Genomic DNA, 72,089 nt, shown 5'->3' on the forward strand with positions numbered 1-72,089 from the left:
CATTTTTCAAGTTGTAATCGACGATTTGATTTAACGCTTTAAAGTTTCCATACACTTAACCATACTGAGTCTTTAACATACTGAACTGTGAGAACAATATTCAAAGCAGCATTGTCTATTACAACTGGCCGTGGAGAAAGAAAAGTAACATACGTCAGTAAAATTAGGCTGCTCTACAATGTTCTAAATGTCAAGAGGAGTTATAACTCAACCCCGTGGGAATCAAAATAATTTTTTTCCCACGTTCTAAAAATTAAAAATTAACCACAAGTATTATCTTTAATATTCTACTCTCTTGAACAACTGTTGCAACCTCTAAAGATCTTCAAAGTCATGAACTCTGCCTCGTTCCCCTGAATGAATACCTGACTTTCTTGACAAACATGTAATTGAATTTTTTTAAAAAAATACACATTTGGTCTCACTTATTGTGACTCTACTTGTTTGCAAATTCGTCCTTGAACATCTATTCAAATGTAACGGCCTTTATTTATTTATTTTTTTAACATTTATTTATTTTTGAGACAGAGAGAGACAGAGCATGAATGGGGGAGGGGCAGAGAGAGAGGGAGACACAGAATCGGAAGCAGGCTCCAGGCTCTGAGCCACCAGCCCAGAGCCTGACGCGGGGCTCGAACTCACGGACCGCGAGATCGTGACCTGAGCTGAAGTCGGACGCTCAACCGACTGAGCCACCCAGGCGCCCCAAGTAACGGCCTTTAGAAGTTTGTTCACATGCGCATACAGGGACCTGTTCCCCTAGAAGATGCCAAGGGTACATTTAGCAAAGGACATTGGGAAACTTGGCTTGTTCTTTGTGGATGAGGGAAACTGTAAAATTGATCTGTCAAGTACTGAAGGGTGAAGGTCTCTGGTTTAGATTTTCTCCACCACTTCCCGCGCATAGTTTTTCAGTAAATGGCAAAAAGTGTATTTCAAGCGATTAAATCTATTTTTCTCACACAAACAAATGTCAGAAGGATTCTGTTTTTATTCTCCATTAATTGTTCCAATGATGAACTTTGGCCTTTTTAATTTTTCCACATTTTGCAATTGATTTTTTTTTATATTTATTTATTTTTGAGAGACAGAGAGAGACAGAGCATGAGCAGGGGACGGGCAGAGAGAGAGGGAGACACAGAATCCGAAGCAGGCTCTAGGCTCTGAGCTGTCAGCACAGAGCCCGATGCAGGGCTCAAACTCATGGACCACAAGATCATGACCTGGGCTGAAGCCAGACGCTCAAACGACTGAGCCACCCAGGCGCCCTTAAGCTACTTAAAATTCTGTTTATTCTAGCTGATTGTTCCTCTATACAGATGAAGATCTAGGTTGACTAATATTTCCCCTGTGTTAATTTATTTCCCTGTAATACTTCTCCCCTCAAAGAGAGGGTGGACTAACGCTTTGTGTAGAGAATGGGTGGGTCAGTGGACAAGCTTTATGCTGTTGTGCATAGCAAGGATCAAACCAATAAGGTATCATGTCCAGAAATGTCAAACCACTGAAGGCCTGAGACTGGAGTGAGCCACTTTATTATGACTCCTGTTTTTCCTACAGAGTTGGTTCCATTTCTTTCCTACAGAGTTGGTTCTCAGGATAAAATGGCAGGATGAAGACTGATGATAGACAATTACTCGTTGCACCTGCGAGAGGTGGCAAGGGACCTGTTGTCACTCATGTTCCCTAGAACATCCTTTAATTAAGCATCTTGATTACTCGCTAAATCTCCAATCTGCTCACAATCTTTCCCACTCTGATGCTGGAATTGTTTTATAGTAATGCCAACAAAAACATTTCCTATGTCTAAGGTAGCCTTCTCTGAATATTCTAGACTGTGGGTGCCTTGTCTTCTGTCAGATTTGTCATTATTATCCCAATTGTTTTTTATCTTCTAGAAATGTATGACATATTTGATCATCCGATGGCCCCTTTCCTGCTCTATGTTGCAAAAGTTCTTGTCAATCTTTTTTTTTTTTACTGTCCTTTTCACACTTTTTGACAAAAGAGAGAAAATAAATATTATGCTCAGTTTGGCATCTTGAATAGAAAGTTGCAAAAGTTTTCTAATTATGGCAAAAGATGAACTTCCAAAGGGTAAGTGGTATTTTGAAAAAACAAAACAAAACAAAACCCCCACAAGACTCTTGGTGTGCATCAGAGAGGAGAACAGGTTATATTACAGAAATGACACCCTGAATTTAGAGAACCCAGACCTTTCGTAATGGACTAGAAGCATGGCTCGGCCGTTTCCACAGCAGGACATACATCTGTCCTCTATTGCACAGTAAACTATCCTGCTCTTTGCTCCAGGGACAGACCCCATATTTATCTTCCAAGGCTGTTTATCAAGCCAACATCTTAGAAGAGATGGTCTAGAACAAAGACACTCATGACTCTGCTTTCAAAACATGCAGAAACATAAAGGACAATTATTTTCTGGCAGTGTTTTGACCTTGACACTAATATAGTTTTCTGAGATAGGTTGCAATAGGTTGGCTGTAAGTATCCCCAGGGACCCTCTCTCTTGGTAAGAAGGCCTGGCGTTAGAACCAACACAAGCTTAGCAATATTGGGCCCTCGGTCTTAGGCCAAGGCTGTCTTAGGTGTTATAGCTTACTACCTCAAAAAAGACATAAGGTCAGCCTCAAATATAAATACCCCGATAAAAGAAGGGCAAACCAAGGCCAGAAGCCCTAAGAAGCTTTATTTATATCCTTACTGTTAATCCATCATCTGGAGCTTTGACTGAGCCAAGGAACAAGTTCCTTCATGGAGTCCAAGGGAAGTGTGCAAAGAACAAAGAATTCCTCTAGAAAGCAGTGGATATTTTGAGGGGGGGGGGGGATTGTCCTTAAAGGATACATCAATTTTGGCTTTATATCATAATTTTCTAGACTGATGACTTTTATATTCGGATTTCTTAACTTCTGAAAAATAAAGATTCTGCCTTATTCATCGATCAGAGTTGTGTTCTAATAATTTGTTTGGAAAAAAAATTTGTTACAATCAATTCGAGTTTTAGAATAACAATTAGAGTCTGATTAACAATTTTTGTTTGTCAAAAGGAAGCCCTCCAATCCAGTTCGTAATATTTTCCCTGTCTTTACTTAATGAGAGCCATGTGTCTTTTATCCTGCGTTGGCTTTGCTCTAGAAAAGTCTGTCTCCACCTGCACTGCAAATCAGCACAACATGGAGGCTTTTAAAAAATATCAATGAGGGGCGCCTGGGTGGCGCAGTCAGTTAAGCGTCCGACTTCAGCCAGGTCACGATCTCGCGGTCCAGGAGTTCGAGTCCCGCATCAGGCTCTGGGCTGATGGCTCAGAGCTTGGAGCCTGCTTCCGATTCTGTGTCTCCCTCTCTCTCTGCCCCTCCCCCATTCATGCTCTGTCTCTCCCTGTCCCAAAAATAAATAAACGTTGGAAAAAAAAATATCAATGAATGCTACAACCTAAAGCCAAAAGAGGCAGACCTCCGAGGATATATTTTTAAGCCTTTTCACACTTGATTCTGATGCAGAGTGAGGGCTGAGAACTAGGGTCTGGAGTGTTGCTAGGTACTCTCTTCAAGAGACAGGAAATGTACCACCTTCTTAATTTTCTCTCTGCATTGCAGAAAAAATGTCTTTGAGATGGTCTGCTCAGCCGAGACAATATACACTACCTACTCGAACAACCCTTACTCAAGACTCTTCATTTTTATACTACAAGCTGAATTTTTATTTTACACACACACACCAATCCTCACATTTAAAAAATTACATATTCTAGGACAGAAACTTTAGAGCCAGCTAACCTTCTATTAAAAAAAAAAACACCTTGATGTTTCCTCAAAGATGAAGATATGCACGCGTCATATGTTTTTGAATGGTCAGAACTAGGCATCCAATAAATAAATATTGACCAAGGAAAGAAATAAATGTACTCATAAATGAAAAACAGAACGATATGCACATCGATAAGTCCAAAACTATGCATAAGGGGCATGAAGTACAAGATGGGGCCCTAGGTCGTGGAAATGGCTTAATGGAAGAACTTCATTAACAAAACATTTATTAGATTTAACCCTAGGAAATCAATAATACCTGACTATATTGAACCACAAAATGGCAGTTTCATGTTACAAGCTAACAATTTCTTATTGATTATTTCCTACTGCCCATCATTTTCACTTATTTGGTTTACGGACAGTTATTACCTGTTGTATGTGTCAAAGTCCCATGAAGATCCTGTTCAGGAAAAGAGCTTGAAACACAGAGGTGAAATTGTTTGTTCTAAATTTTGAAACACTTCCATATGTATAATGTTAAAGTAATACATGTTTGCTAGAAGAATATAAGATTGTGCCCCTCAGGGCTAAAGCTCTGCTTAGTTTTAATATATGCTATTGAGATAGCCGTAGGATATTTTAGCATCTCATATTTGTATGGCTAAATGAACTTCCCAAACTCAGTAGCTACAGGTATCCAATTGCACCTCTGGGTAATTAGAAAAAAAGAGTTCCCTTTCCTTTGGACCAGATAGCTTTTACAAGGGCAAATGGCTTGATGGGTAAATCCCAAGATGAATTGCAGCCCCATGTGTCTTCTTGTCCAAGTGCACATAGGCAGTGATCAACCTGCACAACCGTACATGGAGAACCTGAACACTGTACGAGGTTTTGTTCTAAACCAGAGGTGATTTCCTTTTCCTGGTTGTTATAACGTCAGTGCCTTATTGTTAACAATGAGACAGATATCACACAGCAAGAATATATCTAAAAACCAGCCCAAAGTTACTCAGCTGGTCAATTATTGATTACATAAAATTATACTAAATACATTCAGACAGTACCACAGTAGATTTAGCTGGTAAAATTGTGTTTTCTTTTGTATTGTTGTCATATGGCCAAACGTGTCTGGAACTCCCACTTTTCGATAGGTGTGATGTGCTTAGGCAGGCAGAGCTTAACCTCAAACTTGGAGTCTGCTTCAAACAAGACTCCCTTTATAACCTCTCTAAGTGCAGAATTAATTGGCTGTAATGAGATCCAATTATTACCTCATTTGAGGCCAATTACATTGGCAGGTCCCTACATTCAATTTAGCAGAAATATTGAACAAAAATCTGGCAACTGGTTTTGACCAGAGAGGACTCACAGGAGTTCTGTGAGAAATCCGTGACATGAGTCTTTTTGAGAGAGGGACACTAAGATTTTGGTGCCATGCGCTTGAAAGCAATAGTAAGAGGAGACAATTTGTTATTCCCAAGTTTTCATCAAGAGAGAAAAAATAACTAAGTAAACACACAGTTCGTAGTAAATAAATAGTTCAATAGCAAATAAATAATCGCACAATGAATACGCAGGAGTTTCAGGCATAAAGCCATGGTGGCTAGGAACCAGATAAACCATCACAAACAAGGATTCACATCCATAACCTTGAATGTTGAAATGGGCACTGTAATTGTGGAAGCAAGTCCTAAAGTTTCTTGAAAATTAATTCTCTCATTTTCGTGAAAAGCTATATATCATTCCGAAACTATAAACACTTGCCTTCTGATGTCAGTGTTAATTTGTTTTCTTAATGATACTTCACAGTCCAATTTCTCATCCAAACAAGTGATCTCTACTAATAGTTTTAAAAAAATTATATCATTTAAAGAAATACTAAATATCCAGAGGGAAAGCCGCAATTCCAGAAAAAACTTCTGTAATTTTAATTATTGTATTTTATGAGTATAATATTGTTATACACAATTAGACCAGATAAACTGGTTTCCCGGGGGGACTCCTGTAATCAGTAGTTTAAGACCTGATAAAATACACCTACTCTTTTGCAAGGAAAAAGCGATGTAGTCCTGCGTTCATCTTAAAGGTGTTCTATGTTTAAATTATTTCTTTATTACAAATGACAGCATTATAGGATTCTAAGTGCTAAATAGCTTTGCAATCAAAAGATATGTAGGGTGAAAACTGATTTCAAATACCTTTGAGTAGGAATATCTGATTGTTAAGTACCAGGCTTTATAGAAGGCTTTCTGTATGCTTAGTGAAGTTCTGATACAAAAGTAACCTCATAAGTAGTTGAGCTGGCTTTGTTATTTTCCCAGAACCATCTATGAAGGGACTACCAGTCTAGAAAGTCTCAGAAAGCTAGGTAGCAGACAGTGGGTCTAATGTATACTATTTGAAAGTGATCACGCCTAAGAAGGGATTTTAAATTTTCACTAAAGCAAAATAGTTTATTTAAATGTGTATATTTCTATATCAGATCAGTAAGGCAAGGAGAAAGCCTAAAATACCTACAACATTTTACAAGCTAAAAACAAAACAGATATTTGTAAAACTGCATTAGAGATAGACAGAATCTGATCTCCATAGCAGCCTATGTATTGTGTGACCAATATTGGTATATTATTTTTTCAAAAGAGGAAAACATTTGGCTGTCATGTTAATTACTCATGAAACTTTTGACCTATTTTTTTTTAATTTTTTTTAACGTTTATTTATTTTTGAGACAGAGAGAGACAGAGCATGAAGGGGGGAGGGGCAGAGAGAGAAGGAGACACAGAATCGGAAGCAGGCTCCAGGCTCTGAGCCATCAGCCCAGAGCCTGAGCGGGACTCGAACTCACGGACTGCAAGATCGTGACCTGAGGTGAAGTCGGACGCCTAACCGACTGCGCCACCCAGGAGCCCCATTGAGACCTATTTTTTAATTTTGCTTATAATATATATTTGTGTCCAGTTTTGAGGTTGAATATTTCTAAAATGGGCATAATTTTTCTAGTCTCTAAGAGAAAAGACTAGCTTTTACATTGTTTTACAATTACTTTTCATATAATGATTTATTTATGTACATGTTATTGGGGTTTATATACTAAAATACACTTTAAATAAAGATTAACTCTTTTAATGCATGAGTTACAAAAAATGATTGAATACAGAAGCAAAATGTTATTAGACCAATAAAACATGGTGACTTTTTTTTTCAATGCTCCTGGCAAAGACACTTTTAAGAGTCAGTCATATCAAACCATCTTGAAAAGAATATTTCAAGTTTGTTCATAGCATTCTAATTCATAGAAAAATATATAATACTTCAAAACCATTTTATAGAATTTTGATGTCATGGTTTATATAACTAATATCAAAACCCAGCGGGATACCTGGGTGGCTCAGTTGGTTGACCCACTCTTGATCTCAGCTCAGGTCTTGATTTTAGTCCTGTATTGGACTCCACACTGGACATGAAGCCTACTTAAAAAAAAATCGAACCCCTAAATGTAGACTTAAACCTTACGAATGAGTAGAAATGAAAAAAAAATCATAAATAAAATATAATCTGAGTCCGTTAAAAGATAAATACTCCATAATAAAAAAGATACATTCCAGAAATGTAAAAATGGAAAGATATTAAAACCCAATCATATAATTCATCACATCTCTAAATTTAAAAATTGTAGGGGCGCCTGGGTGGCTCAGTCGGTTAAGCGTCCGACTTCAGCCAGGTCACGATCTCGCGGTCCGTGAGTTCAAGCCCCGCGTCAGGCTCTGGGCTGAGAGCTCGGAGCCTGGAGCCTGTTTCCGAGTCTGTGTCTCCCTCTCTCTCTGCCCCTCCCCCGTTCATGCTCTGTCTCTCTCTGTCCCAAAAATAAATAAAAACGTTGAAAAAAAAAATTTAAAAAAAAATAATAATAAATTTAAAAATTGTAAATAGTATTTAAATATATAATAAAAGACATCTGGAATTTGAAAATACCTTTCTAATGAAAATTCTTACAATGTGATACATGGAAAGATGCTTCATTTGTATTATGAAGGGTATTTGTCTCCAAGCAATAGGTGAGGATATTCATAAAGATGAAACCCTAATACATTACGAGCATTTTTAGCAATGCAACCTCTGAAAAATGGAAGAGAAAGAAAGAAAGAAAGAAAGAAGAAAGAGGAAAGGAAAGGAAAGGAAAGGAAAGGAAAGGAAAGGAAAAATAGAAAGAAGAGAGAGTAAGAGAAAGGGAGAAAGAGGGAGGGAGGGAGGGAGGGAGGAAGGAAGGAAGGAAGGGAGGGAGGAAGGAAGGGAAGGAGGGAGGGGAAGGGAAGAAATAAAATGAGAAGGAAAGAGAGGGAAGGGAAGGGAAGGGAAGGGAAGGGAAGGGAAGGGAAGGGAAGAGAAGGGAAGGGAAGGGAGGGGAGGGGAAGGGAAGGGAAGAAAACTTACCAGAAATCCCACTATGCACACGTGAAATAGGCAGTGATTTTAGGGTAGGACAAGGACCACATGGAGAGTCACTACTGTCACTTCTCACCAACCCATCCCTACCTACAAGACAGCCCTGAGTTGCCAAAAGGTAATTCCATTCACCATTCATGGATGATTCAGAGATGTGGGACCAAGCCCTAAGATAGATCATGGCAAAGAAGGCGATTTGGAAAGACGACCGTCACTCCCTTGTCACACTGCCATTTATATCAAGGCTACCTGAAGTTAGTTTTTTGAGAGCATCTGAGTAAAGTGTCCAGAAACTAAACACAAAGCCCCAGAAAGAAACAACTTTTTAATTCTTCTTCTAGATAGCCCCATCTGCGCTGTGTGCCCTGAAGCCTCGCAGTCATGTTACCCGTTTGAAGATGAAATCTACCCACAAAACTCAGAGCTGTAGCATTAAGACGGCCGTGAAGTCAGGCTCCTCCTGGTGGTTCGGTTTGTTCGGCCATGGAGCCAGTTTGCACTGCATTTTCTATTCCTTATAACCCACAGCAGGAGTTGGCAGAGTTCAGAAAAGGGCCTGATGATAAAGACTTTGGGCTCTCTGGACCATATGATTTCTGTTACTCAACTCTGCCATTTTATCACAAGAGCAGCCCTAGGCGATACATAAACAAAAAGGCACGGCTATGCTCCAGTACATCTTTATAAGCACAAAAGTAGGTCATAAAGTTACTCTCCCACGTTTTCTTCCATAACTTTCGTACTTTAAAGATTTACATCACGGCCTTAGATCCATTTATAGCTAATTTAGATATGTGAGGCAAGTTACGGGTCTGGCCCAGCCGCGTTTGTGCGTGGAAAAGACTATCCCGAATTGCCCCTGTGCTGTTGTCAAATTCCATTGACTAATTCTGGATTCTTTTCTTTTCCATGGATTTATTTGCCTATCGATATCACACTACCCCCCCCCATTTTTTTTTAAAGAATTTTTTTCATGACTCCCCCTGGCTTTTTTGTTTTTTTTAAGTTTTGTAAAAATTCCAGTTAGTTAACTTTCAGTGTAAATTAGTTTCAGGTGTGCAATACAGGGATTCAACACTTCCAGACGGCACTCAGGGCTGATTTCCAGTACCTTCTAATGCCCGTCACCTATTTCACCCATCCCCTCACCCACCTTCCCTCTGGTAACCATCAGCTCTCCATGGTTAAGAGTCTGTCTGTTTCTTGGTTTGCCTCCCTCTCTCTTCTTTTTTTCCCTTTGCTCTTTGTTTTGTTTCTTAAGTTCCACATATGAGTGAAATCCTGTGCTATTTGCCTTTCTCTGAGTGACTTATTTTGCTTAGCATAATGCAGTGTGTGTCTCCCACTTTTGCTTTCTTTTTTGATAGTGTTTATTCATTCCTATCAACTTTAAGATCAGCTAATCAATTTCTAAAATAAGACCGTGAAGGGGCGCCTGGGTGGCTCAGTCGGTTAAATGTCCAACTCTTGATTCCGGGTCAGGTCATGATCTTATGGTTCAGTTCGTAAGATAGAGCCTTGCGTTTGGCTCAGCGCTGACAGCACGGAGCCTGCTTCGGATTCTTTCTCTCTTGCCCCTCTCCCTTTTTCCCCAGGTCTCTCTCTCTGTCTGTCTCAAAAAAGAATATATATATATATATATGTTTGTTTATTGTTTTGAGACAGAGAGTGACAGAGCGTGAGCAGGGGAGGGGCAGAGAAAGAGGGAGACACAGAATCCGAAGCAGGCTCCTGGCTCTGAGCTGTCAGCACAGAGCCCGATGCGAGGCTCGAACTCACGGACCGTGAGATCATGACCTGAGCCGAAGTCAGTTGCTTAACTGACTGAGCCACTCGGGTGCCCCAAGAATAAATAAATATTTCAAAAGAAAAGAAAGAAAGAAAGAAAGAAAGAAAGAAAGAAAGAAAGAAAGAAAGAGAAAAGCTGAGAGGATTTGATTGAGATTGTGTTGAATTTAGAGGTCATTTTGGGAAGACTTGACATATTACTATTGAATCTCCTGATTCAGGAACATTCTATATCTGACCATTTACTCGGGTCAGCTTTGATTTCTCTCGGCAGTGTTTTGTACTTTTCGGTGTACGAGTCTGACGCAGCTTTTACTAGGCGTATCCTTATCTACATAATATTTTGATGCTATTATAAATAGTACTTTTAATTTAAATTTCTTGTGTAGAAGTTAGAATGTAATTGGATGGCTGAATCTTAATATCAGTCAGGGTATAACTCAAACTTTTGAAAAATTAAAGCAACCGCACTTGTCTTATAAATCCAGTCTTCATCAGTCTGCATGTTTATGTCTATGTATTTGTTGCAGATGTGCATCTTTTGCTTTTTACCTCCTGGTGGTATTTTTTTACGAATTAATTTGTAAAGAGCTCTATTCATTTTTTTAACGTTTATTTATTTTTGAGATAGAGACACAGACAGAACACAAGCAGGGGAGGGGCAGAGAGCGATGGAGACGCAGAATCCGAAGCAGGCTCCAGGCTCCGACATGTCAGCACAGAGCCCGACTCAGGTCTCGAACTCACCAGCTGTGAGATCATGACTTGAGCTGAAGTCCAATGCCCAACCGACTGAGCCACCCAGGCGTCCCTGTAAAGAGCTCTATTAAATTGGCTTAAAGATAAACAAACATTAAATAAATAAATACACAAACATACATATTTTATATATGTAAAATATACACATACATATATGTAAACTATGCATATACATATATATAAAATATACATATTTTATATGTGTGTATATGTGATTTCCTGTTCCTGGTATCCACACACACATATACCTATACATATACATATACATATACATATACATATACATATACAGGGGAGCCTGGGTGGCTCAGTTGGTTAAGCATCCAACTTGGGCTCAGGTCCTGATGTCACAGTTCATGGATTTGAGCCCCATGTCGGGATTTGTGCTGACATCTCAGAGCCTGGGGCCTGCTTCGGATTCTGTCTCCCTCTCTCTCTGCTCCTCCCCCACTTGCGCTCTATCTCTGTCAAAAATAAATAAACACACACACACACACACACACACACACATATATACTATCAGAAATACAGAACCTAACCCAAATGTTTTTCAAATTCGTGTGATGTAGGATGATATTCAGTAAATAAAGGTGTAGGGGACAAAAATTAATTTCCCCTTCAGCCTTGTAAGTTCTTCCCAGAGACAGCCCCCTGCACCCCCCCATAACAAACAACAGATCAACAGGGGAAAAAACGAACAGGAGTTTAATAACATATATACCTCCAATCTACATGAGAGATGTCCAGAAACATTGAGTAACTGCCCCCAAAGGCCCAAAATGTTAAATGAAATCTCCGGCTAAACACAAAAGAGATTTGGGGGGAAGGAAGCAGTTATGACAGGGTAAGAGTGAGGTTGTATGCAGATTTAAGCCCTTGCCTTCTCCGATGATAAGAGTTTCTAGAAACCGAGTCGTCTTCTCTTCCTGGTACAGAGAGGGAAACAATCTTACAAATGGCCATTTCCCTTGCAAATGTAAATGTCTCCTACAAAAAAAAAAATTCTTTTTGCTTTTGAGAGATTTTCCTATATCTGCCATTTCTCAAAAACAATCAGCCTAAAGTAATCTTTATGCCAAAGAGGAATTTGGGGGGGTAGCATGTTCTTCTGTCCTTCAAAAACTAGGTTGAATTTATGATCGTTTCCGTTTTATAGACTTTTGTATGTTGATCTTGTGCCTGTGACCTTGCTAAACTCACTTTTTAGTTTTTGTAACATTTTTACAGATTTCATAGAATTTTCTGCATAGATGATCATGTCATCTGTGAATAAAGACTGTTTTAATTTTTATTTTACAATGAGGATCTCTTTCATATCTGTTTTTCCTAACCTTGCTAAGCTATCTAGGACTTCCTGCGCAGTGTTGAGTAGATTTCCATAATGTCTCTTACGTTTGCACTTAAAAAAAAAAAAAAAAGTGTATTTATTTTGAAAGAGAGAGCAGCAAAGAGAGAGGGAGAGAGAGAGAATCCCAAGAAGGCTCTGTGCGGTCAGCAGGAGCTCAAAGCAGGGCTCAATCCCAAGAATCATGACCTGAGCCGAAGCCAAAAGTTGTCTGCTTCACAGACTAAGCCACCCAGGGTGCCCCTACTTTTGCACTTTTTGAAGACCTCCCAAAATACTAGATTTGGGATTTAGACTGAAAGTTTCTGTTACTGGAACTGACTACTATTCATTGGAAATTTTTCAAGTAAAGATACTAATACTCAGCTGGCTTGAAATTTAATGTATTATTAAGTGGAAATTTCGGGTCACAGAAATATATATATTTGTACGTGTATGCGTGCATGTGTGTGTGCGGAGAGAGGCTTAGCACATGTACGTTGTAAAAATGTGTCTCTAAGAGGTATTATGTACATCTCTATATATGTGTGTATTTGTGTTAATACATCTACCTATTTAGGAGTGCGGAGAAAAATGTCTGAAAAAATGCACTGTGAATCACTAACAGTGTGTACCTGCAGAGGTAGGGCATAGGGAAGGAACTCAGAGTTTACTATATATCATTTACTACCTATGGTCTTTTGATATTTTTACAAGGAGCCTGAATTACACATACAATTTAAAACAGGTGTTTAAAAAATAAGGCAAGAAGGTAGCCAAAATACAGACCAAGATGGTAACAATGACTCGCTCAGGAAGGTATCATTATAGTATTTCCATGTTCCATGTGCTTTTCTGTATTTTTCCTTTTTATTATAACCAATGTGTACTGTGAAAAGAAGAAAATAAATGGGGTTGTCTTTATTCTTAAAAATGAGCCCATGAGAAAGGATTAGTACATCAGAAATCCTAGGAAAGCTAAGCAGTTTCGTGGAAATAATCAGCACAAGCTGATGGAAGATGGGAAGCTAAGTTCTAGGTGATTCGAATAAACGGCCAGAACCTATTTTCAAAACCCAAAATACTTTCTCTGAAATTCCAAATGGCAAAAATGTCATCTCAGATTCTTATCAGGATTTAATTTTAATAAAACACACCGACCATGAGTCACTGTTTGTTCCCAGCATTGACTCTTTGAGGAAGGTTTTAGAATCATGATATCAAAAATGCCCCAACAAAATTCACATGCGCTGCTCATATATTTTGAGCAGGGTTGCTCACGTTTCCCAATGCATAATTTAATTCTTATAATTCATAGGACATTTATTGCTATTTACCCCCTTCTAAAATGACAAGCCAAGTACAAAAATAAAGGTTCTACTTTTCATTAGAGTGGTGCCTTTAAAATTTCTATATTCAAATGAATGCGAGCACACACGCGTGAACATACAAACACACATTCAGTAGTTTTGTTAATTAGGGTCAATCGAGACTGTCCTTTGGCAGTAATAATACAAACTGACATGATACCTCTATTTTTGCACATGTTATCAATGCTTTGAAACCCTTAGTTGTCTCATTGTTTCGGTGCTATATCTTTAAACTACATGTTTCTTTTGAACTTTATGAATAGTAGTATTGCTCTTTAATGTTCCAGTTTCATGGTGAAGGATTGTGAAGGAATTGTTTCTGAGTCATTCTGTATCCTGCCCTTGGCATCCCAGGCAACCACCCCGTCTCAACTAGGCGCCCTTGGCATTGGTTTGTGTGCATACAGTCAGATAGTTAAAAATTAGGCACGATGGAGGCAAAGAACAGCATGAAAAGCAAGATAAAAGTACGAATCTCTGGGGCGCCTGGTGGCTCCGTTGGTGAAGTGACCGACTGACTCTTGATTTTGGCTCAGGTCACGATCTCACAGTTGATGAGTTCCAGCCACCCGTGGGGCTCTGTGCTAATGGTATGGAGCCTGCTTGAGAGTCTCTCTCTGCCTCTCTCTCTCCCGCTCCCTTCTCTCTCTCAAAATAAATAAATAAACTAAAAAAGAGAGTATAAATCTCGTTTGTTTAAAAAACCTTAGGGACATCAGGGCCGGTGCTGCTGTGGTAGCTCTTCTCCAGAAAGTCTTCAAGGATTCTGGCTCCTTCCAGCTTATCGTATGATCACCCTCCACATTTTCTGCTGGGTTAATTTAGCAGCGTCGACAGTCCAAACACCCAAGGGAGAGGGAAGAATGACAATGTGGGGCAAACGGTTTCCTCGTTGCCATATGCCATTTCCTCCGACGTCCCACCAGCCATGAATTCAGTCACATGGTCACTTCCAGATGCAAGGAAGACTGAGAAATGTAATTTGTGTTTTTGTTGTCTATCTGCTGAACTCATCATTCAGTTAAAATGAAACAAAGGGAGAATCAGTCTTAGGGGAAATTATCGCCCTGCCTGCCTGCCTCATTGACCCACTTCCACTTCCAAGACTTAAAACATCAGGCATTCTACTTGTTTTCCGATTTCAGCCTGTTTGTCTCACTGTGGAAAGTATTTATTTATTTCAGTTCATTGTGGTCTGACATGGCTACTTGCCTGTGTACCAGGACCTTCTAGGGTTTTTGGGTTTTTTTTCAATTAGTACTACTCAGATTCTCGAATCCCACCTCAAGCCTCTTAAATCAAGACTTCTCAGGATGGGACCTCATTTTGCATTTTTAAATGGCAACCAAAGTGATTCTTAGGGGGTCTTCCTGGCAATTGCACACAAAATACACACAGGTCTAGACTCCGGGTAGGTAGGCTGGGCTTGAAAAAAAATTACTATAAGTACATCATGATGCTAAAGGCAATAAAATCTCGCATTAGGACCTTGGTATCTGTAAATCAAGTCTACTTTGGGTCAATGCATTCTTCCTACTTCTCTTGTTTCCTTTACTTCCACGGGCGTCTCATTCTTCCACTTTCAACTAAATCAAAACTTGGACCAAGGAATTGTCCTGTGTCCATGTGAATTATTTCTCCAAGGAAGTTTACTCCCTATGACTGCTCCCTAATGAGCTAGTGACCCAGTGCCGGTCTTTTTCTGGATTTTCACAGCCGCTGGACAGAACATGGAGAATCCTGACATGTCCTAGGACCCCTAAAAGCTTATCAGAAATGATACCTATAATCACATCAATACAGAGGACATTTAGAAGACCCCTTCTTCGGAGTTTGATATATCATGGATGTAGATGTTTGTCTGACAGCCCCCAACACAAAAACAATGTCATTAGGTGAAAGCCCACTGTTTGTTATGAGGCAAGACAGATCCCTTGGGAGTGGACCTAATTTATCTCTTTGCAAAATTCAGGCAAAAGGGGATGGTTTCTGGAAACTGGAATAGATTTTCACTCCACTATTCAGCATGAATAATTTAACCTAAAGATAAATAAATGTACATGAAAAGATGATACTCTCTGGTGTGCTTCTACCTGGAGTCTAAATAAATAATTTAGTATGTTTTTATGCGGTGTTTTATATAAAACTGGTTCCACCTTGCTCTTCTCGGGTCCAAGTGAGAAACACTTCTAGTTTATGCAAAATTGGCATTAAATTTTACCAACCTACTTCTCCTACTGAGCTATACCAACTCCCTGTCTGAGGAAGCAGTAGGAACAAACAAAAAAAGGTTGAAAATACATGTTTTAAATAGGTCAAGAAAGATATTTTCTTCATTCGGTGCATACTCCATGCTGGGGCTACTCAAAACACTCTATGGTTCTGTTGTTATTTCATGATTTTCAGAAAAAAGCAGCAGGGAATCATCTTCAGACTATTTCTGTTTATTTGACTTCTTAAAATGGTTTTCTTCAGTGAATTGCTTCAGGGCCCAGATACTCAGCTAAGCAACAAACTATTAAAAATAAATAATCTTGAAATAATGATTTAAAAAAATTTTTTTAATGTTCCTTTATTTCTGAGACAGAGACAGAGCATGGGGGGGTGGAGCGCACAGAGAGAGAGGGAGACACAGAATCTGAAGCAGCCTCCAGGCTCTGAGCTGTCAGCACGACCTTCGCGGGGCTCGAACTCACAGAGTGTGAGATCATGACCTGAGCCGAAGTCAGAGGCTCAACCAACCGAGCCACCCAGGCGCCCCATGATTTTTAATAACAGAAATAAACAAGAGCTCACTTTGACTTCCACCCCTCATTGATATTCTATCTTCTACCCAATACATATGTTTTTCCTTCTGTATCTAATTTTCCCATGTCCCACCTTCAGATTTTCCTTCTCCCATATCATGTCTCTCTCCGATTTTGAAAACAAAACAGAACAAAACACTATTAAAAAGCAAAGAAGGTTTAATAATGTAGCTAGAGGTTGTAGGTCAGGCATAAAACTTGAATATTTACCAAACAGATTCTGTATCACAAAAAGACTCTGAGATTCTTTGGAAAAAAGTAAGATTTGAGAACCCATACATTTGGGAAACACAGTACACTATATTCTATTATTGGGAACCATCAGTGGGCAATGGACATTGGCTGATGAGAGGAGAGGTGATATATCTTCTGGTAGTTCAGAATCCAGACTTCCACTTTGTTCTGCTTGGCCCATATGACTTCTTTTTTCCCTATTTTTTTTTAAATTTGTTTATTTACTTAGAGAGAGAGAGAGAGAGAGAGAGAGAACAGGAGAGGGGCAGAGAGAGAGGGAGAGAGAGAATCTCAAGCCTGTTCCACGCTATCAGAGTGGAGCCAGATGCAGGGCTTGAACTCATGAACCATGAGATCATGGCCTGAGCTAAAACCAAGAGTCAGATGCTTCACCAAATGAGCCACCCAGGCGCCGCCCCCCCCTCCCCACAACTTCTTTAGAAGTTACTATTCACAGAAACTCAGGCAAACTGTTTAACCTTTCAAAGTCTAAATATTTTTAGTTCCTGGGCACCTGGGTGGCTCAGTCGGTTAAGCGTCTGACTTCGGCCCAGGTCATGATCTCATGGTTCATAAGTTCAAGCCCCGCATCAGGTTCTATGCTGACAGCTCAGAGCCTGGAGCCCGTTTAGGATTCTGTGTCTCCCTCTCTCTCTGATGCTCCCCCGTTCATGCTCTGTCTCTCTCTGTCTCAAAAATAAATAAACGTTAAAAAAATAATAAAAAAAATATTTTTAGTTCCAAAATGACAATAATAACAATAGTACCTACTTCATAAAACTGTTATGATATTCATTTACAGATTTCATCATAGTGACCTGACTCTTGTTTCCCTAGTATGGTGGTTATTATGTTCACCCCATGCCGTGACCTGACCCAGAGCAAGCACTCAATAATGTTAGCTATTATTTATTATATTAAAAGCCCTGAGAAGTCTCACAGTTAAAAAAAAAAAGGGCTTTCTCTAACCTAATATTTTCCAAGTTTACGGGGAATAACAATCTCCCCTTTTTTATACCACCTCTAGGAGCAACTCTGAAATGAAATAGATTAATTGAACCCTAGACATTTTGAAGTTATTTAATATAATCTGTCCAAATATTTCCCTTAAATAAAATAATTTCAATCCCCTTCCTCTTAAAAGTTTCAAAAGATTTGTATGTTTCTCCTCTAAATACCATGTATTAGAATTCTGTTGTCAGAGGAAAAAAAGTCCCATTTATATCTTTTAATCTATATTTGGCATTTGAGCATCCACACTATCTAGACAGCAGCATATGCAAACTTGATTGAATCCCACATATTTTTTTTCTCTTTCCTTTTTTAAACCAAATGTCACATAGTTGAGCTAGAAGTTTTTACTAAGGCAGCCTGCATCCTCAGAAATACATATTTTCTTATCTGAGAAACAAATTTAGTCTTCCATTAATCCTTGTATACTTCTTAAAAGTTAACTCACAACATCTAAAAATTATTTCCCCTTACTACAAAACCAGAACATGCAAATTCATGACAGCAACAGAATTAGAAATGTGTTTAAGCTACAGAAACCAAGCAGGAGAGCTACTGTGTCTGTTCTAATACATGCAAATACACCTGATTCTGTTTAACACACTTGCAGAACATAAATCATGTTTTCTCAGAAATGTTAACCAAGGAAGAAAATATCTCTGTAGCCACATAGGCAAAAATTGGCAGAATGATAGAATATTATTTGAAATATTTTATCTCATTCCAGAAAATCAGTATTGAAGTTGTTATATATTTTTCAATCTTCATTACGCAAAGAGGTATGTAGGAAGAGACACATGTACGAATATAGTCTTCTATCAGTTGCCTTCCTAGGAAATTGCTTATTTTAGAAAAGGGGGGAGGTTCTGAGCACTTATCCATTCAATAAGCATAATTCTATGACATGATTTCAAAACCAAGTTTTATTTCATAATTTTAAAATCTCCCCTAAACTTGGTAATTAACGCTAACAATGTTTAATGTTCGGTTTAATGTTTATTGTTAATGTCACATTTTTTATAGGAAGAGTGTAAATGCTATAAATCCGTAAATGCATTTGTGAGGTCATAATTAATATATTTGTCATATTTATAAAGAATGCTATAGAGTGATGATGGCAGGAAACTAAATGCCACATTTTAAAATTCAAGAATATTTGGGGCGCCTGGGTGGCGCAGTCGGTTAAGCCTCCGACTTCAGCCAGGTCACGATCTCGCGGTCCGGGAGTTCGAGCCCCGCGTCAGGCTCTGGGCTGATGGCTCAGAGCCTGGAGCCTGCTTCCGATTCTGTGTCTCCCTCTCTCTCTGCCCCTCCCCCGTTCATGCTCTGTCTCTCTCTGTCCCCCCAAAAATAAATAAACATTGAAAAAAAATTAAAAAAAAAAAGAATATTAAACAGTTCCTATAGGAACCCTCTAAAGGATACAAACACTTAAAAATGGTCAAGTTAGAAACGTTAATTTGATGGAGTTACACGCAAACGATTTTGAGCATCTTTGCTAGAGCTTTCTTATTAAGCACACATATAATGGATATTTTACCACTGTGGTTCTATATGCCAATTATTCATGTATCCATTTCAACCATAAAAAATATTTTAAAGACTATGCATTCTAACTCAATTTTGATTTGATAATAAGAATTATAACTAGACATGGTAAAAAACAACCTGCTATTCCTCGAAAGGAAAGACCACAGCCTGGCAAGTGCTGGCCCTGATCTCATCCTGCTGTTTTTTCCTTAAAAAATCGATTCCTTCCCAGTCCACGCTTTCTCCTGCAAGCCAAAATCTGTGAAACAGGCAAGACCCTAGCAAATGGAGAGAACAACAAGCGAGAAGGAATCTGAATTTCTGAATTTCTGAATGTGGAAATATAGCTACCTACCCACCCTGGACTACATATTAGCTTTGAGCAGTTCTACCTTTTTGAGATGTTACATGTTGTGGGTTTTTTTAATTTTATTTTTTATTTTTACTGCAGCCTAGTCTCTACACTGAATAATACAAACCACATATAAAATTGAAAATATCAGGAAGTTTGGCAAACACAGAGTATGGGATCATAAAAGACTTAAAATACAGCTATTTCTTTGCAAGCAAGTAATAAACCATATTATCTAGACCTATTAAAAATTGATCGTACATTTCAAGTTGTCTTATCAATGTTAAGAGTTCTTCACATGTAAGAGTTCTCTGGTTGAATATACCTTTTTTGTTTAACATTTTTTAATATTTATTTTTGAGAGAGAGACTGAGTGTGAGCAGGGGAGGGGCCGAGAGAGAGGGAGACACAGAATCCCAAGCAGCCTCCAGGCTCCTAGCTGTGTGCACAGAGCCTGACGCGGGGCTGGAACTCACAAACTGAGATCATGACCTGACCCGAGGTCGGACACTCAACCGACTGAGCCACCCAGGCGCCCCTCAGGATGAATATATCTAAGTTTGGCAGGAATATTACTGAGAAAACCTGGCAAAAATGAAAATTTTATTCTCATGGAGACAACCATAATGGATTTCACTGTTGTAAAATTCAAGGCAGATTCCCCTGTGAGCACAAGGGGAACGCTACATAATACCGATGTAAGTGACTAAGTGAAATTCATTATTTCCTCCCTGAGCTACAGTCACAAGATATAAAGGGAGAAAAGGTCAAGTTTTCATAATGAGGATAGTCATAGCAAACTTTTTAGTTAAAATTTTGAATAGTTCGCAAGTCCCTAAACTAGTTTTATATTAATATGCCTGGCAAAATGCGTACCATAAAAAGTGTAATAATCCATTCATCACTCTTTTGTTTTATTCCTTCTAACATATATTTTGAGAAACTGCAAACACACATATTGCCTATAAGTTGTTACGCACTTTTTCAAAAGCTGTTTATCTGCCGAAATTTTAATATAGTGAAATTAGGAAGGCATGAAAACCATTCCACATGTGTTCCTAGACGTCTAACAGGTTCTAGCTAATCCCCTCAGTCAAACCATCAGTTACAGTTTGTAAAATACATAGTGGTGAATCAATTTTTTTCCCAATGTATCATTTAGATGTGCATAGATGCATTAACAGTGTCATAAGACATGCATAACTAACAAGTCCATAGACTGCTTTGCGATCTTATAATTTGCATAAAGGATAAACAGAATGTGTGAAGAGAAGGGACACAGTAAATGTCAGCTCTTGAGGACTGAGGTTACCTAAAGTACAGCCAATAAAAAAAAAAAAATGCTTTGTTTCGTATCGAAGTTTCAACATTTTCCACCTGGGTTGTTATTTATATTGCAAGCCATTACAGAAGCAAAACAAGGATATTAAGGAATGCATTCGCATAAAACTGCAGCTAGGTAAGGTATGATACATAACGTGTGTTTTTTGTTATTAATATGAACAGCATATAGGACAAGGGATATATGTAAAATCAGATTTTGTTTAAATGGTAACATCCTTGATCTGTCGCGGCCAGAAGGATCACACAAGATGTCATCTGCAGGATGTTTCCTCACAGAGAAACCTCTGGTTTCAGCTTCGACAGAGGTCATTGTCTTGTCCTTGCTACCAAATAATTAGCACAACAAAACCGCCTGACTCAACAGCTCCACAGGCCCCTAAAATGTGTCTGGGGACAGACAGAAATCTACCAATTGAATAAATAAGAGGTTTTAGGTCTTTAGGAGTAGACTATTGAGAAACACTTTGGAGAATTTCCTTAGAAATTCTTCTTTGAAGACCCACTATTTATAGTAGATATTGAACAACTGCTAAAAAGATCTGAAAATTGCTGTAAGAGCCTTAATAAGAGAGCCCGTATTCTCTTCTCAAGGGGAGATGTTAGATGTTGAAGAAAAAAAAAAAAAACTTTTATCTAGACTGGGAGCCAGAGCTGGTTGCTTTTAGGGTCTGTCCACTCTGATAACCAAAAGGAATATGGTTCAAATGAAAACGAGCTCAGAAAGCAAAATCCAGTTTCTAGGCAATGGGACAAAATCATTGAGCTCTTAGCTCAGAAGGATTGAGAGGAAAAAGAGCTTAAAGGTACCCCCTGATGTGTGGACACATAAAAGTAGGCAGGGTTTTATCAGGCATCCAAGAAGTCCTTGCCGGGTTAGAGATTTAATGGTACATGGTCAGTTCAGACAAGAAAGACGTACAACAGTACAGGTTTCATGGGACGAGTGGGTAGCACAAAAAAGATGAGCAGAACTTGAGTTAACAAAATATAAAAATTAAAGAAAGAGGAAGAGAAATCAAATCACATCCAAACTGATTTTGTTGTCTGAAATTTCTTTGCTGGTGAAACCTTAAAACTGGTGGGTGAAGAAAATAGAACACCATGGATGGTTCAACACACTGAATTAAAGAAGCCAGAGTCTAGCGGAGGCCAGCCAGGTAGGAAGTATCTTCTACGCAGTGGTTCTTAAAGTGCGGTTCCCAGCATCATTAGCATCACAGAGAACGTGTAAGAAATGTAAATCCAAGCCCAATTCCACACCAACTAAATTGGAAACTGGGGTAGAAACAGTAATCAGTATTTAATAAACCTCACAGGCGATTCTGAGGCACACAGAAGTTTAAGGGCCACTGCTTTTAGAGAAAACCGTCCTGCTCTTTCTGGGTTGGTGACAAATTAAAATGCACAGATGATTTCTTTACAGTGCTCTGTCTAAAGGTTTTTCATTCTCATTAAAAGGCAACGCCCATCTAATAAAATAACATTTTTTTCAGCTTGAAATGAAACGGACGTAATAAGGTTTCTGATAACTTCCTGGAAACACCAGAAATCTTTAATGAACCTAAGGACTCCCATTATGGGATTATTGACACTTTGGCCTCAAGGGGGATGACTTGGAGAGGAAATGGCAAATTTAGGACTTACCGCAAGCTGCACACCTCCACTGACTAAAGCTAACCTCACGCTGCCCCTGCTGTAGATCCAACATGCCAGTCACAGAGATTAAAGATGAGTCCCCAATCTGATGGCGTCATACCTCAGGGAGAACAACCAGCCAAGTGGTGGCCTGTTGGCAGCTGAAGGGCCAGAACTCGATAACGATAAGGTGCATTTTTCAGGATAGAGTATAAGGCACTCAATCAGAGAGCTCTGTATGGCATTGCCTCCCCACCAGAAGAATTTGAGTCCACAGACCAGTGGATAGAAGTCGAAGTGGCCACACTCAACGTCTGTATAAGTGACCCATTGAGTGCTTCCTCCTACTCATGTACCTCTTGGATTCTATTACTGAAAAGGGCTGAAGAACACAGAAAAATTCCCATTTATTAAAAGTTATGGCTGCCACCTGGGTACTTTAGGCTCCTTACAGCCAGAGACCAGCAGGCAAGAAAGGAGTCTCCATCTTTCCAGGACCAACTGACCTTGACCATCAGGACATACAAAGTGTTATGCCCAGAATTCGTGATCCCCAAAGACCACTAGGGAGCTGAGTCCGATGCAAAAGCAAAAGAGCCTTTATTCGAGCTAGCTCGAGCTCAATCCCCTACCTGCACCGACGCAGCGGTGAGATACCAGGGAGAGAGAGCGAGTTTCAAAAGCACAAAGGTTTTATAGGGGTCTAGGGGCAGTTGGTGAGGTAATGGCTGTGGCCTCAGCTGATTGGCTGGGGAAAGGTCAGAGTCCTGTTACGCAGGTCACTGGGCGTGTTTTGATCAGGAAGTTTGAACGGGTGAACAGGAGGTTACTCAAGGGGAGGCCGCATGGTCTAGGTGAAGGACACAGAACAAGATGGAGCCCGCCAGCGTAGGCCCGCCCTTTCAAAAGGGCATACAAAATAGAGGCAGGAAGGGGAGTAGAACCAGAGACTTGCTTGGACCCACTTTGAACATCCATGTTCAGTTGTGACTGGGCAGGGACAACAATCAAAACGCCAGAAGGATATAGTGAACAGGGTTGACATTCCTTAGGGATAAAGGTGTAGGTGAGATCATGAGACATTAACATTTTTTTTCAAGATTGAAAACGTTAGGAAATGTCAAAAGATGTAAGAGGCTTAAGAAACTACAGAGAAGGCATAAATAATAAAGCTGGAAAGAAATCAAGAACAGTATGTCATATATAATGAAAACATAAACTGATAAATTCCAAGAAGAATCAAAACTTATTCAAGAGAAACAGAAAATATGAATGCATCCAAAAACCATTAAAGAAAAGGAAACATTGATAAAACTGGTCAAAAACCTTGAGATTTAACAACTCAACAGACACGTTCTATGAAACATTCACAGAAATGGCAGCATTTAATTGATGTGCACACTATTCTCGGATAAAGAAAAGGGGAAAGATTCTCCATTTCTTTAATTAATTTAATGAGGCATTCAAACCAAAGATGGTCTGAGGAAATTTCAGCCAATTTCACTTACGAACAAAGATGCTACTCATTAATAAAAAGTGAGCAAATTAAACTCAGCAATGTACTCTTTTAATTGGGTTTTTAAGTGTTTGCTTAATCGCAAAATGTTTACATTAGTAAAACATTAATGTAGTTGGCAATATTAATCAATTAAAAGAGAAAAAGCAAATCAAAAATAAGAATCAATACGATTATTGATAACACCAAACACACAATTTTAAATTCCTAGAAAAACAGGAATAGTAAAAACGTTTAAATTTGATGAAGGGCTTACATCAAAACACACATCAAAAAGTTATGTAAACCTTGTAAATGAAGAAAACAAGGATACCATCATCATCATTATTCTTCATAACATAATGGGGGTTTGAGGCAGTGCAATAACACAAGACAAATAGATAAAAAATATAAAAGTTTGAAGCCAAGGAACAAAATCGTGAATATCCACCATTGTTACGTTCGTCTGCGTAAAAGAATTCAAAAGATTCTGTAAACAATTCTGTAAAAAAAAAAAAAATGAGGAAGTTTGCTTGACATAGGTCAAAATACAAAGTTCATATTCCTCTGCACAGCCCAAATCAATTAATGTAATTAAAAATATAAAATCAATTGGATTATAAACAAAAACCATAGCTTCCTGAGTTTAGTCTAACAACAACGACAAAATCCTTTAGGCAAAAAGTATAAGAGTTATCGTCTTCGTTTGGTCAGGCTGCTGGAATAAAACACCACAGACTAGTTGGCTTATGCAAAAACACAGAAATGTATTTCTCACAGCTCCGAAGGCTGGAAGTCTGGGATCAGGGTGCTGGCACGGTCGGATGAGGGTAGGTGTGAGCCTTTTCCAAGCTGCACACTTGTCTTTGTATTCCTACTTGGCAGATGGGGCTGGGGGCTGCATGGGGTCTCTTTATAAGAGCACCAATCCCATTCATGCCAATCACCTATTCACGCCCCACCTACTAATGCCATCACCTTTGGTGGGTTAGGATTTTAACATATTTGGGGAGGACACAAACACGGACATCATAACAGGTATCAAGACAAAACAAAACAAAAAGAAAAACATAAAGAAACAAAAACAAAACCTACACGAATGTAAAACATTTTTTTTAAGAAAGAAAGATTATGAAGATGATAATTCTTGGCAACATGACCAGTAAATGAAAAAAGACATCAGTACTATTAAACAGTGACAATGCAAAAGTCATTAAAAATAAAATTATATCTATATCTCCCCGTGTGTTAAAATTCACTCCAAATCATTTAAAGACACATGTGTAAAAAAGAAATGAAAAAGGAGGAAGCTGAAAACTTTTAGGAGGTGATATAGAGGAATGTCCTTATGATATAAGGGTTAGAGAAAAAATGATATGTTTGACCACATCAAAATGTAAAGTCTTTGACTAATATAAGACATCACGAACTCATTTAAAAGTGAAGCTATAATTTTAAAAATATCTCAATGCACATAACCGGTAAATGATAGTTAGCCACGATATATAATAAACCACACAAAGCAATACGAAAAGATAAATGACCCAATAGGAAATTGGATGAAGTATGTGGCTATCTAATTCCAAGCACAGGAAACCAACAGGGCCGATTAACATAGAGAATATGCTCACTCTCAGTAATAATCAGCAAAATGCAAATTAAAAAACTGTGCTAGGCAGAATGATGCCCTCCTAAAGATGTCCAGGTCTGAATCCCAATCATCTCAGGGCTTCACAAGGCAAAAAAAGTTTTGCAGATATAATTAAGGCTATGGCCCTCAGGAAATGGAGAAGGGCCTAGATTATCTAGGTGGGCCCAACTTAATCAAATGAGTTCTTAAAGTAGAGAAATTTCTCCAACTGGAATGAAAGAGGTAAAGCAGGAGAGCTCTAAGAAATTCGGTGTATAGGGACTGGACACACCATTGCTGGAGGGAAAACACATGGAAAAAATAAAGGAAAATAGCCTCTAAGAGCAAAGACTGGTCCCTGACAAACAGGCAGTAAGGAAAAGGGACCCGAATTCGTCTGACAATGTGATTGCGCTTGGAAGTGGTTTCATTCCCAGAGACTCCAGAAAGAAACACAGACCTGCAAACCCCTCAATTTCTCCCTTAGGAGATTCTAAAGACTGGACCCAGATGAGCCATGCTATTTCGAGACTTCTGGTCTACAGAACTGAGAGATATAAATGGTTATTTCGAGCCCCTACGTTTGTGGTGATTTTTTACGGCAGTAATCGAAAACTAGTATAGAACCAGGGAAATATTTCACACCTCTCAGCTTGGTAAGCAGGAGTGTAGACCAGACTAGTGTCTAGACTAGCAACTAGACTAGACTAGCGTAGACTAGAGTGGTCGCATAGGGCAGTCGGTCTCTAGCTGGTGAGATTAACACGTGCATGTGCTTGGATCCAGAATTCTATTTCCAGATGTCTTTCCCAGAGACGAGTGTTCATGAAGACATGTATCAGAACACTTTTTTTTAATTTCAAAGTAACCGTAAAGGTAACGAATGGACAAAAGCTCGATGACCACTCAGTAGGAGAAAGGAAACATAAAAGGTTTATTCACTTAATGGAATTCAAGCCATTATGCAACAGTTGTGATGGCTTTACGTCTCATTTAATTAAACTTATACAAAGAAAATAAAAATATCTAACACTTTGGAGTGCTTGTTCTATAGAAGCCAGTGTTTTAAGCACTTGATATATATTAACGCTTTTAATCTTTATACTTCTTTGAAGTAGGGACTATAGTTATCGTAATTGAAAAGTAAGAAAACCAAGCCCCACGGAAATTTAAGAAAATTTAATAAAGAAATTGAAATTTAATTGACCCGAGGTTATGAGGTCTCCAGGTACGACCAGCTACAGTATAGTTTCTGTGAATGTTTTCAGTACTTTGAGCAGTATGTAAGGTGTGAGACCCTATGCAGAAGTGTTGAAGGCAAATAAGGTTTGTCAGTGTTAGAACTTGAATTCTACCCCAAGTAATGACTCCAGAATTCATGCTTTCAGCTACCATACTGCAATTGCTTCTGTACAGGGTTATTAAGCCCCTACTATTTTCCAGAAACCTTGTGAATACCCAACTGTCACAGAGAATAGATGGGTAAGGGCTTTGCCATGTTGAAATCTGTAGTCTGGGGAAAGTAAATAGGCAGTTATAACACAAGGTGATGATGGTCAGAAAGGATGGACAGTGTAAAAAGGCAACACAAGGGAGGGGACCCCAATTTAAACACAAGTAAAGGGACTGAGGAAGGCCTAAGACAAAATAACATTGAAAATAGTTTCAGGAAGAAGGCAGGTTCACAGTAGATGAAAAAAACAAAATGCATGGGTAGCACCCATTCTCAGAGAGATGGAAAGAGAGGGAATCATGAACACTAGCCCTGAAGGCGGGAAGGAAGTTTCATAGGCTCTTTCTCCCTTCTGGTTCATGTTCTTTATAGAATGCTTTATACACATATGTAGCCTTCAAATACGTAAGTAAAATCCCATCAGATCTGATGCCTGCCTACAGAAGTCACAGTGAATGGCATACAATGTCAGGAGATACTTGACAATCAAGAGGGTGTTTCTTGAAGACCTCAGAAAGCCCACAATCTCAAAGTTGGCCATCAACCAGGCTCGTTTTTAGTATTATTAGAAATGTTGTCAACCAAACCTTATGGCTTTTCGCACCATTGGAGTTGAAGTCAGGTGTCCATATGTGAGGCAGGTAGGTAATTTTACAGACGTCTTTTTTTTTTCTAGTTCACAAGAAAGACAGCCTATGTGGAGAAGCATGAAACACTCATGATAAATAAGTAAGCTGGTAAATAAGACCTAAATAAAGAGAAAAAAAAAAAGAGAGAGAGAGAGAGAGGTTAGAGTGGGAGAGAGCCAAAGCATAAGAGACTCTTAAAAACTGAGAATAAACTGAGGGTTGATGGGGAGTGGGAGGGAGGGGAGGGTGGGTGATGGGTATTGAAGAGGGCATCTTTTGGGATGAGCACTGGGTGTTGTATGGAAACCAATTTGACAATAAATGTCATATTAAGAAAAAAAGAGGCCTGCTAGGCTCACTCTCAAATATATTCCTCAGCAAAAGCATTAAGGAATATAGATATTCAACAATATCACTCGTGAAAAATGAAAGCCCCAAATATTAAACCTGGAAACGCCAAGAGACTATTGAACATTACTTTGGACTTTTAGAAGAAAACCGTCATGTTCTAAAAATCATGCCAAATAAGATATCTGTAAGTGTTTCACAAGAAAAGCAAGAGAAAATGAAGAACAAAACTTCACTTTTTCTAACTGTGGGAAATTAACTTTCTATTGTCTAGGAGAGGTGTTGGTGTTTAACAACATTTGAAAAACAATTACACAAAATTACATCCCTCTCGTGTTACAAAACATATTTACAATACAAAAATCGACCTGCTTTTTGGGGGGGGCTGTTTTAGGGTTTGTGTTTTTTAAAGAATGGGTGTCGGCAAAAGGCAATCTAGAATTTTAGGGCTGTGATTTTCTTCTATCGCCTAGCAACATGTGCAAATATAGATCTGCCGAAGCAAAATTAGTGACCTTTCTTTACGCCTGCCTCTAATGTGTATAAAAGATCTTTGATTATTTCAGCACTACTCGTAAATCTGGAGGGCACTCTAGACACGGATGTTGTGTTGCTTTTAGTGCATATATGAAATGAGCCAATAAGCTTATCATCTTTGAGAAAGAAAAAAACAGAACAAAACAGTGGTTACATATTACAACTTAGCATCCCTAACAGTGCACTACTCGATATGCAAGGCAAATCTACAATATGAATTCTTAACAAAAAAAAAAAGCGTTAAAAAATTCTATTATACAATGAGAGTAAGTTAGTAAAGGGCTTACCCAGAAAAAAACAAAACAAAAACAAAAACAAAAAACAGAGAGAAGTCTTGGTTGCAAGATGAATGATCTGGTAATTAGTTTTGTTTGGAAAGTCAACACAGTGATACAGAAGATTAACCCCTATGGGAGCCATTTAGCAGTTTCTGGTAAAGTTAAAGACATATGTAACCTACAACACAGAAAACGTAGCCCTAAGTACATATTCCAGAGCAACACTCATGACAGTGCACGAGGAAATATAGAAAAAAAGCTTTTGTAGCTGCTGAATTAGTTTTCTACTGCTGTGGCACAAATTAGCACACATGTAATGGCTTAAATTAACACAAATTGATTATCTTGATGTTTCCATGGGTCAGGAGCTGGGTGTTCTGCTCAGGGTCTCACAAGCCTGAAATCCTAGTGTTGGCCAAGGATGAAATCTCATCTTGGACTAGAGATCCTCTTTCCAAGCTCATTTAGACTGTTGGTGGAAGAAACTTCTTTATGCCTCTAGGCCTGAGGACCTCAGCTCCTAGAGGTTGCCCTGCTCCATAGGTGGTTCACAACATGGGCATTTGCCTCTTTAAGGCCAGAAGAGTCGTTCTTGTTTTTGTTTTGTTTTGTTTTGGGTTTTTTTTCTCCCCATGCTTTGTACATTTCCTTTGGTAAGGACCTGAACCCTTTTAGGGCGCTTACCTGATTAGGCCAGGCCCACCCACTCCTATCTCCCTTTTGATCAAGTTGAAGTCAATTGATTTTCAACCTTAAGTTTATTTCAAAATTTCTTCGCTTTTGGCTTGCCATGTAACCTAAGCATAGGAGTGAAATGTCTGGTACGCATACTCTACCCACAATCACTGGTAGGGAGTCAGACAGGATGTGGACAACAGGGGTTGGAAATCTTGGGGGACATCTCAGATTTCTACCTACCACTCTGCTTTACTAAAAATAGGGGAAAAAATGAGATCAACATGAGAACAAATTATAAATTGTGGTAGATACAAACAACAGAATACTATTTAATCCTGAAAATAAACGAAAAGAGTTATTTTTTGTCAACAAGGATGCATTCCATAAAAGAAACTAACTGAAGATGGCGAGATACAGAAAACAAAATGGCACGAAATACGTAAAGTTTAAACTCATTGAAACCTGATAGTGCACTATTAGGAATCTACGCATGGTAATGACAGTCTCTAAACTCAGTGTCACCTCTGGGAAGAAAGAGTGGGATAAAATAAAAGAGACTACAAACAGATCTCAACCTGTAGTGGTGGCTCTTGCTGCTTTACATTGGATGCTGGGTACAGTGGAATTTAGGATAGCATTTTGTCTTAGCGTATTTGCTCACTAGATATGTTCTGTAAAAAATATGAAAAATAATGGAAGTAGCCAAGGAAACCTTTCATGATCTACATTTGTGGCACTCAGAAAAAACTCAATGGCTGCTTTCAGCTGTGTGATCTGAAACGCTGGGATTGCAATTTTTGTTGATGATTGAATCCTTTCCTCAAACAAACTGAACATAAAATTTGGAGATATAAACGCTTCAAATCACAGTCTGCGCAGTGGAAAGAGTTCACAGGAGAGGGGACGAAGCTGGTGAATATCCCGGAATTCCACTTTTTTTTTTGCCACATCCGCAAACAGCATCTGAGCGTGCTATTCATAATCCCCGGTTTGCAAACCACTTTTCCGTAACTTCATCTATCACCTTACATATGTCTCCACTGTAGCATTAACCACGTATGAGAATTCGTTTCCACACGGTTGTTTGTCCTGTAGAACTCTGAGCGCTTTTCTATTCATCTTTCGCCCTGTACCCCTGGCACATTTTGGGGGACCATACAGGTGTCAATTAATTTCTCTAATTGTGTTGCTGATAGCGTCTTAATGAAATTGAAACTCGAGACACGTAATACACCTTAAAAGGCTCAAAAGGAAAAGAAGTAATACATTTTTTCCTAACATAATGTTCCTAACATGTTTGATCCATGGCTGGGTGGGACCGGGAGGGGACGTGGTGATGTGAGAACTCAAAATGATGCTTGAAGGGAGGACTTTTAGTAAGTCTTGGCATTTGAATGTTCATTCAACTCAACCTCCGTCTGTTACGGCCCCTCCTTGGCCCCTGGCCGCTCACCTGCTTCTCTCCCAATTCAGCTCCTGTATATCAAGGACCCTGAGTCAGTTTCTCTCTTCCTTCCAGGGTTCGGTGCCACTGACGTCATCACCCTTCTCCCCCTCCAGTCTTCAATTCTATGAATTTCAAACATCTTCGTATATGTTATTCTCCTCTTAAAAAGGGAAGAAACACGAGAGGTGGTGTATGCAGACAAGAGCCGCTCAGTTAACTTAAAAGACTTGAAGAACACTCTTCCACCATTATGATTATTTCGGCATGCTGGATCTAAGAGCCAAGTCTGAGGAAGCACCAACATTTAGGGAAGGAGATTTTAAAAATTAGAAAAAAAAAAAAAAAAAAAAACCCAGCACAGATATCTTTAAAACTGACACCAAAAAGTACACGTTCAAATGAATCAATGAAAGGAAAGCATAGGTATATCCTGGCAACATAACGAAATACTGATAGCAATCAATAAAGATGAGGGCTTAGAAAACCTATTCTTTACTTCCGAATACTTAGTTATTCCTTCGTCTATGCTTTCCTCCCAATTTGTTTGTCCCTGTATCATAGCATTTATAACGTTGCCATTTGAATGGCAGGTGTTGTTTTCTTTCGTTTTCCCTGAGCTCGTGTCTCCTGGGACGGTCTATACTAACATCAGTCTTCCAGCCTAGCAGCTCGGCTCTGAACCATGGCATGGGAGCAGAAGGGTTGGGGACCACTTCCAGATCACAGGCAGGGCCCTGCAGTGGCCCTGGAAATCTTTCTCCACGCACATGACCAAGCCCAAGCGCCACATCCTAAAGGATGCTCAGTCCCCGACCAGATCACCAACCTGCCTGGGACTGTTCCTCGAGTCTGTGGGATTACATCAGGTCAGCCTGTGCTGTCATTACAATAGACTCTAAAATACTTCCCTTTCCTCACTTCTCCTTTCTTTTTTCTGAGTTTTCCTAATGGTTACTGTAAGTCAGGACATAAATATCAGAAGCATTTGGAAGCTAAAATTATAGAAACAATTTCAAAGGCTATCAGGAAAGATGAGTATTTATGGAGTCAGGCATTATGCAGAAAGCTTACATACGATGCAACACTCAAAACAACACCATCAAGTTGACATTCTCATCCCGATTTTAAGGGAAATAAAAAACAGACTCCAAGAACTTATGTCCTCAATGTCACAGAAAATTAACAACAACAAAAAAAAAAAAAACCAGTGGAGACACTCTTCAGGGGAAGAAACGACTTTAAGATTCCAAAAAGCATTCACTTTTCCACCCTACAACACTTATCACCTTTTCCTAACAGCAGATGTTTGCAGGGAATTATGCTCACTTATTGGCCTTTCACCTTACTAGGTGGCCTCACGGGATATCTCTGGAGCTCTCAAAATTAAAATCAGCCACTTTACATCCTTTGTGGGAGCAGCTCAATCACGATATCGACAAATAACTCTGAGTTATATTTGTTTTATCGTAGCTGAAAGATTTATTTGAGGTCCATGGTATCTTTCCAAATCTGGAAATCAATCTATTCATTAGCTATGGGTACCTGAGTAATATTTTCACCCTTTGGGAAGCAAAATCACCCGCGCTTTCATCCCGATGACATTTCTTGTTTGTTGTTTTGGCCTCCCTCTAATAATCTTTCTTTGGATTCATTTACCTGTTCTGAAAATGAAAATTCTGACGCTGGAAAAGCCCATCTACACTTTCAGTAGACTTTCTTTCTCCTTTGCTCTCTTCCCTACCCTTATCCAAATTCTGTCCCTGGACTTGAGATTGTCCTACTACAGTCTGGAGTCAGCCCTTCTTCCCTTCCCTAATCCACTTACAAGCCTCCACCTCAACTACCGAGCATTTAATTACTAACTGATAGATGCACCAAGTGTTTTTTATGTCTGGTTCTCACCACTAATTAAGCATGCCTTGCCCTTTTATGGTAAATGTAAACTTAGGTTCTCTGATACCTGCCTTTATTCTGAAGGTTTCCCATTACAGAACCAGCAAAGATTACAGATTTTGAAACCAGTGGATCTTCGGTCAACCAGATACACCAATTACTGCCTGAGTGGCCTTGAACAAGTTAACTTCTCTGTGACTCAGCTTCCTCATCTGTAAAATGGTGTTATAGAATCATACTGACCTCAATATTTAGCAAGAATTAAATTGCTCAATTCATGTACAATCCTTAGAAGAGTACCTGGCACACAGTCACCACTAGTTGTTAGTGCATTAATTCTCTTTAACAACAGACTCCAGGGTCCTATTATTCCAGAGACATGCACCTTCTGGACCTCATATTCTCAGTTCATTTCTATGTTTTAAGCAATTATTTTCCGCCTGTTGTTTGCAGAGTCTCCTCATTCTCCAATTTCTCTGTGATCCAATTTCTTCCAGAAAGAATAACCATATTATTCAATAGACATATCAGGAATACACAGAATGAGAACTACAGTTTCCACCTCGGGAAGAGCAGTGTCCTTCTCCCACACCTGTCCTGTAACAGATCCCATGCAATCGATTTTGGTGGTTTTACCTGGGTTCCCACTTTCTGTCCAAACCAATATTACTAGAAGGGGAAGGCAGACAATTAATAGATAAGCATTTATCTCACCGTGTTGTCTCCTTCTAATCCCTAGAGGTTCATATTGCTACCTGGGCCCAGCTGTCATGAGTTCTAATGGCACAACTTTGCACTTGGTCTGCAGCAGAACTTAAAGGTGAGCTTCACGTTAATCTCAAATTTAGTTCAACTGTTTGTTTTGTTGATATCTGCTTGGTTTATCTGGACATGCATACAAAATCTTAATGTTACCATATTCCGAGTCATTCAGAGATAATTTTTAAATTTCTTATGCCTTCACAGAATTTTAAATACCCAGAAGCTAATTCGATATTTTATGACCCATAATTTTCAAAAAGGTACATTGAGCACATTCATTCCACACTAAAAACAGAGTGTAAACACTATGAATTTACAGTAATTGACATCTTAGAGAAACTGAAACTGTCAAATACCTCCAATTATGATTTAACATGTAATATATAATTAGTACTGCTATTTTTTCCCCTAAAAAGGAGATATTCTTATGGTCCTGAATCACAACATGATGCTATTTTTTTTAATACTTTAAATCATGTTCCTGGTTATTCTGTGAGATTATTTTTCCCCATAATAAACAGTTTGTTACATAGCATGTATCATCAGTAGAAAATAACACTTTGGGATTTCTCATCACTTGGTTTCTTCAGAGTGTAGTTAAGCCTCATCAAATGAATATATTGTTGTTAATAGTAACAGATTTACATACCATAATCATTATAAGAACAGTCATCGAAATAATATGCTATGTTGTCTTGGTCTGTTTAGGTGGCTAAAACAAAAATACCATAGACTGGATGGCTTATAAAAAAACACAAATAAATATCTTGCAGTTTTGGATGTTGCAAAACCCAAGATCGAGGCACTGGTATATTTAGTATAACACATTTTAAATACGTAATTTCAATTCAAAGACGTAGATAGCTTGAAAATAAAATTATGGAAGATGTTGTACCATGAAATTTTATTAAGAACAACAACAATACCAACAAAGGCCAGGTTAGCTATATTCATATCAGGCTAAATAAATTTACAACCCAGGGGTGCTAAAAAGATACTAATTTAAAAAAAAGACCAAACTTTCAGTCAGGCATAACAACCTAAATGCATATGGACCTTAATAGAACCTCTGAATTTATGAAGCAAAAAGTGACAAATTCAAAAACAAAAAGATAAAACTACAAAGTTGGATAATTTTAACACTCCTTCAATATAAAACATATAACTTTAATAGAAACATATAGAACCTTGTATCTCACACCTACAAAACACACATGTATTTTTCAAGGGAAGAAAGAACTTACCAAAATAGAATACATGACAAATAATCCCCAAATATTTGGAAATTAAGCCTAGCTCTTCTCAAAATTCATGGCTCACAGAATACATCAAGAAAAAAATTAAGGGGTGCCTGGGTGCCTCAGTAGGTTCTGGACATGATTTCATGGTTCATGGGTTGGAGCTCACACTGGGTTCTGAGCTGACACCTCAGAGCCTGCTTGGGACTCTCTCTCTCTGTCCCTCCCCCGACTTGTGCACTCTCTCTCTCTCTCAAAATAAATAAACTTTTTTTAAAAAAGAGGAAGAAAAGTAAAAATTAGGTTGAACTGAATGACAATGAGGTATATTGTATCCAAATTTGGGGGAGGTGAGTAGTATTTGAGAAAAGTTTTTAGCTTTAAATATATAAAGCTAAAAACTTTATATATATATATTTATATATATAATATATATAATATATAATATAATATATAATATATATAATATATATAAACTTTATTATATATATAATATATATAATAAATATATAATATATATATAATAAATATATAATATATATAATAAAGTTTTTAGCTTTAAATATATATATATTTATAATATATAAATATATATACATAACAAAAGAAGAAAAGTTGAACTGAATGTTATATGTTTTAATCTCAAGAAACCTCAAAAATTTAGCAAGTTATCCCTAAGAACTTAGAAGAAAAAATAAATTAACAAGCAGAAATCAATGAAATATAGAGGAGACATAAAATAAATTAACAAAGCCAAATACTGGCTGTTTGAAATGATTAATAAACTGATAAACTAGTAGCGAAATTAATCACAGAGGAAAAAAAGAAAACACAGAATGACAACATTAAAATTTTAAAAAGGGGATGTCACTAGAGATTCTTTATTGAAAAGATAATAAGAGAGTAGTATACACAAAAATTTATTTTAAAGTAATAGGGTAGTGAACCCATAAATTTAACAACTTACGTAGTATAGACAAATTTGTTTAAAAACATGATTTACCAAGCTGGATATGGGAAGAAATACACATACATATGACTTTTTTTTTTTCCTGCTCAAACATTTTAGAGTAAGAGCTAGAGACTGTGACACCTAATCTCTAAATATTTAACAAGTATCTCCTAACCTGGGATGGTCTCCTACACAACTATCACAATATCATTCTAAGAAAATCAACACTGTTGAATAAATAGCATTGAATATTTTAGATAATATTACTTTAAAAATAACTACAATCAAGTTTCTTCATTTTTCCCCAAATTTAAGCTTTTTCCCTTTCTAAAAGCCAAACAAAAATTACAAGTTACATTGCTTCCCCTTCTTTATATTTCATGAGACTTCAATATTTTAAGGGGCTGAGCCATCTTTCTTGGAGAATATCACTCATTCTGGAATCTTTCTACATAAATTGACTCAGTTTAAATGTTTTTGGACTGTGATCACATAGGTGAAAATACTTGACTTCACACTTCACTTTGCCTCACTCTAGGAGGCAAATATGGCAGCCAGTCATAATATCATGATGGCAAGTTTGATGACTTTTTTAAGATGGCACCTGCCAAATTTCTCTCTTGCAGAGGCCCCTTTCACTTTGTAATTATCATATAATCTGTAAAATGAGATTTTCAGGTTTTTTGAGTATCCCATTCTCTATCAACTTTTCATCCAATGGTTTTATCATCCACTGGTGAGCCTTGCCTGAATCGATCAATACAACAATGTTTGCAAGACGGTAATTTTTCTAAAACTATCCTTCCTTCTACATGTATAGCTAGCTTTCTCTTCTCCCCACCTTCCCTCTTTGAGTAGCACACAGGATATGTGGATCTGTTGTTATTTGATGAGTTATAATTCAATACCATCATTATTCATGATGCTCAAATTAGATGCTCGGTGTGGAAACCCATTTAAACTAAATCTGTGTTCCTGTAGTTTTGAATGTATGTCCATTATTCTTTGAATGTCTCTGGTTTTCTGATAGGACAAGCTATCCCGGGCTCATCTCCTCATTTCTACATTCTGTATTTGGAATCAGATATTCCTTTAAGGTGACTAGTTCCTGTTGGTGGGGCCAAATTTTTAGGGAAAAAAAAACCACAATCTGCCCTACATAGGCTTATGTGGTTGCTGCTGTGGTTGTTGTTTACAGGCTCTTTCAATCATCAGATATAGGAATATATGGTTGTAAAACTTACATGGTCACCTTGATATCTCTAACCAAAATCCAGCACCGCAGAGTTCTTCAACTTCACCAACTCTCTGCTTACACATCCTGCTTCCACAGTAAAAATCTTGATTTCAAACATCAAAATGTATATTCATTTTTCCCTCTCTGCATCACACACAACCTTCTTTTGCAAGTTGTGCATAAATAACCACCAACACCTCAAACTTGTAAGACTTCTTGGCCGTTCTTTTTATCCTCAGATTTTATAGCAATAAAGGTGTAATGGCGGAGTCCTGTGATCCAACGTACTGTATCGAGTTAATTTTCTGTGTGCTTATGTTGTCTATTTGATATACTGCTAAGATGGATTTTATTGAATGAGAGACAAATAATCTTCCATTTTTTATGGTCAGTATTGTTTGGGGGCTTTCTCAAAACTAAACTGAATTCTGAAGAGTTCCCACTAGTTATAGAGTACGTCAAATAATTACACAGCTTATACAATCTATAGTTATACAGCTTATATAATTTAACTGTCATAAACAACATGAAGTGACATGTTTACTTCTGTTTTCCTGCGAATTAGCTAACCAAGTCCGTTTTTATATATCTCCTTTATTTCACAAAGCTCTCAGAGAAAATAGGTTTGTGTGTGTGTGTGTGTGTGTGTCAATTATTTTGACGCACCTATAAGAGAATCAAAGCTAAACACCATTTCTTAAACAAGCTGTAGAAGTAGCTTCCCTAAAATGAAGAAGTAAGTAATAAAGAGAACCTGAGAAATTGGAGCTCTAACCTGAGAGAGAAATGATCTTCATAGTCTCCACTATGTCTCCATAGTGTCTCCACTATGACGTCCTTGCAACTAGACCTTGGAAGCAGTCAGTGCCAGCACAGAATCAAAGGATGGAGATGAAGGATATATGGGGAGATTATTCCTAGGCAATAAAAAGGATCAGGTACACTGTCAGGCGAGTTATTGGAAAAATCTTATTGAGAATCAGGTTACAGGAGTGATGGAAAGGATAGAAAGATTTGTCCAATGATTCAAAGAAATTGAAAAGTGTCATAATAAAAAGTTCTAAAAGAAAGAAAATATACAATCATATTACTTTTACCTAATCATAGCAATTAAGCTATTGAGCAATATTTTAACACAAAATAGACATATAAATTTAGCGGGAGAAAGGAGAAAAGCAGTAGTTGAATTGTTTTAAAACCCCTGGATACCGTCAGAAGTCAATAATGCACAGAACTCATACATCTATAAATAATATTTTGAAAGATGAAGTTAAACATCAGGGGGAAAAAGCCCTCAGTGTGTTTGAAGTTCTTTCCATGAGATTTGGACTGCTGTGTATGAATGCTTTAAATACCATGCCTTTGTTTTAATAAAATCTAAATTGATTTTTTTTTAAAAATAGATCCTTTACCTTCCTTCTCGATGCTATTTGTTTTTCTTTTCTTTTCTGTAACTGTGATTGAGCAGTACAGTCACCTTGCTATTTATTGTTAGGTCAAGCATCGTTCATTCACATGAACATCTTTCTCAGATGCCAACACATGAAATATCTTCCACATATTCCTTACACGACGTGTAACCTATTTATCTTACCCTTTTTTAATTTTTTTTAACGTTTATTTATTTTTGAGACAGAGAGAGACAGAGCATGAATGGGGGAGGGTGAGAGAGAGAGGGAGACACAGAATCGGAAGCAGGCTCCAGGCTCTGAGCCATCAGCCCAGAGCCCGACGCGGGACTCAAACTCACGGACCGCGAGATCGTGACCTGAGCTGAAGTCGGACGCCCAACCGCCTGGGCCACCCAGGCGCCCCTATCTTACCCTTTTGAATTCAAGACTGACTGGTTTCAGGAGATGTTCTTCTCATTTTGAATCTGGAGTTCACAGGGCAGGACGGAAGAATGGTGGATGGCTGTTGGGTAGCTGAGTTCCGAGATGTTCCTCACCTGCTTCTGAAATGTTGTGAAATATGTTATCGGTTTCAGTGAGGGTTCTGTGTTTTTCCCACATTGGCATATATTTGGATTCACATTGTTCCCACAAATCAGTAGGAAGCACTGGAAAATTATGACCCCTAACAGTTCCTTCTTCTCTTGAAAGATGCTGGTTATAAACTCATACTCTACATCATTTCACTAGGTCATTCCCCCACGTCTTCTTCCCCCCTTCAGCTGGCATCTGTTCAAATTAGAAGATTTGAGAAACAATAGTATGAGTGTTCTCAATTCACTGACTTTAGCTAAAATCACCTCTGAACAGTGGAGACAGGATGAGGAGTTGTGCCATAGCATACTTGAATTTTTTTGGTTCTTTTCCTTGGCTGCTACTTTCAGAGTGTCTGGCCTGATGACTGGAAAGGTATCGATTCTCCTTTCATTTTTATCAATGCTTGCGCTTTCCTTTGTATTTATATTTCTGGATTTAACTACTTATTGGTGCTTCTTTTGTTAAAGCCAGAAATAATTAACTCATCATTGCTCTTCAAACTTGCTGCGGAAATCAAACATATATTTTAAGTTTATTTATTAATTTTGAGAGAGAGAGAGAGAGCACAAGTGGGGCAGAGAGAGAGTGTGAGAGAGAATCCAAAGCAGGCTCTGCACTGTCAGCGCTGTGAGCCCAGTGCCTGACACGGGGCTCGATCTCATGAGCTGCAAGATCATGACCTGAGCCAATAACAAGAGTCGGACGTGCTTAACCGACTGAGCCCCTCAGGTGCCCCAAACGTATTTTTAAGACCATAAATCTACAAGTCCATACACGTTGTGATTAATTATTGGATTATTTGTATGTTGTAGTTAAAAAGAATTTTCTTCCCAGGTAAGACCTGACTTAGGGTTGACTCAGTTTTGTTTTCGTGGGGGTGGTCGTTTGGTTTATTATTCCGATTTGGATATATCCAATAATTGAACTGGACAGAATTACTAAACCAACCAGAACAATATGTGAGAATAAGGATTGCCCATGGCACACCAACATATATGTGGAAAATATACAATATAATACACAATATATAATATCTTATATGTTATTAATATATACCTTATATTATATACATTATATTATATATTTATATTGTATTATATTATATTATTATATCATATCATATTATATTATATCATATTATATTATACCATATTATGTATCATTCAAGGTATAGTGGAATATATGGAAATGGTTTACAGTTACTTTTATGTATGCCTAAGTACTTGCTGGTCATCTCAAAGGAAGCATGACTTCTAGTAACATAGAAACTTCCCACTGTGCCAACTTACCCCGAATCATGATCTAAAAGTGCATGGCCAGAGATCATAATCCATTGTGACGTACCTAATTCAATGTTTTTAATTTCGTAATGTCTTTTTTCAGAAGGTGGCTCTCAGAGTTCCTTCCGCTCCAGGTTTCACAACACCTGGAACTATCCTTAAATGTGGCCTAATTGTTTGGGATTCAGTCTTAATTCCAAATCCGGTTCTGCTGTTTATCACCCATAGAAACCTGTGCGAGATACTTCATGCAGGTAAGATTCAACCTTCTCATCGCAGAATGAGAAAATACCTACCACGTGATATTGCTTTATGGGTTAAAGATTTTTTAAATGCTTAGATCAATGCCTAGCAATATTAAGCAACTTAAAAATTATAGTTATTTTAGGGGCGCCTGGAGGGCTCAGTCGGTTAAACGTCCAACTTCTGATCAGGTCATGATCTCACAGTCCGTGAGTTCGAGCCCCGCGTGGGGCTCTGTGCGGACAGCTCCGAGCCTGGAGCCTGCTTTGGATTCTGTGTCTCCCTCTCTCTCTGCCCCTCCCCTGCTCATGCTCTGCCTCTCTCTGTCTCAAAAGTAAATAAAACATTTTTAAAAATTTAAAAATTTTAGTTATTTTAACCATTCCTAAGCAAATAAACACAATACTAGTATCTATGATGACTGATCCTAACCTTGTGTTCTTTCACTAGCTACCTCTGAGGCTGAAAAAGCCAAATCAGGGAGGCAAAGGAAGAGAGATATTTAATAACACACTAGTCAAGTTCATCAGCTATTATATTTCTTCCTTTGTGCCCTTCAGTTTCTCCTGCTATGTCATGATTTTTTCAAAACATTGAAAAAAGCACTAAACTTCCTTGAGCTCTAAAGTTCAGTCACTTCTGTTTAGAGAGAGATTAATAAAAATGGGTGATATGATCAGGAAAATACTTTAGAGTCCTACTTAACACACAGCAAGAATACACCTTATAGATTTCTTCATTCATTCTCCCTGGCGGAGATGGGGTCGAAGACATGAAAAGATCTGAAAAAGTATTTTCTATCCTCCTGTACTATTCGGTTTCCCTTCAGGGCTTGTGATATTACAAACAAACAAACATTTGTGGAAGTCTATTGGTCTATTGAAGACTTTGAAATTCCAACTATAAATGGATCATTCATTTCCTGCGAATGGACTACTCAACATGTTGCTAGCTTTCAGAATTTTAGTTACACGTAGAATGTTTATTACCTCTTTCAAGAGGGCCAATTTGATTTTGGCAATTACGTGAGAATTTGCATGCTGAAACCTGGCAGAGAGCTAGCTCAAAATATTTTTGAATGAATGGATGATTTAATCACTAGCTGAATAAATAAATGGAATAAATAGTTTCAGATATATTTTCCATAAATTGGATAAAATGAAATTTTAACTCTCTCACACTGTGCTATGAAATATTTGGCTCAGATGTGCTTTCTTGCTTCCATTTTATGGAATACTTTAGATCTATTTTTACTCCAAAAGAAAATTATGCAAATCACATTTAATCACTCTATAAAACAGTTCTGAATGAAGTGTTTCTAGTTCATCACAATTAGTTTGATAGCCAAGGTTATTAAACCAGTTTTCATGCTTACTTCATTTTGCTAGTTTATTCACTCATTTGCAATTTTTGAGATTTTTCATAGTAATTAAAGGGGAGGAAAATCATTTATAATATATTGAAAGACTCTTCGTTAAAATAATTCTTTACTGCTGTCCATATTTGTCTCAAAACCAGACATACAAATAAAACCTCTATGGCCAATTTTAATTAGTGTTATTTGAAGTGCAGACAGATATCTAATTCAGAGAGATTTCGGGAAAAAAATTTTAAAGAATAATTAGTACTTTATTTTTTTACCCTATGGCAATTTATAAGTTTAGCTCTAAATTAGAGCACCTGCATCCGTGTATTTTAATTGTCCCATAACTTACGCGAGTTAAGATTTTCATAACCTTTATAGAGAAAATACAAATAAATAATTTTTAATTCTTGGTGAGTAATATTTCTGAGTACTCTAAAGTCAACTCACCGTTTCTTCCCACCACCACCTTCCCACATGTACACACACACAATGCACCCATGCACGTGTACGCGCACGCACACACACACACATACACACACACACACACACTCTTGAGCTAAGAAGCTCCCTTTCCTTCTGTTTTCAAGAGTTGAATTTTCCAGTCATATGGATACTCTTCTTAGGCAACTTTTCTTTGTTTATAAATGACTTATGCTTTGGTGCTGGGTATTAATTCACTTAGATAATATGTTTTACCTAAATACATTTCACCAGAGTTTCTAAGGAGAGCAAACCTCAATAAATATTTAAGTCATTCGAGGAGTGCCTCAGCCCCCTAAGGATTTTAACCATCTCTTGAACCTAGATCTCATCTCTTGAACCATACAGTTAAGAATGCTGGGAACTTTACCTTCACAAACCATAGCAGAAACATAAGATGGGGAAGCAATTTTTGCAGGGGGATTTATTTGTTAATGTTGTCTTCTGTCTGAATGAGTCAACTCAGAAGTACTCAAGGGGACCTACAAAATTTTAAAAAGAATTTCACTGGCTTGCACTACAAGAAGCAGAAATACTCCAAATGAAAATAGGTCTAGGATCCCCAAATTTCTATAGACAGGAAGCACACTAAGAAATCTACTGCAATAGACTGAACACTTGTATCTCCCCAAAGTACGTATGTTGAAACGTAATCCCCAATAAGATGGTATTTGGAGGTGGAAACTTTGGGAGGTGATGATGTCATGAGGATGGAATCCACATGAATGGCATTAGTGACCTCATAAGAGACACCCCAGAGAGCTCTCTCGGCCCTTTCACCAAGAGAGAACACAGCAAGAAGACGAACATCTATGAAGCAGGATGTGGGCCTTCACTAGACTCTGAATCTGCCAGACAGAGCCTTGATCTTGGATTTCCCAGACTCCAGAACTATGAGAAATAAATTTCTGTTGAGAAGCCATCCGTCTAGTTTCCAGTATTCTATTACAGCAGCCCAGCTGGACTCACATACTCCCATACCTATTCATCTGTAAGTGGGCTATCTTTTATGGAAAAATAAGAATGACTTCAGCATTGAGAAGTTAGAACCTAGAGGGTGGAGCCAAGAGCTAAGGACAAAAATTAGGAAAGAGTAGGAGGACTGAGTCCTGCTCAAGAAAATGCCAACCCATGCCCAGCAGAAGAGCCACTTCCGGGTACCTCTTGCTTTTCCCTTTTCTGAATGAAACGATCTCTAGTGATTATCCTATTCCTGTCCCACCATTGTATATTGAGTGCACAACACAGGGGAGACAGATAACTTCTCTCCTTAATTTATGCATCTTCCCATCCAAAGGAGCTGTACCTGAGAAACTGTGCTCTAAAGAACACACTTCCACACTTGGATCCTGTTTAGATGACAAGGTCCCAAACTTCGAGCTGCTGCTGTAATAAGTTGAGACTTTGGGGAGTTTGGAAAAAGGATGAGAATAGTTCAAAAGTGAAAAGAACGTAAATCATGGGTGCCCAGAAAGCAGTCTATAATGTTCTTCCTCTAAAATGGCCTAGGATGATCCCAACCTATTGGAATTTACAAATTTAAATATAGTCTCCTCCTACATAGAATCATGGCTGGCTGCCCAATGTGAGTAATAGAATACACATGTACGTCATCAAGAGTATTGATAGACCTGCCTATGTGAATACAGTCCCGTGTATTTATGTCAGTCTCAGGCTATGTGATAAAGGCATACAGACTTCCATGTTGGTTACTCTTGCATAATTCACTCTGGAGAATTCTGTCTTCGGTGCCAAAAGGGCATGCAACACTCCATGGTGAGGCTTAATGGAGAAGAAACCATTCTCCGGACATATAAATTGGACCCTCCAGCCTTGGTGAAGTCGTTAAACAGTTGCAGACTCATAAGAAACCCCAAACTAGACCATCCCCCCACTGAATTGTCCCTGAATTCATAACCCATATGTGCTGTGAAAGATAACAAAGGATTATGGTTGCTTTAAGTCACTGAGTTATGGGATGATGTGTTAGGCAGCACTAGAACGTAAAATCTTACTCTATGATGTCATTTACATAAAGTTTTAAAGCATGCTAAATAGAATTCTAGGATTTAGGGTTCCATGCCCTCGTGGTAAAAGTACAAATTTTTAAATAGCAAGAAAATACTTTTTTTTTAAATAAAAAGTGATCTAGTGGTTTTTGCACTGCAAGGAGGGAGAATCTTGCATTTTCAGACATTATTGCATGTTACTGTACATTGCCATAAACATTTTAATTAAAATAAAAGGTAAATCGCAATACAAGATAATATATTTTATGTTTGATGTATTTTGAGACCGAGGGAAATTTTTCTGGAGGAGCAAGGACCATATTTGAATCTTGAAAGAAAATAAGGGTTAAACAAGAAAAAAATAAATGCAATGAGTTTAGTTAAGAAAAGAGTGGAGGGAAGTTTCCAGCAGATGAAGCCATAAGTTTAAAGTCACAGAGCCAAAAGAGTTCGTGCCTTCTTTCACAGTCACTCTAGAGTGGTTGAAAGATTTTAAACAGGCGGGGTAAAATCAGACTATGCTTCAGCAAGGAAAGAATCTGGGGATGGAGTGGAGAGTGGGTTGGGAGATGTCAGTGGAACAGGGAGATCAATGAGGAGATTGTTGGAGGCTCCTACTGAGAAATCATGAGGGCTTGAATTAAGAATCTGGCAGTAACCATGGAAAGTCTTCTCCATATGAGTTAACGGCAACTCTTCCTTCTAGTTTCTGAACCCAAACCCTTGAATATTGTTGGCTGTTCTTCCCTTTTTTCACACCACACATCCAAGACCGGGGCCAATTCTGTCAGCTTTCCTTTCAAAATATATCCCGAATTGGAGTACTTCTCACCAGCCCCCCTGCTGCCACTGTCATCCAAGTCACCGTCGTCTCTGGTTCAGATTATTGCGATAATCTCATAACTGGTGTTTCTGCTTCCATCTCTGCCCTTCTTCGGGCTACCCAGAGTCAGTCTGTTACAAAACCAGCTTCTGTCAGTCCTCTGCCCCAAACCATCCAACGGCTTCCAGTCTCACTCCCGGTGAAAGTCAGTCTTCTCAGTGGCCCTAAACACCATGGCCTTCACAGACGATTTGACACTCACCCTCGTTTACTCACACTGTTTGCTCCTTCTCTAATACTCAAGTCACCACCTCTGCCTCAGGGACTTTGCGATCTCTGTTCTCCTACCTTGGGCGCTCACCCAAGTATCTATCAGTCTCACTCACTTGCCATTTTCAGCTCAAGAATGACTTTCTCCGGAAAGGGTTTCCTGAGCACCTTATAATAAATTACAGCCCTTCCAACCTCCTTGATCCCCTTCCGTACTCCATTGTTGCGTTCAGATATTATCCCACGTATTTTACTTAATTCCATTGTTTATAATCTGTTACTCTTTCTCCGTCCACGGAGCTGGGAATTTGTAGCCAAAGCATGTAGTATAAGGTGAGGCACATGGCAGGTATTTAATAAGTATTGGTTGAATGAATCAACGGAGGAAGCAGGTAGGTTTTATTGTAATTGGCAACGTGCCAGATGCAGACAGGGGTAAGGCACGGATGGCTTCCAAGTTCTGTCTGTAGAACTGTCTAGGTCCTCTCTTCCACCACGCACAAACGACTTTTAGTCACAGGTCTTGAAAGGTCCATGTCAATTAATTCAGAAACAAATGTCTTAGGAAAAGGAAATCTTCACACAAATTGAGCTCTCGAGTTTAATAAAGCATTAAGCAGTCTTTAATAGTCACAACTTCCTCCAACACCTTTTATAACTATATGACAATAGAAAAAAAAAAAGGGAAAGAGTTTAGAAGTCCTGGTTTGTTGTAAAGATCTGAGAGCTTCACCAAATTCCAAAATTTAAAGGATATTATTTATTTTGTATTGATTGATTGATATTTTTAATTAATTAATTAATTAATTAATTAATAGAGGGAGAAGGACAGTGCATGAGCAGGGGAGAGGGGCAGAGGGAAGAGAGAGAGAGAATCTTAAGCAGGCTCTACACTCAGCAGGGTGCCGAAGACAGGGGTCCATCCCATGACCCTGGGATCATGACCTGAGCCGAAATCAGGAGTCGGTTGCTCAGTTGACTGAGTCACCCAGGTGCCCCTAAGGGTTTTTATACAAGTAATAATTAAAGGTGTTTTTTTTTCTTTTAAAAAAATTAGCGTTTATTTATTATTGAAAGAGTGTGAGCAGGGCGGGGGTGGGGGGGGGGGGGGAGGGAGGAAGCAGAGAGAGAGAGACACAGAACTTGAAGCAGGTTCCAGGCTCTGAGCTGTCAGCCCCGAGCCCGACGTGGGGCTCAAACTCACAAACCGCGAGATCCTGACCTGAGCCGAAGCCGGGCGCCTAACCGACTGAGCCACCCAGGCGCCCCTAAAGCTGTTTTTAGAAGTGTGATGCCAGTACAAAAATCCAACATGTACTGGTTGCATTTTATCCTTACTGTTTTCAATGTCTTTTTTCCTTATTATACAACAAACTAAAGTTCAGAAGCTTTTGAACTGAATTTAAATAAGTCAGCTAAGTATATTGCTTAAAAATAAAAATAAGGCAAATATAGTCATGCAAAGCAGAACTCTAAAAGCAAAAGCAAATGGGCCAACTTGAAAGCTATGAGATGACATGTAGACTCTTTGGATGCTTCTTGAATGTCTCCTGATAATATTCACCTGAGCAATTAGATCAGAGGGCGTCTCATTGAAGTGCACACCCTCCTTCTGTGATCCAGTCAAATACATCTAAAGACGTCCAGGGCTTAGATAGATATATATAATTTCTCTCATCTTTAAAAATTAAAATCATTTTAGCAGTGCACTTCTAAGTTTTGTATCGTTATTGCAGACAGACGCCTAGAACCATCATGAATTGCTGGTTAGAACCACTTTGTCAAATAATTTGGCAATTTGTTTTAAAGTTGAACCCTGACAGGGGCGCCTGGGTGGCTCAGTCGGTTAGGCGTATGACTTCAGCTCAGGTCAGGATCCTACGGTTCATGGGTTTGAGCTTCGCGTCGGGCTTTGTGCTGACAGCTCCGAGCCTGGAACCTGTTTCGGATTCAGTGTCTCCCTCTCTCTCTGCCCCTCCCCTGCTTGTGCTCCGTCTCACTTTCTCTCAAAAAATTAATAAGCATTAACAAAAATTGAAAAAAAATAAAGTTGGACACTTACTTATCACATGACCCAGGAATTCTACTTCTAAATGTTTAAGAGAGAGAAAATATTTCTACAAAAGAATTGTATAAAAATGTTTATAGATATTTTTATAATAGTCTCCAATTCTAAAAAAAATGACCATACATGAAGAAGAGAATAAAAAGATCAACTGAAGTATTTTCATATAATAAAACACGACTTAACAATAAACAGGAACAATGTAGTGATACACAAACGACATGCATGAATCTCAAAGACATTGTGTTGAGTGGACGAAGTCAGACATGAAGAACACATCAAAGATTCCATATATCTGAGGTTGAACAGAAAAATTATTCTATTTTGATAGAAACCAAAGCAGTGGGGGCCAATTGTGGTTGGTCGTTGACAGGAAGAAGGTATGAGAAAACATTATTAGATGATGGAAATTTCTATAACTTAATTGAGATAGTGTTTACAGTGCGTGTATATACTTATCCAAATACCTGAATCACATACTTAAGATACGTATGTTTCAGCATCTGTACATTCTATTTAATGAAAAAGAAAAATGTCAGGGGACACCTTCCCAGGCACTTTTCAAAGGTAGTTGAAATCAAAATTCTTAAAATGTGCATAACTATTTGTCCTAAAAAGTAATTGTAGCTGCGTAAAATTTTGAAATGCTCTATTTATTTACCTTAAACATCATTTATATATTAGTGGAAGAACAAAATTAAATAAACCCTTCTTCACTTATTAGAATATTAAGCAGCCCTTAAAACTCTTTCTTTCTGAGTGTTTAACAGTGTATTATGCCAATATATTAATGTACTTTAGTATCATACATTCATTATATACATTAATAATATAATGGCATATTATTATTGTTAATACATATTGTATGCATATTAGATTATTAAATTAAAAAAGAACATGAGCATCATAGTGCCACATGGGCAAACGTGGAAAAGCCAGATATATGAGTATTTAAATTAACCAGTATGTGCGTGCATAGGGTTATGAGCCCACATCAGTGTTAAATGAGCCCATATGGAATCATCCTGAACATATTGCTTTGTAATTTCATTTTTCAGTATCATTTTACTTCTTTTCCATTGAGTGTTTTATTTTGCTATGTGTGCTGACTGCATCGTGCAGTGTTTGACAGAGTATACACTCCAAGTTTTCCTATTGCACAAAGTATCCTCAATAAATATGGCACTTCTCAAACTGCCATAGCTCTCTGTGCTTAGGATTTGCATGGAGCCTTGGCTTGCCTTTTGCTTGTAATATAATTGATAAGGTCCTTTGGGTAACACACTTTCTTCTCATGTGCAGCGGGAGAGAGAAAGAAATCTAATCCTGAAATGAGTGTCTTCTTTTTCAGATTTTCTTCCCAGTCCTCCTGGTTGGGTTATTCAAAGTCAGGACCATCCCCTGTGCTGGTGAGACTTTTCAATGGAAAAACAAATATAGCCGCAATGGCTTAAAACTGGAACAAGGACCAGTTTTTGGAATTTTTTTCCTATAATTGGCTTAGAAAACTAGAGCACATCTTTGCAGCTGGGGTGGGCGTCAGACACATTGATCCTGGATGTGAGTGGATTAGAATCCCACCTTTGCTATTGTTACCTGTGAAACCTCGACAGATTACTTCAACCTCTTGGTAAATTGGCAATAATGATAGCATCTCATAGAATTTATGAGGATTAAACATATAAAGTCCATAAAACTAAACTAATCTGGCATATGTAAGAGCTCCAGAACATAGCTAATACACTTATGTTATTACCCTGAGATCTATAGGGCTGTATGGAGAAAGAGTACATCCCAAACAAAATTATACTACTGTCACGTAGAAAAATATCCTGGGTAGTAGCCAACAGTGGTTATTACGGATAATTACCGCCTAAAATAAACTACTGAAAATTAAGAGATTGATTTATAATAACAAAAGATGGCCAAGATTGCCACCGAATATGTAATCTATAAAATTATTTTGATGAAATCAACAAATGGATTTGTGAATCCTCGGTTAGTCATTCAACTGTTTGGTCAAAATGGGGCTCATATACCTCTCTGTCTTGTTCTATATAAAAGGGCAAGATGGAAATGCGAAATTTTAAGTGTGAGTCACACAAAATAATAAAATAAATCCCTACCATCCACCTGGATTCTTCAGTTGATCATTTTAGAGAACTAAATATAAAGTCATTGGAAAAACGAAAGAAAATAGGCCTTTCAATATACACGACAGACTTTGCCAGGGAGAGTTACAGGTTAAAATCAGTTACTCAAAAGAAATGAATTTGTTAATTAAAAATGAGCAAAAAACTATAAGATACAGATACGAATAACTTCTTAATCATTTATCTGGCACTCCTAAATTATATTTACTTACGTGAAGTTTTATTAGCCAGAAAAAATAAGTATTCATCAAAGGTTAATGGGACTCCCTTGTTAGTTTAAACTAATCTTAATCTCAGGGCACTAGATACATGGATGGGGGAATGAATACCAGCTAACAATATCTCCCATGATGTACTTCTAAGTATATAAATAAATTAAAGCTTGTTCCTCGGATAGCACACAAAAAAGATCACAAATATTTATATGAAATAAAAATGTTTGATGTTCAATTATTGCTAACATAGAGCATACTGCTTTATAAACATAAGGATAATTTTATAATGTTTCAATATTCTTCCTCATTGAAATGATCTCTTTTGCATGTGTGTGTACGTGCTCATGTAGACTCTTAACATAAAATAATTTAGATAATATCTAAAATGGTTCCATAGAATTATGTCATTCAATATCGAGCTTAACAGTTGTGTTACCTTGTTTGGATAGGTCACATTTTATTCAGTGCCCAAAGATAGATTGCCTGCGTAAATGTCTAAGTTACAGCCAATAGTCATTTTGGGAGATACTTTGGGCTTAAAAGAAGTAAGATTTGCAAATTTTTAACCAACCAATGAGTGTGTATCATTGATCCCCCAAAATAATAATTTCAAAGTGTTTTAGCTGAATCTTCATTTATTTTATAAATGATTTTTATATTCAATAAACCCTTCTTATTGAACCTTTTAAAAATATGGTTCATTTGAAGTTTCCTTGTCTAGAATGAGGTCAAATGGAATACTTGCAAGTAGGGGTGAATGATGTGGTACAAGCCTTTCATTTATTTAAAAAATGTGAATGAACAAGTTACTGCAGCAGTCACTGAAATTACAAGTATCAAAAGAGTCCAGTCCCTTAAATAACTTGGAGTTCGATGCTGAGAATTGTTAAGATTGTCCAACAGAATATCTTAATAAACTTTACATAGGGAAGGCTTTCTTTTTCCTTTACTGGGTAATGGAAAGAGGAATAATCCATTGTGGATGGGGCCAACTCAAATTTTAAATGTTTTAAAATAACACAGCGGTCCCCAGGGTGGCTCAGTCGGTTAAGGGTCCGACTTAGGCTCAGGTCATGATCTCATGGTTTGTGAGTTTGAGCCCTGTGTCAGGCTCTGTGCTGACAGCTCGGAGCCTGGAGCCTGCTGGGATTCTGTGTCTCCCTCTCTCTGTTCTCCCCACTCATGTTTGCTCGTTCATGCTTGCTCTCTCTCTTTTAGGAATAAACATTTAAAAAAATTAAATCATATAGGAATTTATAGCTTAGAAAAATATCTTTCATGAAATTGACCAGGTAAACTGACATTTCAAATGGATGAAAACTAGAATTATTTAGTTAAATGAAGCCATCCTCTTTTCCACATTTCTCAGACATTCCGTTTTACAAGGGCCACAGACATCGTTTCATAAGGCAGTTTTTGTCCGGCAAAAATTATTATTCTATAGATTGGAAAGAGCACAGTTATTTGTTGATGATATACCTTGAACCTCTTTACATAGAGAGGTTTTGGGGTTTTTTTTGGGTTTTTTTTTTTTTTTTGGTCAAGAATTATACTTTATTCCGTCTAGGCTTGGGACTCAACAATCACAGCCAGAGTTGGGACAAATCCCTCTCAGTGACTGTTAAACCCCCTTCTCTACTGCAATTGTTAACTCCATCAGTCTGGATCTCTTTCTTGACTCCATTAGCTACTCCAAATGTTCACATTCAGTCCATCATCATAGGTAGCGTACTCCCATGCGTTGTATTTTTCTCAAAAACTTCCAAATCTCTTCTTCCCACTATCATTACCGTAGTGCTGAAATTGATCATTTCCCTTCTAGATTTCTGGTGAGCCTTTTTATTCTCACCGTCCCAGTGCTGGTCCTGTCCAGTTCATTATATACCATATTGTCAATTGAGGTATTTCTAGAAATAAAGCTGATGGTGCTTAACCCTCTCTTATGAATTGTGTTAAATTTTTTAATGCTTGTTTTTGAGAGAGAGAGAGAGAGAGCAAGAGAGAGCGAGCATGTGTGGGGGAGGGGCAGAGAGACAGAGGGAGACACCAAATCTGAAGCAGACTCTAGGCTCTGAGCTGTCAGCATCGAGCCCTACCGGGGATGGAACTCGGGACCTCAAGGTCATGACCTGAGCTGAAGTTGGCGCTTAACCAACTGAGCCACCCAGATGCTCCCTCTTTACTTTTAGATAATGTTCACGTTCCCCAGTGTTGCCTTCATGAAGCTTCATAATCATGGTTCTTATTTACTGCTCTTAGGAATCTCCGTAGGATCAAAGCCCTTACCCCAGTTCATCTAACTGTGACTCGTTGTGAGCTCCTCAAGATTGTCTCTGTGTGTGTGTGCTCCCCTAGTCTAAAAAAAATTTTTTTTGAGAGAGCGAGAGAGCACACAAGCAGGGGGAAGAGGCAGAGAGAGAGAGGGAGAGAGAGAATCTCAAGGAGGCTCCACGCTCAGCACAGAGCTCCCCATGCAGGGCTGATCTCAGGACTGTGAGATCACGCCCTGAGCCAATATCAAGACCCAGACGCTCAACCAATGGAGCCACCCAGTTGCCCATAATTTTTTATATAAAAAAATTGTTCATACTGGTAGGAAATTTAAGAGAACATAGTGACAGATAAGTAGGTACCCTATAGCATAGATGAAAAAATTTACAAATCAATAAAACTAACATGGTGCAATGTGAGATATTTGATCTATGATTGAAGTTCTCATTTATTCCCCTCTCTAGTCCCATGTCTTTATCTTTCTGTCACTATACTGAAGTTATCATTTTTTTTCCACTACATTTTTACTAGATATTTCTGCATTCACGTAAGACCGTAAGCATATAAACTTCCAGTTATAAAATGAGCAGGTCCTAAAGATCTAATGTATAATATGATTGTAGTCAGTAATACTGTATAAGATTACTAAGAGATGCTAAGAGATTAGATCATAAATATTTTCCCTGCAAAAAAAAAAAATGATGATTTCATGGCACTATGAGTGTGTTCTCCAACACGGTGATAATCATTTTGCAGTAGACAAATGTATCCAATCAGCATTTTGTACACTTTAAACATACAAATGTTATATGTCAATTATGTGTCAGTAAAGCTAAGGAAAAAAAGACTAGTTAAGTATCTTCTAGAAGGATAGTGACCCCTTTGGTTTTGTTCAATGCTACATGCGAAAACATAAAATGGAAAAACACATGAAACACACAAACAGGTATGTCATGTGTGTGTGTGTGTATATATATATATATACATATATATATTATTTTATATAATACATGTGAATGTATGTTTACCTCTTTAAAAATATCTAAAACTGAGTTAGAAAATACAGTGCAATGGATTATTGATGAGTGATCATGCCTGTGCAATCACAGCACAGACCAAGATATTGAGCAACAACAGCACTGAAGAAGCTCCTTTCTTGCCTCTATCTTAAATATCAGGACTGTACTGATTTCTAAAACCATAGATTGGTTTTGCCTGGTTTTGAACTTAATATAAATCAAGTCATACAAGTATTATTCTTTTGAAATGCATTGCTTTCTCCAATATTATATTTGTCATATCCACCTATGTTGTCGCATGTAACAGTCATTCATTCATTTCATCACCATGATATTCCATTGCGTGAACATACCATGGGCTTTAACTCTTCTGTGTTACATGTTTATATATTTATTTTGAGGGGGGAGGGGCAGAGAGAGAGGGAGAGAGAGAATCCCAAGCAGGCTCCACAATGTCAGTGCAGAGTCAGATGCAGGGCTTGACCTCACAAAATCGTGAGATCATGACCTGAGCTGAAATCAAGAGTTGGATGATTAACCAACTGAGCCACCCAGGCACCCCTTAACTCTTCGAAAATTGGTGTGCATGGGAGTTGTTTTCATTCCTTGATAAGAGTAATCAGTGGTGTTATCCTCATCCATGATGTGTGGTGTGTATATGTATGGATGTCTATTGGGTAAACAACTATCAGTGGGAATGCTGGGCTATAAGGATCGTATACATTCAACTCTAAGAGGTAATGCATGTGAGCTTTCAAATGTGACTTTACCAAAATAAATTCCTATGAGTTGTGTTTAAGAGGGTTCCTATAACCCCCTATTTTGGCTGGCACTTGATGTTCACATTCTTTTCACTTTCATCATTCTGATAAGTGGGTAATGCTATTTACTCATTTATGAAACTGTGAAAAGGTTTTATTGTGAAAAGGTTTTATTTTGCTTTTCCCTGAAGAGCACCTTTTTATGTATTTATTGCTCATTTGAATATTCTCTATTGCCAAACATGTATTGAAGTTTTTGTCCAATTCTCTACTGAGTAATATTTTTCTAATTGACTTGAATTTTTTATGTATTTCAAACATGAGCCTTTTGTTGGTAATATGTATTCAAAATATCTTCTCCTAGCTTCTACACTTACTGTTGTATTTTGATAAATAAAAGAATTTAAATTTGAAAAGATCCATTATGCGATTATTTTCTTTTTGTTTATTGTGACTCCTGTCCTCTTTAAAAACTATATCCTGGACTTAACTTTTTTCATTTCAAAGTTGTAAATGTAGTCATGAATATTATTTTATAGGAATGTAAATTTTCACTTGGACATTCAGATCTGTTATGAGGCTAGGATTGGCTTTAATATATAATGTGGGGGCGCCTGGGTGACGCAGTCGGTTAAGCGTCCGACTTCAGCCAGGTCATGATCTCGCGCTCTGTGAGTTCGAGCCCCGCGTCAGGCTCTGGGCTGATGGCTCGGAGCCTGGAGCCTGTTTCCGGTTCTGTGTCTCCCTCTCTCTCTGCCCCTCCCCCGTTCATGCTCTGTCTCTCTCTATCCCAAAAATAAATAAACGTTGAAAAAAAAAAATTAATATATAATGTGAGGTTTTAATACATAGAAGTCAAAGTTCATTTTTATCCATGTAGCTATCCAGCTGGCACAGAATCATTTATTTAAAGAAGTCGGTTGAGTGTCCGACTTCAGCTCAGGTCACGATCTCACGGTTCATGGGTTCGAGCCCCGCATCAGGCTCTCTACTGTCAGCACAGAGCCCAGTTCCTATCCTCTGTCCCCATCTCCCTCTGCCCCTCCCTAGCCCATGATTTCTCTCTCTCTCTCTCAAAAAGAAACATTTAAAAAAAAGAATTATCGGGGTGCCTGGATGACTCAGTCAGTTGGGTGTCTGACTTCGGCTCAGGTCATGATCTTACTGCTTGTGAGTTCGAGCCCCACATCGGGCTCTGTGCTGACAGCTCAGAGCCTGGAGCCTGCTTCGGATTCTGTGTCTCCCTCTCTCTGTTGCCCACCCCCACTCGCACTCTCTCTCTCTCAAAAATAAATAAATATTAAAATTTTTTTTTAAAGAAAGAATTATATTTTGAGGTACCACCATTTAAATAAATAATTTATGTACAATGCTCATGGACTATAAAGATATCAATTCTTTCCAATGCATTTTATTGAGCAGGACAATCCAAATAGTACTTGAACAGGTTGTTTTGTGGAAATTGGCAACCTGAACTTAAAATTTGTATGAAAATGTGAAGAGCCAAAATATTCCAGACAATCTTAAAAAAGAAGAGCGAATTTATAAAATTTAAACTACCACATAGAAAGACCCAGAAAAGATTTATAGTAATCAAGGCAGGCTGATATTGGTGAAATGCCAAATAGTCCATTAGGACCAAATAGACAATACAGACAAAAAACCCACACATGTGTGATTTTTCAATCTATGACAAATATGACCATTCAACTCAATGGAGAAACTCCTGTACTTTTTTTTTTTTTTTTACCACTTACCCTAATTCAATTCCAGATGAGTAATTGTAGATCCGAGCACAAAAGGTTAAAACAATAAATCTCTTAGAAGGAAACAGTGTGGCTTTCTTAAATAATGTTAAAGATTTCTTAACTAGAAGTAAAAAAAAAAAGTGCTAGCCATAAATGAATAGACCACATTAAGAAAGAGAAAACACAGGCTTTCAGGTGGGAAGAAACATTAACAAAACATGCTTACAAAAAAAAACAAAATCAGGGGCGCCTGGGTGGCTCAGCCGGTTGAGCGTCTGACTTCCGCTCAGGTCATGATCTTGCAGTTCATGAGTTTGAGCCCCGTGTGGGGCTCTATGCTGACTGCTCAGAGCCTAGAGCCTGCTTCGGCTTCTGTGTCTCCCTCTCTCTCTGCCCCTTCTCTGCTCATGCTCTGTCTCCCTCTCTCTCAAAAATGAATAAACATTAAAGAAAAATTTTTAAAGAAAAAAAAACAATCAAAACTATAAAATCAATCCCTAAAATAATAGGATAAGCACCACTGAGTCAGTAGAAGAAATGGCAAAATATTTCAACAGCTCCTTCACCAAAAAACTTGGATGGCCAACCCACATATGAAAACTTTCTTTATTTCAATAGTGACCGGGATAGTGGAAATTAAAGCTATGACCTGATAGATACACTGTGCATCTATTCAAATGGTTAAAATTAAAATGTAGTCAAAATACATCCTGGCAAGTTGTGGAGCAGTTGTAATTCTTTCCATGGCTGATGAGAGTGTAAATTTGTCCAACCGCTTTGGAAAACAATTCATGGGCATCTACTAAAGCCAAACATACCAACTCAATGACCCCAAGGCATGCGCCCAATAAGAGTCAGTAGATATGTTCAGCAAAAGACATGTGTTAGAATATTCACAGCAGTCCCAAACTGGAGATAATGCCAACCTCCATCTACAGAAAAAAAATGATTAAATTGGAATATGCTCATAGGACCGTATAATATGCAGTGATAGAAATAATTATAGCCACAAAACATGCATGATCTCACAAATGTAGCACTGAGTCAAAGAAGCTAAGCACACCCAAATATGTATCGCATGGCTGCACTTACATAAAGTTCAAAGTTAGGAAAATCTAACCTATGCTATTAGAATAGCATACTTTGGCTATCTTTGGGGTTGCTGGTGGCAGGAACGGGGTTCCAGAAAAGTCTCTGGAGTCATAATAATATTTTGTGTTGTTCACAGTGCTGGTTCCACGGGTTGTTCGCTCTATTTAATTCATAAACATTTTACACGTTATTAACAGTTTACTATTACCAATGGGCACAACCTGTTTTGATTTTTACGTTGGCTTCCTTGGCGTCCATGTTAGCGTCACCATAAAACCCTTGCAAGGCCAGTTGGTGCCATTTGGGGCCAGATCAGCCGCGTTGAGGGTTCAGGAGCACAAGGGCAGGTCCCACCACCCACAGCCTTGCGTGCCTGCTGCCCTCACAAAGAACAATCTAGACTTCTACGTGTTCTTGCTTGACATTTGACATGACTCTCATCTCAATCACGAGCCAACACTTCATTAAATCTTTACTTTCCAAAACGTAGACAATAGGCCTTGAAATAATTTAACAACTCGGGGCGCCTGGGTGGCTCAGTCGGTTAAGCGGCCGACTTCGGCTCAGGTCGTGATCTCGAAATCCGTGAGTTCGAGCGCCACGTCGGGCTCTGTGCTGATGGCTCAGAGCCTGGAGCCTGCTTCGGATTCTGTATCTCCTTCTTTCTCTGACCCTCCCCCGTTCATGCTTTGTCTCTCTCTGTCTCAAAAATAAATAAACATTAAAAAAATAATAATAATTTAACAACAGATCAGTTTTGTTTTGGCTTGTTTTGTTCCATTTTGCTTTGTTTTCATTTTGAAATCTAGCCACTTCACCGATGATTTGTGACCAGAAGAATCTTCACATCTGACAGCACCAACAATACACTCACATACGATGTCCTAAATGCTAATTTCTGTAGGGAATGTGATGAAGGCATTGATCACACTGAACAGCTTCCTTTCTTATCTGACGGAAGCATAAAGTGTCTCCTTTAAGAAAGGCTCTGTATTAAGTAGGACGAAGCCAGCACTCTCCAGCAGACAGCACTTACCAGCATGGAACCAGCCTCATCCTGCTGTGAACATATTCAGAGCAGCCTCACGAAAGTCCCAGGACTGCTGGGCTGGCAGCTGCTCCCTAGCCATGAAGTCCCTGTCCTTATAAAGCACCCTGTTTTCGATTCTCCACACAATCTTTTTATAGGATGGGGCTCCGTTGCCATGAGGGCTCATCGCCAGGAAGGGATTGATTAAGCAGACAGCTATAAACATAAATAGCACCGAGTTAAGTGGACGCATCATACGTGCCGAATAACAATCCCGTCTATCGTAGAGCAGGGGCAGTTCTATTACACACAAATGAAATCATGGCCACTGGGCCTGAACCATGCGGATTAACCAGAAAACCCGTCCTAAAGCTGTAAAGCGAGAAGTCCACGTGTTAGGATGCTTAGAACAAGATGTCTTAATTTTAAAACACACTTCCTCACACACTGTAACTCTGAAGAACGGTTAAATTGTAGTCCTAAACACTTTGCGATACCTTCCTCAGAGAGACGACAGAAAATTTTGTAAATCTGGTCAGAGATTCAATGTAAGTCGAGAAATGGAAAGATCATGGAGCTGGAAGTCAAGAGAAGAGACAGTGATTCCTAAGTGTGCCAGTGATTACCCCTGGATGATGTGGGGCAAGTCACTTATATGTAAAATGGAGAGAATAGTTGCTCTAAATCATTATTTCAGAATTGTTGAGAGCACACGGCATAGTATGTGTAGATGCCCTTTATATACTGTAAAAAGTTATTAAAAAAAAGGTTAGGCATTAACATACGACTACAAGACGACCCCTTTTGAATACCCTGTATTAGTATTTCTGGGACAACTTCTACAATTAATACATCAGACGAAACAAACATTTCAAGTGGTTCAATTTCAGAAGCTAAAAAATATCACTTCGTCATATATAACATACACTTCTTATTTTTAAATAAAGCTTCCTTCTAGCTTTCATCTACAAAATCCTCATATCTCGCTTGCTTCATGTGCATATATCCCTGTGTTTATCATGCCTGTATTTCAGGACCCAGACTGTATAGCCATCTCTTATTTTCACTAATTTTCCTTAAAAGATTCTCTTTAAAAATCTGAACTGTCACATGTTGTCTTTTTGTCTCCGCATAAGACTTAACCCTCCTGATTTATAACCTACAAACATATCTGAACATATATTTTTCTTTTTATAACTCTGCCTATATTTACCAAGATTTCCAGAATGTCCTAGATAGCTTTGGCATTTTTGTAATAAGCTTCTATGAGAGGGATCATCGTAAATCTCTGTGTCTCCCTCTGTCTCTCTCTCATACACACACACACACACACACACACACAGCAATGAATGTGATCCTTTTCTCTTTCCAAAATACACAGTAGCAATGCTCTGTCTCTTAAGCTTGTTGTACACAAAGGACAACCCAGAAAATGTAATTTAATTTTTAAATTAAACCTTCATTTCTACTTAATTGTACATTACACCTTCCTCAGTGCTGAAACATAATGAAAAAGAAGCAATTTCAAACGTGCTTAAAGGTCTTGCACTGCTCCAAAGTAGAACTCGTTTCCATAGCAACTGGCATACCACCCTCTATTTATTCCAAATAAATGACAAATCAAAAGTGCAGCTGTAATATCGGGGGTTTCTATTTCTCCTAACACAATACAAAGCTACAAATACCTCTACTAGAATGGTTACCATTTACAATAACCTAATAAGTGAAAACAGCATGCTTTCAAAACGTGGTCTGTGCTTGCCGTTTTCTATAGCGTGATGACTGTCACAATAACCTTGACTTCTATTCTGTAAAATGCCCTTGGGTGTGGGACCAAAACGGAAGGCATTATTTTCATGATGTTAGATATTTTACACTGCAAATGAGATTTGTTTGTCTTAACCTACGAAGCAAATCAAATTCCAAATTACATCATCTAATAGCTCCTGCTGCGAGATGTCGTCAACAGGATTATTGATTTGGAAACCCAACATCTGCAAAACGCTAACCTGATCTATTAGGCTAAACAAAGGGTGTAAGGCTCAGCTGGTCCTTTTTTGCTGCCTACATCACGCTCTTGGTTAAATGAGCCCCAGCCCAGGAGACAGGCAAAGAGGCTGGTGAGAGGCCATCAAGTTAGTTAGTGACCATCTGGGAGGGTGTCCATCCTGCCTACTGCAAAACCTGCACTCCCTTTACTCACATCCAATCTTGCTTGGTTATGTTTATGTGCATGTGTGCGCATGCGCGTACATAAACACACACACACACACACACACACACACACGCACACAGTCGTTCCCCAATGAACACCAGAAGCATGGCACTTGACAAGAAAAAAAAATGTCTGTACCTTTCACATTTCAGCTTCTTTGTAAGTCTTCTCCTGAAACGTAAATGTTATGGAAAATTAAATATATTTTCAATAAGAGATAGAAAGTACAATCTTATATCAATGCCTTTAAAACGCTGAATATAATCTTATACCAATTTCTTTTAAAGGCTGACAACGTATGTCACAAATAGTGGTATTTTTATCCATCCTTTCATTTAAACATCAGCTTTAAAGATCTAGGTATCAGTCATCAGCGTAACTCTGAGGAGATATTTTTGAGACCAGTCGTCAACAGAGATATTTTTGTTTACCAACTAGACGGTTAAAGTTACAAATTCGAACACATACACGTGCATATGCACCCCCACCCGTTTTGTTGCAGATCTTAACGTCTGTAAGAAAGACGAGGGGCCTCCGGGAAAACCAGAGGCCACGGTCTGCTGTCGCCTTCTGCTGCTTGTGTCAGCACAAAGGCATTATGATCATTTCACCCCCTGTTTGCCTCAAGACGTCTTTATGCATAGGAAGCAGAGGATGAATGGAGCTGCTTCACAATGAGCTGTTAATCTCTTTACGATGTTCAACGTCACTATTTTTCAACACCTCTACGTGCTTTTGTCACAGAAATAAATGCAGATGGTCAGGGGCAAACACAGTCCATGTTGAGATTTTTAGAGTCCCGAATATGCCAAAAGATATGGATTCCTCAATAAATAGAACACAACTTCTCTTCTTGAAAATGGCTCTGCTTCCCCAAAGCCAGCACGAGATCTCCTTAAACTCATACTTAGCAAGGTCTTAACAAAGATTTCGCAAAATATCAACTATACGCTCCTCACTTTATTGCATGTTGATGTATTGCTAACAATCATGGGTTGATGTTAATTCAAATAGCAACAGATAAATCAAGTTGCCACACAATTAGCTAAAAATTACAAAAGGACCCAATACCGTGCAGAGCAATTTTTTTTTTAATTGACCGCATACGCATATTCAATAAAACACTGTGCAACTATTTGAATACCTCAGATTTAATGAAAATGGATATAAAATTCTGGACGGGCTCCTTTTACAAGCACAAAACTAAAATTTACCTTTGAGTTGTCTGTTGTTAAATGAATTAACGAAAACAAGATTAGACAAGACACGTTTAACTAACACAATAAAGGAGGTTTTCACATAATAAATGTAGCAAATTTTTTTGTGTAAAGGATTGGCCCTGAGCAGGGCTTCAGTTTCGAGCCATCTAAAGCTGAGGCTTTTGAGTCAGAGAAGCCTTGGGTCTTGATTCTTGTTCCGGCCCTAAGAGGTTTGGTTCGCCTGAGCAGTTATTTAACTTCTCACTATTAGCCCCCTCCTCTGTGACGATGGGCTAAGCAATCTGTCTTGCAGTGTTATTGTGAGATGTAAGTGAAGAAATTAAGTAAAGCATCTCAGCAGTGCCTAACACACAGTAGGACATTGATGAAGTTCTTTGCCCGCGATTCAGCTTCTTCTAATGCAACACTTAGCCTGGGGAAAATTGGAGAGCTAAGGAAATCTATTCTTCCTAATTATACACCAGCTCCCTTCCCCATCAACTGTCCTATTTCCTCCAAACTATCGCATCTTCAATGTGGGTTCTCTTGTCTCCTCAGCAAACTTGAGCTTTATGGGGTATGGAAGAAGAAGAGAGATGTTATGGTGTTTACTAACTAATTTCTGACACTTGACTTTTGACAAAATTCATGTAATGCCCACGTGTATGGCGTGAAATACTAACCTCTCACTATACTCATTCTTAAATTAATTTTTATTTTTATCATGACTATGCAAGTACATAGTTTTAAAAATCATATAAATGACCGGCACCTGGGTGGCTCAGCGGGGTAAGCATCCAACTCTTGATTTCAGCTCCGGTCATGATCTCAAGTTCATGGGTCTGAGGCCCACATCGGGCTCTGTGCTGACAACCCGGAGTCTGCTTGGGATTCTCTCTGTCTCTCTGTCTCTCTCTCTCTCTGTCTCTCTCCCTCTTTCTTCTGTCTCTCACCTGCTTGTGTGCGCACATGCGCACATACTCTGTCTCTCTCTCTATCTCTCTCTCTCTCTCAAACTAAAATAAATGAAGGAGGATATGACAAAAACAACAGACTTTGCCATTCATACATGCATCTTCCTGCTTATGCACCACAGGCAATGATTTTTAGCTCTTTACTCCATCTAGTTAATGTCCTATTCTTCACTAAGACACTTACACTGCTATTTTTTCTTAAGATTTGATATCAATCTACTGATTCCCTACTATGGGCTATGAAGATTCAGATATCTTTATTCCCCATCCCAACTATATATTCACATATACACATCTAGAAGTATGGCAACCTCCAGTTACTTAGGAAGTCTCCAATCAACAGGCAGCCAGAAGCTAAGACTCCCAAATTACAAATTTTGTATTACAAATACAAGTGAATGAATTCTGTCAATAAGAGGAGGGAGCTTAGAAGCAGACTCTTCCTCAGTCAAGCATACAGATATAAATGCACCCCAACTAACCTCATAATTGCAGTCATATTAGACCTTTAGCTAAATACTCAACCTTGCCCCTGAAGGACTACTGATTCAGGACAAACACTGGCAGAGAATTATATGCATATTTTAAACAACTAAGTTTATTGTAATTTGTTAGCAGCATAGAAAATGGGCATTGTTGGGGCACCTGAGTGGCTCAGCCGGTTAAGTGACCGACTTCGGCTCAGGTCATCATCTAGTAGTCCGTGAGTTCGAGCCCGCGCCGGGCTCCGTGTTGACAGCTCAGACCCTGGAGCCTGCTTCGGATTCTGTGTCTCCCTCTCTCTCTCTGCCCCTCCCTGATCACATTCTGTCCCCCGCTCTCTCTCTCAAAAATAAACATTTAAAAAAAGAAGAAGAAAGAAAAAGAACATGGGCATTCTTTTTCTTGTCTAGATTTCTTATTTTTTTCATTTTGATTTGTATTGAAATTTTACCTGATCCTCAGTTATCCCCTTTTATTTAGTCATTCCCCACCCCCTCCAAATGACTGCGATTTTGCACGTATGACTTTTTTTTTCATGGCTCTGGCGTAATTTTCTCACTAACTGGTATTTCCCTGGGACAGGGCATATGGCTCTGTCCAGGAAAAAATTGTTGGTTTTCTCAATCAGAATATATGACACTAGCTTCTTCTCTCTATTTTAAGGTTAATTGTAGTGATAACAACATAAAGTATCAGTGCTGTATTAAAGCACCAAAATTCTTCTCGGTAGGATGCCCGAAGCAAGTGCTTTAGGGTATACAATATCAAGTGTGCATTCCAATCAACACATCTTAAATATTAGCTAAATCTTTCACCTTAAGAACTATTAGGCAGTATTTGATAGACTTCAGCAGCAAATTAATCCTAAAATTTAAGTAGCTTAATACTACAAAAGTTTAACTCTCAAGCACATATTATCTGATGTACATAAAATGAGATGATGGTTGGTTTTGCTCTGTGTGAAGATTCTGGGTCCAAGCTACTTTTGTTGAGTTAGGTCATGGTCAGCATTTCAATATGTGGTTTCCATGGTCAACAGCCAAAGGGAAAATGAAAAATAGAAGAGGTGTACAGAATCTTAATGGGCTTTCAACCAGAAGTAAGACCCACATTTCATTGTCAGACTTGGCTATATGGCTACAGTCTGACTACAAGGGAGGATGTGACCTGAAAAGGAATACCTAAGTATTTATTGAGTACTACTTATCCTGGAAATAAAAGCATTGCTTACCTCTAAAAACAACTGTCTCCTAAAGAGAAGAGGAGAGATCTTAAGCATTTCGTTTTAAACATTATAATTAAAATAGTATTCATTTAATTTTTAAAAACCTGCCCAGTGGCATTTGAAAGGACACCAATATCAGGGGAAGAAACCTGGCAGCATATGTGACATCAAACTGAGTTTTGAGAAGTTTATCACTTTAGTAGTGAGGTTAAGTTATCCCTAGAGTGAAGTCGGCATATCCTAGTAAGATGAAAGCAAGCTTCAGAAAACTGAAAATGATTCCCACCCACCCCACCCCAACAAATTAATTCTGGGCTAGGAAAAGAAAACAAACATAATTAAAGGAATCCAGCAACAAAATATATAAAATTCACAATGCCTAGCATGCAATTAGAAATTTCCAGGCACAGAAAATTATAACCCAGAAGCTACCAAAAAAAAAAAAAAAAAAAGAAAAAGAAAAAGAAACAGAACTAGAAGTAACAGAGATGATAAATTAGAGAGTGAACTTAAGCTATTTTAAATCCTATAAATATGGTAAATAATGTAAAGGGAAACATGAATATGATATGAAGAGAGATATATATGAATTTTTCACATCTAGAGCTGTGAAAAATAACATATCTAAATGGAAAGTATTCTGAGAGGGAATAACAGAAATTAGACAAAGCAAAAAACAAAAACAAAAACAAAAAAACAAAACAAAAAGGCAGCTATAAAATTGAAGAAATCATGCAAAATAAAGAATTAAAAAGAAAATTTGAAAAATTAAAATGAGCAAGACATAAGTGGCCTGTGGGAAATAATAAGCAATCTAACATATGTGTAATTCAAATCCCAGAAGAAGAAGAGAGAGAGAGGGAAAATATGCACACACACGCACACACACAAAGGTGGGGGGAGGGAGAAGAAATAATGGCTGATTTTCTTAAATTTTTATAAAACTTTGGGACCAATGGATGTGAATTGGACCCAAGCAGCTCAAGAAACTCCAAGTTAGAGAAATAAACAGGAAATCCTACTAAGCCATATTGAAAGAACATTTCTTAAAATTATGTGCAAAGAGAAAAATCATAAAAGTCGTCAGAGGCAGAGGGAAGATACTTTATAAATAGAGGAACAAAGATAAAAATGATAGCCAAATTCCTGTCAAAATTATCCAGGCCAGAAGACAATTGACCAGCATCTTTAAAGCATTGAAAAAAAAATATGCTCAAGCCAGAAGTATATATTTTATGAACATGTTTCATAAATGAAAATGAAAAACTTGCCGGATAAACGAAAGCTGAGTAAATTTGTGGCCAGAAGAACTGGGAAACAAGAAATGTTAAAGATAGTTCTTCCAGTAGAAGGATAATTGTATCAGAGGCTAATTCGAACTTATTTAAAATAATAAAGAGATTCAGGAATAGAATGTATATTGGTAAATATAAAAGAGTTTTGTGGTGAGCTTAGCATAACACAGAGATATTAAATCACTATATTGTACACCTGCAATGAACATAACAGGATACGTCAGCTGTTTTAATTTGAAAATTCTATTTTAAATAGAAAATTAAAAAATAAACAAATAAAAGGGATTTGTGTTTGCTTTTGTTTCTTAACTTATTGGAAAGAACATTGACTATTTAAAGGAAAATAATAAATAATAAAAAATGGTGGGGTTTATAACATTTCAAAATAAAATAGATGACAGCTGTAACAAAAATGAGGAAAGGTCTACAAGGAAAGTATATTTTAGTAATATTATTACACTGTGTTGTACATATATTATTAAGGTAGATTGTATATAGCAAGCCCAAAGCAATCACTGAGAGAACAAAGCAAAGAGGTATAGATATAAGCTAGTGGCAGGGAGAAAATGAAATTCCGAAAGCATTCAATTGATCCCAAATGTGGCAGAAAAATGGAAGAAAGGGAACAAAGTAATATTTATATGCATAGAAAACGAATAGCAAGATGATAGAATTAGATCCAACCACATTGGTAATTGTGTTAAATATAGACTAAACACTCCAATTAATAGGCAAAGTTTGTCAGATGGGATCTTTTTAGAGCTAGAGTAAAATATATGCTATCTATATGACCTCATTTTATACATAAAGGTGTGGGGATGGTAGAGTTAAAGAATAGAAAAAGTCAGACACTAATCAGAGAAAGCTTGGAGGACTTAAGTAATATCAGATAAAGTAAACCTTAGAACAAGGAATATTACCAGGGACAAAGAAAAGCATTTCATAGAGATAAGATGGTTGATTCATCAAGAAGAGTTAATAATCCTAAAAATATGTGTTTAATAAAAAAACATGCTTCAAAACATATAAAGCAAAAATGTCTCAACTAAAAGAAGAAATAAACCATGACTCGGAGATTTTTAACCCTTCTCTCTCCGTTACTGACAGGACAGCCTAAAATCAGTAAAGATGCGGTAATGGCTTTGTAATGTGTCAGTTTCCAGAGCTGAACCTCATTTTCCAATATCCCCTTACTTGCATGTTTCCAGTTCCTACGGGCCACCAAGCAGGCTGTGGGAATAGTTGGAGAATGGAAGGGAAGCCACGGCTGGTTTGAAGCCCACACACCATTACTCCTCATCCGCTAGCTCCTTCACTGGCATGAGGCACCGTGTGCACCTGCAAATCCTACACCTTTTCCTGGACCCTCCTTCAGCTTCTCTAATTCGTAGACCAGGGGCATTTTAAGTCTGTGAGGAAGATGACCCGCTTCTGCAAAACACAATCTAAACTAAGATCAGAGAGAACAAGAGCTAGTCTGTCCTTGTGGATGTCCACTACATGTTGGTGGGTTGTACCTGCCTCGACGTTTCCCACTTGAAATTCTTCTTCTCTCACTGATGCCCTTCCCAGTGAACTTCTAATCCCAACATCAGACGTGGAGACAACAGCTTTACAGAGACTGCTTAACCAGGTCTCTCCATTGTGTAAGGTGAATTTTCTGGAACAAATCAATTTATCTATCTATTATCTATCTATCTATCTATCTATCTATCTATGTATCTATCTATATATTATCTATTTATCATCTGTCTATCTATCTATCTATCTATCCATCCATCCATCTCCTAATGATTTTGCTTCTCTGGTTAAACTCTGAGATAGTTATAGAAGACTTATACGTTATCAACCAATTTGTCCTAATTAACATTTACGAAATGCTTAACAGCAACAAAAAACACAGACTTTTCAATATTCACCAAGACAGCCCTACTGGAGTCCATAACATAGATTTCAATACATTCTAAAAGATTAAAATCATGGCAGATGTATTTTTCTGGGTGAACGCTCGCAGGTGCATGTGCACACACACACATACACACACACACACACACACACACAGAGGCCAGAATTGAACTAGAGATCAGTAACAGAGATAACTGGAAAATCAGTAACTATTTACAAGTTAAGCAAAACACTTTTCAGTAAGGTTGTGAGATAAAATACATGACACTCGGTTAAATGTGAATTTCAGATCTTCGATGAGTTTTTTTAGTGTAAATAGCACTCAAATATTGCCTGGCACATAGTATATTAAAAAATCATTAATCTGAAATTCAATCTGGATATCTGCGTTTTAAGTTTTCTAAAACAGGCAACCCTACTTCTTGATCATTGGTGAATCAAAAAAGAAATCCAAAAGGACACTGATAACAACTATTTTGAATTCTATGGACACGAGAATACAACATATCAGAAATTGTGAGATGCAACAAAATGTTGACTGCAGATAAGTTTACTGCTACCACGTGCTCATATGTATTAAAAATAAAACTCTGAAATTAATTCTAAGATTCCATACCAAAAACTGGAAAAAAATGGAAAATGTAGATGAAACCCCAGGTAAGCAGAGGCGAATAAAGAGCAAAATATCAGTGAATTAGAAAGCCATCAAGTGATAAAGAAAAAATTATAAAACATAAATCTGCCTCTGAAAAGATCGATAAAATTGATAAATCGCAGCTATCTGTTAAGAAAAGAGACAAAATGCTAATTGCAATACCAAGAATAAAAGAGGGGGCATCATTATGGATCCTGTAGACATTAAAAGGACAATAAAGAAATACTACAAATAATTTACACTAATAGCGTTAGCAACTTAGGATGAAATAGGCAAAATCCTTGAAGCCACAACCAACGAACTCTCACTCATCAAAAGATAGTCTATATAGCACTATGTCTAATAAAGGAACTGAATTCACAATTAGAAAACTTTCCCCCAACAGAAACTCCAGATCCAGATGGCTTTCTTGTGCATTCTACCATTCAGTTAAGGAATAAACATTGTCAATCTTCTAGAAAGTCTTCTGTAAAATAGAAGGGAATACTTTACAATTCACTTTATGAAGCCAAAATGACACTAGCATCAAAATGAGAATGCCATTGAAAGAAAAGAAAAACAGATACCAATACCCCATATAAGCAGAGGTAAAAAAAAATTGTAAACAAGCCTTATGAAATATAATCGGTAATATGTATACATAATAATACATTATGACCAATTGGGCTTTAGTGTCAGGAGTGATAAGTTGGTATTACATTAAAAATCAATCAGTGTAAGGGTGTCTGGTGGCTCAGTCGGTTGAGTGTCTGACTTCGGTTCAGGTCATGATCTCATGGTTCATGAGTTCAAGCCTCGCATCAAGCTCTGTGCTGACAGCTCAGAGCCTGGAACCTGCTTCAAATTCTCTGTCTCCCCCTCTCTCTCTGCCCCTCCCCTGCTCATGCTCTGTCTCTCTAACTCTGTGAAGAATAAATAATAAGCATTAAAAATTAAAAAAAAAAATCAGTGTAATTCCAAATCAGATCATATGGCTACAAAATAAATTAAAAATCACACATGATCAACCCAATAAATGCAAAAAAAAAAAACCTCTTTGAAAAAAAATCAACAATCATTTATAATTAAAAAGGAAAACTCTTAGCAAAGGAGAAATAGAAGAAAACCTCCTTGACCTGATAAAGAACATCTATGCAAACTTGCAATGACATCACTTTGTGAAATAGAAAAGGCTTTCCCTTAAGATCCAGGACAAAGTAATGATGTCCATTATCATCACTTCTTATAAGTAAAGAAATTAGGACACCACTCAGATTGGGTCAGGGCACACCCTGATGCCCTCATTTTCATTTAATTACCTCTTTTAAGGCCCTATATACAAACATAATCATATTGTGAAGTCCTGGGAATTCGATCTTTAACAAATGAATTTTGGGAGACACTATTCAGTCCATAAAAGCCATATTTTTAAAAATACACCTCAAGTTCATCTCAAAATGAATCACAGAGCTAAATTTCAAAACTAACAATAAAATGCATAGATGAAAATAGAAGAAACTGTTCATTACATTAAACAAAGGTAAAGACACAAATAGCATTATTCATAAAATAAAAAAGATAATAAATTTTAATTCTTTGAAAATCAGTATTAATAGAAAAGGCAAACCACAGACAGGAGCAAATATATCTAAAAGTGTAATCTGATAGGGGTGCCTGGATGGCTCAGTCCGTTAAGTGTCTGACTCTTGGTTTTGGCTCAGGTCATGCTCTCATGGTTTGTGAGTTCGAGCCCAGCATGGGGCTCTGGGGCTCTGCCTTGACAGTGTGGAGCCTGCTTGGGATTTTCCCTCTCCCTCTCTCTCTGCCCCTCCCCCCCCCCTGCTCGCTCTCTCTCTCTCTCTCTCTCTCTCACACACACACACACACACACACATACAAATAAAAAAAATAAAAAATATGCAGTAAAAGATTTAAAAGTGTAATCTGATAAAGGACTTGTATCCAGGATACTGAAAAAAAAAAAAATTACAATGCAAAATTAAGAATAAAACCAGCCCAGTTAAAAATGGGTAACAGGTTTGATCAGACACTTCATTAAAGAATGTATATGAACTGTCAAGATGTACATAAAAAGATGCTCACCACTAGCACTGTTAGGAAAACGCAAATTAAAACATCAATAAGGTATGCATCAACCGGAATGGCTTAAAATTAAAAAGAGTGACAATCACAAATGTTGGCAAGAATGTGCAACCAATGGAACATCCATGCCTTGCTGGTGAGAATACAAACGATTTACTTTAGGGGGTACTTCAGTGGTTCAGTCGGTTAAGCATCCAACTCTTGGTTTTGGTTTAGGTCATGATCTCGTGGCTTTGTGGGTTTGGGCCCCGCATTGCATGGGGCTCTGTGCTGACAGTCCAGAGGCTGCATGGGATTCTGTCTCTCTCCCTATCTCTCTGCCTCTCCCCAACTTGCTCTGTCTTTCGCTCTCTCAAAATATATAATATTTTTTTAAAAAAGAAAACATTTAACAGGTTTCTTCTAACGTTGAAGATTTGGGGTGCCTGGGTGGCTCAGTCGGTTGAGCGTCTGACTTTGGCTCAGGTCATCATCTCACTGTCCCCCCCACATCAAGCTCTGTACTGACAGCTCAGAGCCTGGACCCTGCTTCGGATTCTGTGTTTCCCTCTCTCTGCCCCTCCCCACTAGCGTTCTCTCTCCGCCCCCCTTCTCTGTCACATAAACATTATTTTTTAATAAAAAAATAATAATAAAATAAAGTTGAAGATTTTGCTACCCAGCAAACACACTCCTAGAACTGACTTAGGAAAAATGTGTGCAACCTGTCCACAAAAAGACTTCTGCCTGAACGTCCATAGAAAATTTACTTATAGTTATTAAAATTAGAAGCAAACCAAATGTCCATCCACTAGTGAATGGATTAGCAAATAATGGCATATTCACACAGGGAAATATTGCCTTGCCAGAAAAAGGAATCTACCAAAATTAGAGATGAATCTCAAAAGAATTTTTTTCTTTTTTAATCTTTTTAATGTTTATTTTTGAGAGAGAGAGAGAGAGAGAGAGAGAGAGAGAGAGACATAGCATGAGTGGGGGAGGGGCAGAGAGAAAGGGAGACACAGAATCTGAAGCAGGCTCCAGGCTCTGAGCTGTCAGCACAGAGCCCCACTCCGGGCTCGAACTCACAGACTGTAGGATCATGGCCTGAGCCTAAGTAGGGACGCTTAACTAGCAGAGCTACCCAGGTACCTCCACAAAAGAATTTTTCCAAGTTAAAGAAGACAGACACAAAACACTGCATACTTTACGAGTCCATTAAATTCAATTCTAGAAAAGGTGAAAATATAGTAACAACAGGAGGCACAGATCACAGAAAAAATTGACTGTAAAGAGGCTGATGGAAACTCTTGGGACTGATGGAAATACTGTATCCTTTAATAGACGTCGTGGGCACGGGACTATAGACATTTGTCAATACTCATCAAATTTTACATAAAACCATTGAATTTTGGGTCCACCTTGAAGGACAGGCAAGTTTTACAATTTTTCCCCCTTTCTAAAAGCTCATCCTTGGGGCACATGGGTGGCTCAGTCGGCTAACTGCATCGCACAGGGCTCTGTGCTGACGGCGTGGAGCCTGCTTGAGATTCTCCCAATCCCCCTCTCTCTGCCCCTGCCCTGCTCACTCTCTCGCCCTCGCTCTCTCTCAAAGTAAATAAATAAACAAAAAAAAAATTAAAGGCTCATCCCTGTATATGTAGACCCATGCAACAGAGTGACCATAGAGCTGAGTGCTCTAAGCACATTGGCTCCCAGAGTAGCAAGTAGACAAGAAATGGGTTTACATCCAGTTTGCCATGGTGCCAACATCGGAGAGAGAAGTACTTTATCCTGAGGGCATCACAGAGCGAGGCAACTCAGAGAATCCTGGAGAGGAGACCGCTCGAGGCCAACTCCCCGAGCCCTCCAACAAAGAGAACGATAATAAATGGAAGGTGTTTGGAAGGGGTGAATCCCCGGATCACACCCGGCAGAGTAAAGAAAGAAGTATTCCACCACCTTCAGCTCCATTTCTCTCAGGCTGATGTAGCCTTGGAAACAAATCAATTCAATGACATGCACTGATATTTTTGAAATCATGAAATGAGAATTTTGCTCAATGCTGAGAACGTAAACTAATTACATAAAAGCAAGTTGAATCACTGCAGTGGCCATCACAGAAGAGTGAAGCCATCGGCAACAAACATGTCATATACTCAACGGGCGTTGTGTCTCGGAAGGAAAAAGATTTCACACCTCAATTGCTCTGAATAAATACTTCAGGGGAGCTATTGCATCTCAGTCGGTGACTGCCGCAATCCGGGTTTTTTCCTGACCTTTTTAAGTGAGTTGACATCCGGTTTCTTTGACCTTTTAA

Source organism: Prionailurus bengalensis, chromosome A1 (assembly GCF_016509475.1).
Source record: "Prionailurus bengalensis isolate Pbe53 chromosome A1, Fcat_Pben_1.1_paternal_pri, whole genome shotgun sequence".
Taxonomy (NCBI): domain Eukaryota; kingdom Metazoa; phylum Chordata; class Mammalia; order Carnivora; family Felidae; genus Prionailurus; species Prionailurus bengalensis.